General features: G+C 45.9%; 1 protein-coding gene across 1 annotated transcript; it reads left to right on the top strand.

The window, feature by feature from the left end:
* Positions 1-10,564: 10,564 nt before the first annotated feature.
* Positions 10,565-59,512, top strand: LOC123373622 (haloacid dehalogenase-like hydrolase domain-containing 5). Its single transcript, XM_045022650.1, has 8 exons — positions 10,565-10,699; positions 35,727-35,933; positions 37,850-37,962; positions 42,951-43,044; positions 49,669-49,702; positions 52,312-52,486; positions 53,073-53,261; positions 56,160-59,512. The coding sequence occupies exons 1-8, from the start codon at positions 10,565-10,567 to the stop codon at positions 56,575-56,577; spliced, it is 1,365 nt and encodes a 454-aa protein (XP_044878585.1). The 3' UTR covers positions 56,578-59,512.
* The last annotated feature ends 10,486 nt before the right edge of the window (positions 59,513-69,998 follow it).

The raw sequence follows: 69,998 nt of genomic DNA, 5'->3' as shown, positions 1-69,998 counted from the left end.
CTGTATCTTGCCTAGTATAGATGTTTTAAAAAAAATAAAAGCACTCAAGGCTACTACTGCTATTTCTGGACCTACACGAAGAGTAGAGAATCTGAGTAGAAGCAGAGAATCTGACAACACCTAAATTGGAAACCTGAGTAACAAATACATATCTCTCTCAATCAAAGGAGTTGATAACACTACCACAATTTCTTGAGTCTTTTCCCTAGCTAGTCTTCTTTGGGCAGAGTTTTTGCCATCTTGCCCTAATCTGAACTCAGATCTTGGTCAGCCACTGTGGCAAGGGCCATCAGCTGTTACCAAACAAATGTGAAGCTGGGTGTGACCTGCATATTGAAAGCCCCTCAGCCTGTACCACTTCACTAACTTTCCTTGCAGCATCTCGTGTTGAACAGGATGATTGTCAGAAACCTACTGTACCTGCTTAAGAGAACCCTTGGAACAGATGAGCAATTGCTCAATGCTGTCCTCTGGATCCTCTGAAAATGGAGCTCTTCAAACAGGGACTGCAGCTTTTCAACACCATCTTGTGCTCAATGACCATAAAGGAAACATGAACACTTGAGGCTTTTTAATTTTTTGTATCTACTTCCACAAAAACCTACCACCATGACCCAGTGCGATGTCTATGCTCTGGGGTAAAACTGCATCAAGTAGGGTCAGTGAAGCCTATAATGACTTCAGATATTTTCAGAGTAGTGTTTGTTACATCATAACATGGTTTATGTAACGGGCTTCCAGGTGTTTTAGCAGCAGGGAGGGATAGCTCAGTGGTTTGAGTATTTGCCTGCTAAACCCAGGGTTGTGAGTTCAGTCCTTGAGGGGGCCACTTAGGGATCTGGGGCAAAATCAGTACTTGGTCCTGCTAGTGAAGGCAGGGGGCTGGACTCAATGACCTTTCAGGGTCCCTTCCAGTTCTATGAGATAGGTATATCTCCATATATTATTAATATGACTCAACTACTTTATGAAAATTGCTGTATGCAATGATTTTTATCCCCATACACTTGGAACTACAGTTTGCTAAGGTAAAATGAGAGCCAATAAAAGGTAGCGGGAAAAGATGGTTTTTCAAAAGAAATTAGAAAATGGGCCATGAGAAGCACATACCAGTTGCCGAAAAGGGTTGTTTCCACTTCGCAACTGAAGAAAGCTCATTTAGTTTTAATGTGAAAAACAGATATTGTATGTAATTGTAGAATATCATTCTAGGTTGACTGTTGCATTAATATCTTGCCTAATTGGGCTAATTTGTCTGACTGTAGGCTCATGACCAAGATTTGGCTCAACCAGTTTGTTTGGCAAGCTTGTTTAATGTAATTCCCCCTCTTCTCTGCAAAGAACATTGATGGGAAAGTCATGTTAATTGTTTGTAGAAGAGGGTTAATGAATGGGAGACAGGAGCACCATAAGTACTTGTGTGATAACATTCAGTACTAAAGCCCTTTCACTTCATTTAAAGACGTTCACAGCGCTTTCAGGCCTTTGCCAGTTTTTTCTCTTAAGAGTTCAATTTCAGTAGGCTTATTCAAAAAATCTAGTATTAACATCCAGCAGAGCATAGCCATGAGATGGAGTGCTAAGACACACAATTTAGGAGTCTTTGAAAAGCTGCAGATCTTCTGGAGGAATGAACCTCCTAAGTAGGTTTGTGTGTGTGACATTACAGAATGCAACCATTGCACATTGTTTGATTGTTATGCCATATGAAGGATATAGCTACATGCAGCTCTTAAGCAGTGGCTATCAACCCCTTCCTTGCTGGGACTCATCTTCCATTTAGCAATATGGGAAGGGCAGGGTGGTTGTGACCCTTCCCCCAAACCTGTTTGACTCCTGGGGGGGGTCATACATACTTCAATTGCTATTCAATTAATTTCTGGCCTACATTAATGTTTAAATATGCTTGAGCAGATAACTAAGAAAGGTCTGATGCTGTCAGCTTTTGCTCATAACCTTTTTCTTTACGTTTTTGTTACTTTGCAGATAGGAGCTGCTGACTGCTTTGTGAGCAAGTCTCCTTTGCTACACAAGACAGATTCTGATACTGTTTCCCTAGAGCTCCTGCCCTGGAGCCTGCTTGGCTAGCAAGAGTCAATCTCTAGATACTGCTTAGAAATAGGCCCTTTAAGAGGGCATGCTGGGTAAAGAGATTCTTTAGCACCCATATTTATGAACCAGGAACATTGGCTCAACTAAGGTACCTGAACCTGAGCCAAGGAAACGCGAGAGGGGTACTAGAAGAGCCAGCTTCTTCTCCCCAGTGGTAAGGAACCATTAATGGGGCTTGGACTTTAGTAAAATAGCAGGCAGCTTATTATAGCCTCATCAGTCCCAGTCTCCAAATCCTAGTATCCTGGGAAGAGAGAAGAGTGATCAGAAGGATTTGCCAAAATAATTTGACTGTTAAAATTATTCCAGATTGTATCTGGGAGGATCCTGCAATCCTGTAGCCTCCATACTCCTACACTTAGGGTTCAAAACCTTCAGCAAATTCACCTACCTCCCCAGGTGTGTTTCTGATCATTCATAATAGTTCTGAGCCTATCACACAACCCTTATTCATGTGTAATGGAACTGTTGACACAAGTGTTCCAAAAGTGGGTTCTCTAATTGCACTTCCCCTAGTCTAGGGCAGTGGTTTTCAAACTTTTTTTCTGGTGACCCAGTTGAAGAAAATTGTTGATGCCGGTGACCCAAGGGAGCTGTGGATGAGGGGTTTGGAGTGTGGGAGGGGCTCACGCTGGGGGTGAGGGCTGTGGGGTGGGACTGGGAATGAGGGGCTCAGGGTGTGGGAGGGGGCTCTGGGCTGGGGCAGGAGGTTGGGGTGTGGGAAGGGGTCATGGCTCTGGGCTGGGGGTGCAGGCGCTGGGGTGGGGCCAGGGATGAGGGGGTTTGGGTGCAGGAAGGGGCTCTGGGTTTGGGGGTTGCTTAGGGCTGGGGAAGGGGATTGGGATGTGGGGTTGGGGTGTGAGCTTACCTTGGGTGGCTCCCAGTTAGCAGCACAGTGGGGGTTCAGAGCCAGGCTTCCCGCCTGTCCTGGCACTGCGGACCGCACTGTGCTCCAGAAGCGGCCAGCAGTAGGTTTGGCTCCTAAGTGGAGGCGCGCAAGCGGCTCCACGTGGCGCTCTCTCACAGGCACTGCTCTCCCTTCCCCCCAGCCAATGGGAGTGCGCAGCTGGTGCTCGGGGTGGGGGCAGCACACAGTGCCCCAGGACCCCCCACCTAGGAGCCAGACCTGCTGCTGGGCGCTTCCGGGGTACAGCGTGCTGTCAGAACAGGTAGGCACTAGCCTGCTTTAGCCGGGTAGCGCAGCCGCCGGGACTTTTAACGGCCTGGTCAGTGGTGCTGACCAGAGCTGCCACGACCCAGTGCCTTACATTCTGCGACCCTGTACTGGGTCATGACCCGCATTTTGAAAACCACTGGTCTAGGGCACTTTCTGGTTATGCCTTTGATCACGAAAGCCTGCAGATAGTCTGGTCCTAGCCTTGGGCTCTATAATTATTGTTCTGCACACATGGGGCATGACTTCCCTTAAGATATCTGCTGACTTCTTAATTAGATACAATTACATTAGTGTTGGTCAGTCATGCTACCACGTGGCTGTATCTCACATGATAAAGTATAAAATTAAAACTCAGGCCTGTCCCATTTTTTGTTGAACAAAAAATTACCGTAACATTTTCCTTTCTGAAATGCAGATACAGGAGACGAATGACATTCTGAGAGACCCTACTGTCTTGCACACTTACTATTTGTCCTCCGTAGCTACTCAGATTCTTTTGTGTGTATAATGCCTTAAACTCTATATCCCACCTTAACTCAGTTCCACTTTAAAGTCCTTGACAACTTAAAATTGTTCTCATATTTTTTTGCTTCCCTCTTTCTAGAGACTTTCCTTTGCAAATTTGTTTAGCATACTTCTGGGTCTCCACTAAGAAGCTTTATCTCTGACCTTCTCTTGCCTTCATTACTCTATCAAAGGACGAGAGAGCTAGAAGTCCATAATAGGATTACTCCACCATGGTTGGTTTGTTCCTGTTCTGCTTGCCAGCTGGGGTACTGGTGTGACATCCTTCATCTGCATTAACACTTTCCTCCCATCAGTTAGCAGTATGACCGTATTAATCTTATCCTGGCTACTCCATTTCTGTTTGATATCATTAGTCTTATGACCTGAGCTATTGTAAATTTTTCAGTCTAAAACCCACAAATACCCTTTTAGTGCCACTCACTCCAGCTTTCTCCTTTTGACTCTGCTATAACCTCTTCCTGGGAATGCTGTGGAGTGCTTTGCAATATGGCTGCAGGCCATAGTATAGAGTTTTTAGTAGTACTCGCTATTAACTGTTTCTTGACTGCTGACCAACAATCCTCATTTACCTCCTACCCCCTCTTCCAAATGGTTAATTTCCTTTCCTGTCTCCAGTCTCTTCAAATTCTGACTAGTTGTGCTCCTTAGTCTTTACTATTGCTATTACCACTTGGTGCCTTTGCTCTTCACGTTTCCACCTAACCCCTTATCATTCCCTCATCTATTAGTCTCTAACTTCACCATCCTTCCTTGATTCCCCTACTCCAAACCACCACTCCCCTTTCTCGTCTCACCATCCCCTTCTCTGCTTACCATTTTGTTCATCTCAATCATGCTTGAACAGTCTCATCCCAGTCGCTATCCCCCACTTATCAAGACTGCTTAATTCAATGTCCAAGCCTTTCAGGAAAGCTCTTACAGAGGAGATAGAGGTATTTTTAAGAGTATGAAGGATTTGGTGAAAATGAATCAGTCCTTCCTATTTATGCTTCTCTGTATTAAGAGAATGCATCACTAATTCAATGGCAAATACATTTTAAAAAGGAAAAAATTATTTGCACAGCATGTAGACAACCCATGGAATTCAGGTTGTAGAGTCAAAGATAATGACTGAATTCTAAAACTGAGACTGGATAATTTTATGCCCAATATTTTGTGGATATGCCAAGCTAAGATTGGGGTAATGAAACAGCATATGTAAGGTGTCAAGAGATTCTCCTACATATTTATACCATTGCACAATTAGATTGTGCACTATATAAGAGGTTTGCCTATTTTTGGAGACTCCAGAAAAGGCCACTACTGGAGCAGGGACCCCAGTTTTAATGGACCATTGCTATGATCTGGTATGGCAAATTTTAAGGATCATAGAATCATAGGGCTGGAAGAGACCTCAGGAGGTATCTAGTCCAACCCCCTGCCCAAAGCAGGACCTAATCCCCAACTAAATCATCCCAGCCAGGGCTTTGTCAAGCCTGACCTTAAAAACTTATAAGGAAGGAGATTCCACCACCTCCCTCGGTAACCCATTCCAGTGCTTCACCACCCTCCCAGTGAAAAAGTTTTTCCTAATATCCAACCTAAACCTCCCCCACTGCAACTTGAGACCATTACTCCTTGTTCTGTCATCTGCTACCACTGAGAACAGTCTAAATCCATCCTCTTTGGAACCCCCTTTCAGGTAGTTGAAAGCTGCTATTAAATCCTCCCTCATTCTTCTCTTCTGCAGACTAAATAATCCCAGTTCCCTCAACCTCTCCTCATGAGTCATGTGCTCCAATCCCCTAATAATTTTTGTTGCCCTCCGCTGGACTCTTTCCAATTTTTCCACATCCTTCTTGTAGTGTGGGGCCCAAAACTGGACACAGTACTCCAGATGAGGCCTCACCAATGCCGAATAGAGGGGAATGATCACATCCCTTGATCTGCTGGCAATGCTCGTACTTCTACAACCCAAAATGCCGTTAGCCTTCTTGGCAACAAGGGCGCACTGTTGACTCATATCCAGCTTCTCGTCCACTGTAACCCCTAGGTCCTTTTCTGCAGAACTGCTGTCTAGTCACTTGGTCCCTAGTCTGTAGCAGTGCATGGGATTCTTCTGTCCTAAGTGCAGGACTCTGTACTTGTCCTTGTTGAATCTCATCATATTTCTTTTGCCCCAATCCTCTAATTTGTCTAGGTCCTATCCCTACCCTCCAGCATATCTACCACTCCTCCCAGTTTAGTGTCATCTGCAGACTTGCTGAGGGTGCAATCCACGCCATCCTCCAGATCATTAATAAAGATATTGAACAAAACAAGCCCCAGGACCGACCCTTGGGGCACCCACTTGATACCAGCTGCCAACTAGACATGGAGCCATTGATCACTACCTGTTGAGCCCAATGATCTAGCCAGCTTTCTATCCACCTTATAGTCCAGTGGTTCTCAAACTTTTGTACTGGTGACCCCTTTCACATACCAAGCCTCTGATTGCGACCCCTTTATAAATTAAAAACCCTTGTTTATATATTTAACACCATTATAAATGCTGGAGGCGAAGCAGGGTTTGAGGTGGAGGCTGGCAGCTCACTACCCTCCATAACCTCACAGCCCGCTGAGGGGTCCTGACCCCCAGTTTGAGAACCCCTGTTGTAGTCCGTTCATCCAGCCTATACCTCTTTAACTTGCTGGAAAGAATACTGTGGGAGTCAGGAAGAACTGGCAGAAGGGTTTTACAGTGAATTGTGATTTAGAAAAGGAAATGACCAAGAATTGCTTACTTTAAAATGTTTTTTGTAAGTAAGCTGATTGGGAAGTGAATCCATTTTCTATGGAAACACTTAACTGTTCCAGAGATTGAAGAGTTTGAAGTGGACAGCTATAGCCAGCTGCAAGGGACTAAGTTCTACAGCATCGGTTGTTCGATCCTCCCACAATGCCTGTAGCTGTACCAGTGGTTTGTGGGATATTCTGGGTATGTACTGCTCCAGATGTTACTGAAGCTTTTGAGGGAACTCGTGAGGGTGTAGAGAGACAGTGTCTATTTTGTAGCTACAAGCATATTGCTGGAAGAACTACTGAAGCTGTTGAGGGAACTCAGAGGCTGCCTGCCTCTTTGCTCTTGAGTGTAATTCATGGAACTGCAGAAATTGAATTACTGAAGGTAAGAGTCTTAAACTGGTTAGCTTATAAATGACTTTGTTAATGCTTAACCTCCTGTGACAGAATATAAAATTCTGTCTAAATTCTATGTTTAGCCCTTAGCCCAGGGGCAGGCAAACTTTTTGGCCTGAGGGCCACATCGGGTTTCCGAAATTGTATGGAGGACTGGTTAGGGGAGGCTGTACCTCCCCAAACAGCTAGGCGTGGCCTGGGCCTCACTCCCTATCCGACCCCCCTGCTTCTCGGCCCCTGACGGGCCCCCCGGGACTCCTGCCCCATCCACCCCCCTGTTCCCTGTCCTCTGACAGCCCCCCGCTGCCCCATCCAACCCCTCCTTTCATTCCTGACTGCCCCCACAGGACCCCTGCTCCCATTCAACCCCCCTATTCTCTGCCCTCTGACTGCCCCAACCCCTATCCACACCCCTGCTCCTGACCACTACCCCGAACTCCCCCACCCTCTAGCCAACCCCCCCGCTTCCTGCCTCCTTACCACGCTACCTGGAGCACCAGTGGCTGGCAGCGCTACAGCCGCGCTGCCCAGAGCACCAGGACAGGCAGCCGTGCCACCAGGCTGGAGCCAGCCATGCCACCGTGCAGCACAGAGCACCAGGTCAGGCCACGGCTCTACAGCTGCACTGCCTGGCAAGAGCTCACAGCCCCGCCACCAAGAGTATTGCACCAGCGGTGCAATGAGCTGAGGCCATGGGGAAGGGCTGGGGGCTAGCCTCCCGGGCCAGGAGCTTGGCAGGAGGGTCCTATGGGCCAGATGTAGCCTGCGGGCCATAGTTTGCCCACCTCTGCCTTAGCCTCTCTTGTGGTTTAATGAATGCAGGTTACAATGATCAGGGTGCATACCCCTTCTGTGTAAGTAATGGCTGGCGTTCATTGTGCAAACAGAGGTAGATATGGTCCCTGTCCCTAAGAGCTTACAGTCTAATTTAAATCAAGATGCATCAAGTGAGCATGACAAAGAGGAGGAAGAATGACAAAGGTAACACAGAGAAGATAGTGATTCCATGGATTAACTGTGGCACAATGTGATGGTTCCTCATTTTACTGATGGGGAAACGAGGCATGCCCACAAATTAATAGCTGAGTTGGGAATAGAACTTAAGTCTCCCAATTCCCAGACAAGTGCCTTATCCACTGGACCACATTATTTCCTGTAATTTAAGTAAATAGTAAAAAGTAATGGTAGTGCATTTGGAAACCATGTTTCTCTGCTGAGTTGTTATCTAGATGAGTTTTTGTTAAACTCTGACATCAGCCAGTTTTGAGGAACTGCCAAACTCTTACCAGGTGGCACAAGGACATCAAGGGAAAGGAGACTGGATTGTTGACTTTTCCTGGATCACTTTCATGTGGATTGTTCCATTTTTGTGCAGTTCTGTTTGGTAATGAGTACTATGTTCTCCTTTGGCTGACTCCTACATTAGAAATAATCCAGAATGAAAAATGACATCGCCACCCAGACACACATTCTCCAAAGTCACCATTTTCTTTCAAAATTTGTTTGTAGAGGAATCCTCCCTTGCAGCTGTTTCCTTCTCCATATGTTTTGTTCAGCATGCTTGTAAATGCACCATTCTCCTTTCCCCAGAGAAGGCTCTCTCCAGTTCTTAGAAATGCTATAACTATTCTTCTTACTTACATAACTCCTATATGTTTTCAAAGTGTAAGCAAGCCATACAACACCCTTAACATGGGGATCATAACTAGCCTGCCTTTTTCGTATTGTGAAATGGGAAGGGAGTCCTGGGAAATGTTGAGAACCATTGCCCTATTACAGTGGGAGAGGCTCACTTTCTAGCACCATAGAAAGGGAATATTATAGTTCTAGCATGCCCTGGAGCAGAGTTTCCCAAGCTCTGTCATAAGAAGAGTCATCTCCCCCACCCAGAAAAAAAGGATATTGATAATGGAAGGAGAGTGTCTTCATTTGAGGGACAATGATGATACTGGGCAATAGCTATACTGTGGTCAGGGCATCCTGTTTCTTTCTTGCTGGGTTATTTTCAGCTTGGGGCAGGTGTACAGTATTACATCTTGATTTTAGTAAGGGTTTTGACATAGACCCACATGATATTTGCATAAGCAAACTAGGGAAATGTGGTCTAGATGAAATTGCTATAAGGTGGGTGCACAACTGGCTGAAAGGCCGTACTAAAAAAGTAAAAAGAACAGGAGTACTTGTGGCACCTTAGAGACTAACAAATTTATTTCAGCATGAGCTTTCATGAGCAACAGCTCACTTCTTTGGATGCATAGAATGGAACACACAGACATGAGATATTTATACATACAGAGAACATGAAATGGTGGAAGTATGCATACCAACAGGAAGAGTCTAATCAATTGAGATGAGCTATCATCAGGAGGAGGAAAAAAAACTTTTGGAGTGATAATTAAGATGACCCATAGAAGGTGTGAGAAAAACTTAACATAGGGAAATAGATTCAATTAGTGTAATGACCCAACCATTCCCAGTCTCTGTTTAGGCCTGAGTTAATTGTATCTAATTTGCATATTAATTCGAGTTCAGCCGTCTCTCTTTGGAGTCTGTTTTTTGAAGTTTTTTTGTTGCAAAACTGCCACCTTCAAGTCTGTCACTGTGTGGTTAGAGAGGTTAAAGTGTTCTCCCACTGGTTTTTGAATGTTATGATTCCTGACATCAGGAATCATAACATTCAATAAAGAATAAATGGACACAAATCTGACATCAGGAATCATAACATTGCATTTTTTCCTCACAAAGTTTTTTTTTTTTAAATTTCACTAGGAGTTTAAATTAATTACTCTGATAGACACTAAAAATCATGGACTGAAGGGAGAGACTGGATTTATGGCTTATTACAACCCTCTAACCAGCTAAGGCCAGGTTTACAATACAGACTTACATTGGTGTAACTACGTTGCACGGGGTGTGAAACATCCAACCTAATCCACAGTGTAGACAGTGCTCTGTTGGCAGGAGAGCTTCTCCCATTGCCATAGCCAACTCCTGGTGGTGGATTAACTATGCTGATAAAATGTTGCATAGCAGCATCTCCTAAATTTAGTCGAGGCCTAACCTCTTCTTTTTGTCCTATGACTGCAGGGGTGGAAGCAGGCTAGTCTTCCTTGATTGGTCCTTTACAATAGGTGCTTGCCTGTAGCTGTGATGCTGGGAGTCCCTTTCCCTGAAGGTGAGCTCCTCAGCTGCTCCACCCACTTTGTCTGGCTAATACCCTGGGACCCCCAGGGCTACACATCCCTGTGTGTCACAGGGGCAGGGGGGACCCACCCTGAGCTAGGTGCATGGAGGGACTGGGCCCCCTGGTAGCACAACTCCCACTACCCATCAGCTGTGGCGATGGGGCGCTCCCTGACAGGCTCCCCTCGTCCCCGTGGGTGGGGCTGGGGGCGTGACCTGGGCGGGGTTGCGAGCGGCGCCAAGGGGGGGAGCGGGCTAACGCGGGGGGGGGGCGATAGGCAGGCCCCGCCCCTTGGCGGTGGCGTGGCCGGGGGGCGGGGCTAGGGACCGAGCTCGCTGTGCCAGCCGCCGCCGCCGCGGCTCTTTGGCAGGGACCGGCGGGCTGCGGGCCCGCGCGCTCCCGGGGCCATGCGGAGGGGGCTGCCGCCGCTCCGCCGCTGGCTCGGGGGGCGGCCGGCCGGGCCCACGGGACTCCGCGGGCTCTGCAGCGCCGCCGCCGGCCGCGCCGCGCCGCCCCCCGGGGAGAGCGGAGACGGCACCAAGGTAACCGGCGAGCCGCGGGGAGCAGCCGCCTCCGCACCCCGGGGCAGAGGGCTCGTGGCGCGGGGACAGCCTGCAGCGTCCCCCGGGGGAGCGCATGGAGCCGGGCGATCCCCGCGCAGCTGAGGGGCTGCCCCATCCCCCCCGGGTGCGCTTTAATGTGGCTCGGAGGCGAACCGGCGTGAAACCGAAGCAGCTGGAATCCGAGCCGGGCGTGGCCGTGTGCCTGTCCCCGCTGAGGTTTAACACCGTCCCGAGAACAGGGATGCTCGTGGGGGTGCGCAAGCATCTGGAGGGTTTCTTCTCTTTTGGCACGCTGTCATGTGGATGCGCAGCTCAGTCCTGTGGCTCTCAGACCCCGTAATAATTCGTAGTGGTGTTGTCAGTCACTATGTATGTTCATAAAACTTTGGGGTAGTGCCTCACTGGTATATGTTACTGGACGGTGTAATTATGTGCATAGATAATCGACTGCAGTTAATACAAGTAGCTGATATGCAAAAATAACGGAAATCCTATTTGCTAGTGTCTTCTTGATAATTATGGATTTGCGAAGTTATTAAGTATCTATTGTCAAGTGCTGCTAAAATAAGAATGTAATTTTCAAGCAATAGGAATATTCTAATAATTTTTGTAAACTATGAAATTGATGGATAATAACAAAATGTTTATATAGTAAAAATTACACTAATGAAAACATTTTCTTGTACTTCTCTCATGTTTTGTTGTGGTCCATAAACATCCAGGGAGTAAGAATTGCAAAGCAAAATAGTTCTGGTACTCAGATTCATGGAAACACTTGTAAAACTGAGAGAGATACTCCTGTTCAAACATAGATATATCGAAGTGAAACATAAGTACTAGAGAGGGTCTTGTTTGCAAACTTTCACAGGCTGGTCTTCAAATATGATGCCAAACAATAATGTTGTACTAGAGGTGATAGTAATTGTATATAAAAATGCTTACATGGTGGAAATCATAATTGTTCTGACAGCACGACAGAGGTCTTGGCTCTTCTCCTTGCCCCACAATGCCCCAGTAACTATTAGCATGGTGGTAGGTAAGTGAATAGAGTCAGATTTTGTACAAATTCATTATGGCTTAAATGTAATAATAAATGGAAGTTAAGTCTGCAGAAACCTACTTGTTGTAGAATACGGAACTTGTTGTAGAATACGGAACAAAACATGTTCTTGTTCAAAATCTGAGGTAGAATACATGCTGTCTGGCTATAGTCTTTGATACATAATCACAGTTTCAGTGATGCGGACTTAGTTGTTACCAGTACAAATAGGCAATTAAAAAAAAAACAACAAAAAACCCAGACATGTTTCTTGAGCACTGGTCCAAAATTGTCCTGTTTCAAATTATTTGAAAGCTTGCTAATTAGTGCCATCTTGCAAAACTGTATACACCAAGGGTAAGAAATGGTGTGTATGGCTTTTTATTTTTGGCCAGAAGAATAAAGTATTAGGGGTTTATTTTTTATTGTAATGGGTAATAGGCAGGTGAGTAGACTTTTCTGCCTGTCATCATCTCTGGACTGTATTGTTAGTTTTTTCTTTGGCTCTCCTTTATGTTGATCTTGCATCTGAATGCATTAGGTGTGTGCATGTCAATGTACCACAATACAATATTTAGAGAATGTAAATAGTTAATTTTTTAAAAAAGCAGAGGTAAAGACAGAGACAAAACTGAAAAAAATGTTTTCACTCAAGATTTGAAAGTAGATGGAAAGGTGATAGGACAGAGCTACAGAAAGTTGAAGCAACTCAGGTATTTTGTAAAGTGTGGTTTTGTACTGACTGACAGGAAAGATTCAGGGTAGGCTGACTTTGTATTTCCACGTGTACCAAGGAAACAAGATAGGTGACAGTGGTCTGCCCAACTGAGACTCTTGGAGGTCATGAAAAAGAGACAGTCATCAAGGGAAGAGGAGATGATGTGGATGAGCACCTCAGTAGAATTTTTTTGTTTTAACATTTCCTTCAGCTTCTGGTACCTAAGCTAGAAATGTGTCCTTCCAGTGGATTTTTGTTTGTAATGATTACATTTTTAAATTGTGCGATAAAAGTATGTGTTCCTTGATAGACCTTTATAGGAATTGCTTTGTCACTTCTGGGGGAAACACTGGGGAATTAAGGGGATTGGGGGGCGGAGGGGGGCAGGGAAAGTTAGCTGTGTGCAGGAGACCCTGTGTACAGACAAAACTACACAGGATCGTTTTAGGGGTCAAGACAAAGATGCCACATTTATTATGATAACAATTTGATTTATGACCAATAACTAATATCTTAATCCTTATACACACACATTATACCCAATACCTATATACACACACCCACCCATCCATCAGATGTTCTGCAGCTGCTGCATAGTTACCAGTCCTGAAGATAGCTTAAGTTCATGGCTTGATTTTGCTGCTTGGGTTCGTAGCTTGTGGCGGCTAACTGGCCAGGAAAGCCGGGCACAAGGACGAGCTGGATCTCTGTTGGGCATGCACCAATGTCCTCCCATGTTGGCAGCAGAATGTTACCCTCCAAAGTCTTCCATCTCACCCATCCTTTTTGTAGGCTTTAGTTTGAATCCAGAGTCTATAGGTCTTGCTGTGTCACGCTGCCTCTGGGCTTGGTGATTGATCACCCGTCAATTCCAGGTATGACTTTCAGCCTTGGACCTGGCTTTGATCTTTCTTCTATTGTACCTTTTATTTTTAGGGTGGACACTTCTTACTTTGTTAGGGCTCTTGTCTGCATCTTCAGCCGGTAGTGTTTGAACTTTATTTCATCAGGACAGGCTGGGGCTGGAGGTTGATTCCATCATTCATACATGCCTCATTCACACATCTAAACTAAACTAATAAGATTACAGCAGGGTTTGCAAAAATGAAGGTTGGAGGAAGCTTTTACAAAATGGAGTGAGCGTTTTAAAATGAGGTTTGAATTACAATATGGCAAACAGTGAACAGAAGTTACAATGTAGGCAAGTGTAGTGAATGGTGAACAGAAGTTACATTAATAAAGTGAACAATTAAAAACAATTTCATTTATCAGTTCTACATTGTCCCCCTTTTGACCCTTCAATCCAGGGGTATTGAACAGGTCACACTTTATGTAATTGTTTTAAGGCAGAACCAACATAACAGTTAGGATTACTAATAGGACAATGAGGGGATGAAAAATTATATTTAGAACTGCTGACCAGGTGGGCTGCTTCTACAACATTTTGCCCCTTGATTTATGACCATTACAGTAGTTGTTGACATTGTAGGGCACAGGTGATCTGTTGCAAACAAACCAAACAATTATAACCAGGTGAATATAACTAAAATCATTACAATTGACTAAACACCAGATATAACCTACACACAAATGAAAACAATTATAGTTATAATAATTGGGAATACAATAAAACCATTACAATTATTGGGTACATTGACAAATAAAATGAGGACCAAGTTTGATGCTGCAATAGCCATCAAACAATAAAAGTTACTGAGGTCAGGACCTCCTTAAGCACACACTACAAATAAGATTTTGTAGGAGGACCGTAGTTGTCATGCAAGGTTAAGCTGATTTGGACTTAAACTAACATTTAGTTGCTAAAATGTTGCAGAATCCCCTATTTTTAACAGTTGTTCTCAAGAGGTTTCTGGGGACCTGAAAGATGGGGCCCTACAATTATGGGCCAAGGTCTTACAGGTTATGGGGGCCCAAGAACTAGCCTTTAGGGCTTGGGGAAGTAGAACCAGGGTGCATAGAGGAAAGTGTGGAATTAACAATACAAGCAAATGTAACTAACAATACAAATGCATTAATAACAAAAATGAACAACAAAATGACTATTAGAGAATCTAACAAAAAATAACCCTGATGCACTGGGGACCAAAGTTTTTTGGACACAAGTGGTGATTGATAAGCTGGATGGACATGGGGGAAGTAGAGAGAGGAAAAGACATTTGCCCTGTCTAGTGTAGTATTTCTCTTTTCTGGACCCAATGCTAGCACAGGACACCACTAGAGACAGACACAGAACACTGAACACAGACTTTGTCGTGACACTATAACCATGGTATTTTATAACTCTTCAGCTGGTACCAGCTCTCCTGATGTTCTGGTTCAGAGCCTGAAAGATAGAAGCTTAGAAACAAATTAGCACAGTGCTCCCACATGGCAGACCCTGCTCAGTCTTTGCCACAGTGTGTTCGGTACTTGGAGCTGCACAAATGCTAATTAAGTGGTGTATTTCTTTGAGTTTAAATTTTTTTATTTTAAAATCCCCAGCCACTTTGCCATGGCCTGGAGGTCTGAGGCAGAAGCAGGCACTGTTGTTACTGTTGCAATGGCATTCTGACCCTGGGAGGAGGAATCTACCCAAATATTCCCCTTTCCACTCTCCAGAGGGGTCCCAAAAATTTGCCCCTTCTGGGGTCTCAAATGTTCCTTCTTCTGATGTTACTGCTGCTGTAAGATGTGAGAGTGCTGTTTTAACATTCTGTACTCAACCTTAAGGGCATCTAACTAGGTTTGAGTACTACATACATTTTTATTTCTCTGCTTTTGCAGCAGAGGCTTGTAAATCTTGGTGCAGGTTTTTTTATTTTTACATTTAGCCAATTAAAGGAATACCTCATTACAGGTTTTCCATAGAAGCCAAACTGCAGCTGCTTCCTTTTTCATTGGAGTTGAGGGTTTATATACCTAGCCAATTTGTTGTTTTTAAGAATATCTTTAGACAGTTTTTTTTGAAAACATTTTCCCCAACAGTTGTGAGCAACGACCAACCACAACAAAACCAAATTAAGTATCAAGCACTATAACCCTTAATTCCTAAAAGAGCAGCTTACAACATATTGGAGCGGAGACAGAGCAGGTCAGTCAATATGAGAAGCGGGTAGTGAGTGGTCAGGACTGCTGACAGTAGGTGGATGGGGCAGAAAGTAGTCTATATAGTTTAGTAAAGCTAGTAGATAGTTTTGCTATCGCAGCTGTGTCTGCATGGGCATTTTTCATGAACTCTCCCAGTATTGCACTGTCAATGCAACAGTGGGAGGTGAGGGCACTAGTGTAGTTCAACCATTGGCATTTCTGCCACTGTCCACTGCTTCAGCTCAAAAAAGGTTTAGATAACAGCCACTTGGTGCTGTCTTTACATTAGCACTCCTGCTATTGCTGTCACTGGTGAAACTGTACTAATGTTAGTGCAGTGGTGGGTAGATGAGGCTAAGGCATCTAGAAAACCATTAGACACAGAGATGAAAATTGAATTGCCGACTACTTTGCATTCACTAACTGTCTTTAGAGCAATGTTTCTCGAATGCGGCCACATGTGGCCACAAGGGGCTTTTCGTGCAGCCACAGCCTCCTGGCTGTGATGGGGGGGTGATGGGGAAGCAGTGACCCCTCTTCCAGGGCCACAGTGGGGGTTGGGCCCTGCCTTGCTTCGGAGACAGAAACACTGGAGGTGTAGGCAGCTGGTGAATTCCCCACTTTCCCTGGGGCGGGTGGGCAGGCTTTGGCCATGTGGCTTCAGGCTCCATCCAGGTGATAGCAGGCTCTGGTCCCAGGCTCATCACCCATGCCATTGTCCCTGGGCCCCGTGGCCTCCCTGCCCAACTCCCCAAATTAATCCAGGGCTTAATTTGTCCCAGAGCTTGCTGGGACTGAGTGTGTCTGCTGTGAAAAGTGATATTACCAAACACACACACATCTCTTTTCACAGCAGCAGACTTACTATCTAGCAAGATTTAAAAAAAAAAAGGGGGGGGCATCAAAAAAGCAAAAGAAACAACAACAAAAAGACAAGAACATGCAAAGCCCCCTATTTGTGTTTCTATTCTGTTTAGGTCCAGTAAAGACTAGAGACCACTGTACATTATTTTTATTACTGAGTCTGAAAAAACCCTACATAAATAAATTACAATGATTTGGACATGTATGTATATGTGCATATTTATTTTTTCAAAAGTTAATTATTTTAGGAAAAATTGTCAGCGGGGCCACCAGCAAGAGTTGGTGGCCGCACTCTGAGGCCACCAAAAAAAATTGTTGCGAGAACCCCTGCTTTAGAGGCCCCTCAAACAAAGAAAAAGAAACTGATGCCTCTTTGAAATTACTATCTTTCAATGAGTTGTCATGACCATACTGTACATTTGTTGGAACTTATTAGTTGACAAGCTGAAGAAGGCATCAAGAGAAGCTATATTTGGGTGTGTAGCCAGAAGCAGCCTTCAGCCCAAAAACTATTCAGATGTCTAATCTTCAATGTTTTGGAGCAGGATTGGGATTGAGAAAGAAGTGTGTTACAGATTGAACCATCGGTGTTACCAACTCTAGCAGCTAATTTGAGTCTTCAGAGGAAACACTGGTTTTTAAATGCTGTATAAAATGGCTCAAATCAACTCCTCCGTTACCATAACATTAAATAGGTTGTGCTTAATCAACTGTGCTCCTGTTGTCATCAGCTTACTCAGAGAATATCAATGCTTCAGCTGCAATATAATTCACTTTTTAAGTATGTTCCTTAAATCAAAAATGTAATTTGCTTTTCCCTTGCCAATATCTGTCACATTTGGTCAGTCTTCCCAACTGAAGGAATAGCCTGAAGGGATAGCCTTTTTCATGCACTGATGAGCTGCTATAGTTCTACCTGTCATAAGCCAGTGATTATCTAAAGCTTTCTAAAAATCTGTCACGAGGTTTGGCAACCAATCTAATAAATAGATTAAGGATTTGCTAATAAAGCAGGCTTCTGTGTGCCAGTCTTCTGACAATGCAGTGTATTTTTGCATAGTTCACTTGATTTTTCAAACAAAAGGAAGAAATTAAGAATGGTACTTACATTTTCTCATGAGCTGTTTGAGTATCATGGTATGTATTTCCCCTCCTTGTTCTCATAGCACTGTTTGATGAAGTGGACGTTGTCAGGAGAGAGTTCTTGTGTTTTGTAACGAAAAATTAAACTCATACATTTTATAGTTTTACAGTCTTGAATATTTAGTACTTTTATATATGCTATATGTATTTAGCAGCGGGCAGCTTATACAGCAAAATCTAACTTTGAATAAACCAAAATTCTTTGCTTTAAAACTGATCTTCCCTATTCTTCGCTTTCCCTTTTTAATCTTGTTCTGTAGGCGCACTTCTCAATGATTTCACTTGTGAAATGTTTGACATGTTGATGTATTAAAGATTGCAACATTACTATCTTTATCTCACACCAACACTAGCAGGGTTTTTTTTGCCAATCAATCACCATACAAGTTAAAGCATGTTAAAGTGCTTTGAGGAAGTCTGCTTGTATGATCCTGGAGAATATGCAGTTTTGAAGAACACTTAGATTGTAAATTAGTACCATTTCTTGTAATTAAAGAAATAATTACTTAAGCAGGGTGCTTTTGCCAAACCAGTTTTTAGATCAAATGTTAGCATTTGCTCTGTGAAATGTTGCAGTTATCAGTATACTGAAATTAAAGTGGGCATTTTTTCCCTCTAAGGCTGTTAGTTTTTGACAGCAGGGAATCAATTTATGCAAACCCAGAGGACTGTACTTCATTTTCTTTAGACTCTGGTGATTACAGCAAAATCTGCACAGAGAACCTAAATCCACAAAATCTCCAGAATTCCATTGCTAGCTGTGTGCAGCCCTTGTGAAAGTTAATTCAGTTCTAGGTCTGAATTAACTTTCAATTTAATACAACAAAGTCGGTTTTGAAGTTATGGAGAGTCGATCTTTGGGTCATACAAAAAGAGGGGTTCATAGTTTCAGGAGCTATTTTTTTTTTTTTACATAAACTCTATGCTGGCACTTAGCTTAACAATGCTTGCCTGTGCTGTGACAAGGAATTCCTTCACTTACTTGCATTTCAATATGTAGGATAGTCTGGGAGTAGGCCGGCTGTATAATCATTCAGACTAGATGTGTGGGATGATGTTTATATGCAGTTTAGGACTGGCAGGATGAGGTGTGGGGCACGAAGTCTCCATTCACTGCAGAAGCAACTGCTTCAGCTTCCATTATTTCAAAATGATTTAGAACATAAATAAAGAATCCTCACACCTGGTATCATTTTGGGGAAATAGTATGTCTTGGGAGAAAATGCAAGAGGAAGAGAAGGCAACACTTCAGAGATGCCAATATATTACAACAGTCTAATCCTCCCCCACGCTCTTCTGCCTGCCTGTACAAATATAGGGTTGTTATTACAAGATGATACAGTGTATTGAGCCTTGTGGAGAGTGTAAGTGGCGTGACTTAGCTTTAGCCTGCCACTTTCTTTTTCCTGATTATTGAAAAAAATTTACTCTTGAGGCTCTGGAAATCTTGTAATTTCATCCAGCCAATCTGAATGGTTTTTTTTATCTTGGCTGATGAAAGAATAATCTACTTGACAAGCATCTTCCAGTATGTATGGATCTGTTCTCTTCTTGTGCAGGAGCTTTAAAGTGTATATCTGGCTTGCACATCAATGAAAGAATAAGCATATTCCCCATGCAAAACGGTGTGTTAAGGTTAAGAATTTAAATACAAACATGTCAAGAAATTCTCCTACACAAACCTTACTGCTTAGAGCAGTGAGGAATATCCCAATCTTCATTAAATTTCACAATGTTGACGATGTTTATCCTCAGCTTCTCATCCTTCCCCATCTCCTTTTGCCTGTATTGACATCCTTTGTCCTCTACTTTAGCTGCTTTCCTAAATCCTGATGTCCTCTTTCCTCTTGCCTGTTTCAAATTGATTGTGTGAGTTAGTAATTGGTAGCAAAGGGAGGGAAAGTAGCATTGAGATTGAGAGAGATTCCTGGTAGCTGTGAGGTAGAGCAGGGTAGGACTTCACTCTGTGCAAGAGTCCTGAATCCTGATCTACCTTGTATCTCAGCTACTTAAGGTTCTTCCTTGCTTTCTGGATTATTACCCCTAAATGACCTCCTAAGCAGCCTTTTTCCAATTATCCTATACCTGGGGACTGGTGGTTTAAGAGTTAATGTAGCGTACGTGATTAAACTGTTTCAGGCAATATAAAAACTGAAACACGCTTTTGGTTTCCCCTTAAATGAACCAGAAATCTTTTTGCCGTTCAAGGTCCATGTTCTTGAAGGCCCTAATCCTCATCTCTTAGCACAGTGGCTCTCAAACTTTTTTACTGGTGATCCCTTTCACATAGCATGCCTCTGAATGTGACCCCCTTATAAATTAAAACACTTTTAAAATATATTTAACACCATTATAAATGCTGAAGGCAAAGCGAGGTTTGAGGTGGAGGCTGACAGCTCACGACCCCCCGCCCATAATAACCTCGTGACTCCCTGAGGGGTCCTAACCCCCAGTTTGAGAACCCCTGCCTTAGCTCTTGGGGTTGGGATATAAGGCTGCCACTAACGCTCCTTTTTAAGGCTTTTTTTTAAATCAATGGTGACCTATTGTGCATAACATTCATGGAGAGACCCTGGTCCTGCATGTTTCCAAGCCCTCCCAGATATATGGTAACCCAACTGTGAAATATCCTCCTCAAGGCCCCATGGGACGTGTAGGTGGAACACTGAGAAGTGCTGCTACTACAGGCATGAAAGAAGGCTCTCACAAAATGCCCTATTACATAATTGAACATACAGCGGAATGTACTGTACAATCTAATGAAAACCAAACCACTGATTATAATACTTGGTACTGTGTAAGTGTAGTGCTAAGTGCTTAACTGGATTCAAAAAAGGATTAGATACTTACATGGCTAATGAGAACATGCATGGTTAATTTAGATATGATAAAAAAAATGAGATGAACACAGGGAGGGATAGCTCAGTGGTTTGAGCATTGGTCTGCTAAATCCAGGGTTGTGAGTTCAATCCTTTAGGGGGCCATTTAGGGATCTGGGGCAAAAATCTGCCTGGGAATTGGTCCTGCTTTGAGCCACGGGTTGGACTAGATGACCTCCTGAGGTCCCTTCCAACCCTGATATTCTATGATAGCACTCCTGCTTAACTCAACCAATGACATGGGTTAGGAAGGCATTTCATAACTGTATATTATGGAGTTTCTTGTGCCTTCCTCTCAAGCCTATGTTACAATCAACTGTAGGAGATAATATGATGGACTGCTGCCCTCATCTTGACCAGAGGCCAATTCCAGATGCTCAGAGGAAGGTGAAGGAAATCCATAATTTCTAAGAGGAAAGGCAACAGTTTATATAGACCAGGAGGGTCCACAGGTAGGCTAGTTTTCTCTCCATCTGTGGGAGTTGATCTCACCCATCCACCTTTGCGTGTCTCTCAGGTTTTGACTCCTGATCCAGGATCAGCCCACCACCAGTTAGGGAGTGGGTGCTGTTATGCTTCAACTCTAAAGTCACTGGCTTCCAGCTTTCTTCAGAAAGCAACCCAGTTCTTCCTTCCCCTGTTTGAGAATGTATAGGTTTTTAGGACTTAATGGAAACTGCTGTACCATACCTTGAAGTACTTACTAGACTTCTTTTAGTCAAAGATAACTGATCTAGCGTGGGACTCCTGACTGCATGGGTAGGTCTGTGAACATTTCTCTCCACACTGTTTGCAGAGGATCAGACAACGTTCAAGGTGCTCTGTACAACTGAAGTGGGCAGAATGGAAGTTGGTTGCTCTCTTGCTTACAATGTCTCTCAGCGATTCATCTAATGTAATGTCCCTCTGGGAAACCCCCATAACCTTTTGTTGCTCTGCCACACTTGGCCAGTCAAGCTCTCCAATCGCCTATAGCTCTTTAGGAAATGGATGACCACTTCATCTTTTGTGGACCCCTTCCTACGCTTCTGCTGCAGAAAGAAAAGGGCTTTCTCCTCAGAGGGATGCCATAGACTTTAAGCAGAAAAAGGATCCTGAGCCAGAGGCATATTATCTGTCCCTCTCATAAGATCTGGAGTCTCTTATCTCCTATGACTTTATCACTTTGGAGTTGAAACACCCCTAGAGGTTTGCTAAAAAGAAATGCTTTGGCAGAGGAAGTTCTCTCATTTCTGTCATTCTGAATGTCCTCAGCCAGGAATGGGAGTATTAATTGTGGTGGAATTTGGAAGCAGTTATCCTGTTCCATCATCAGAGGATAAACAATAGTATCTTCATTAGTAATGCGTAGGAGTCCTAGTCATGGGTGATGCTCCCATTGTGCTAGGCACATTACAAAAACATATCAGTACTCCTGAGGGAATTCTGTGCCAAAAAAATAAAAAATTCTGCGCACAATATTTTAAAATTCTCAATATTTTATTTGTCAAAATTAGCACAATATAGTCACACCAGTTTCAATTATTTTGGTAATTTATTTCAAAATACCTATCAGCAGTATGTCTAACAGTACAGACAAAAAAAATTCAGGATATGATTTTTTGACAAATAGATTCTTTGCTAGGCTTATTAATACAGAACTTTGAGTAATTCATTTAAACTACAATACAGAAACATATTTCCCTCACCCCTCAGAAGCAGTGCAGAGGCTTGGGGGAGTCAGGGGAGCTGAGGGAGAGGGAAGGAGCCTGGAAGCGAACCTGGAGAGTTGTTGGGTATAGGTGGCAGAAGTATGGAATAAGGTTTTTTTTGAGGGATGGGAGAGGGAGTGTTAGGGAGTTGGGAAGCCTCCTCCATGCAGACCCTGGCTGACCCTGAGCCTCTCCCATTCAGTCAGGCACCTCTGCCCCTGTTCACATGCGGTCCTTCAACACTCTTCCTGTTCAGCCCCTGGCTCAGTGGTGTCCCCCCATTAGCTCCTGAGCCTGTGCTCCAGTTTGTCCCCCTACTACTCTTCTGAACTCCAGTTCATAACCCCCAGCAGCCCCATGTGCCCCACTCTGTCTTGACCTGGCTTGGCGGCAGGGTGCTGTGATGAATGCATTTGGCTGCTGGCTGTTCTGGTGCCACAGCAGCCTCTTGTCGGTGAAAGGCAGAACTGCAGCACTTCTCAGGCAAAATGTATTTTCGGGGGGGGGAGAGAAATCTGCACCGGACATGAATTCTGCATGTGTGCAGTGGTGCAGAATTCCCCCAGGAGTAATAATAGAGAGACAGTCCTTGGCCCAGAAACCTTATCTGTTCCCAGCCTGCATCTTTGTCCTTTCACACACCATTTTTTTTCCTGTTCTTGCCAGAGATACCATCAGCTTTTCTCCCTTTCAGTTCTCAGAGAGTGGAACCTGAACCAAAAAGTCTTCTGGATGCACTGTCCCCTGGATCCCATGGCGCTTGGTTTACAATTCTCACTTCTGCTTCTGGGTGTTCACCTCTAAGAGTAATGGGTATGGGTGCATTCACTTGAGATGGGGTGAAAGAGCTGTGATATATTCTCTTTGTTTCTCCTTCATTTACTAGATTCTGAAAACCAATATTGCATCGCTGCAGTCCTTTCAGCTGGCAGACATGCGATATTGGTGGTGATGAAGTGGTCGAGGCAGACGAATTTTTTTAAATTGCTTGTTCGTGGTTCTTTGCCAGGTGCTATTAAACATGCTTGAAACTTCTTGGTGTCTGCATTCTTTGTCTAATAGAATGAAATGGATTCTTTACACCACAGCTAATCATGTAACTTAAATCTTCTAGAATCCAAGTCAGAGTCTTATTCAATGAATCTCTCAACAGTGATGTTAAAGGATGATGTGTAGATGATTTTGGGACTTCCTTGTACCTGTGCTTAGCCAGTAATCCAGTAAGGGAAGATCTGCTGGTTGACCTAAATTCTTGTTTTTGTAAATTACTTAACAGCTGTCTCCCCTCCAAAAGAGTAAAATTGGCTTGAGAGAGCTAGAGTGCATATTAAGATGAAGCAAAGGTTTCATAATTAATCTTACATAACTGAAAAAAATGTAGCTCATAACTGAAAGGATTCTATCGCGTTAGCCTTCAGTATTTAGATTGCCAGACATCAGCAATACATTCACTGGAAAAGATAAAGAACAGTCTATTAAGAAATACATCATTATTTATCAAACTACAGTATATTAGTTATTTAGTAAGGCTTGATGACTTCTTAAAAATGCGTGCAACTGTGTTCACTCAAGCTGCTCCTAGCCTTTCGCCCTAACACCTGAAACTATTTTCTTTTTAGATCAAGGAATTATGTACTGAAATGTGTATCAAATACAACAAATGCAGAATTCATGTCAAGAACAGCACTGCAATGTCCTATGACAATATTAGTTCAAGAATTTAATATTCCCATTTAAAAAGATGACAGTATGAGAATCAGAAAGTTTTGTAATAGGATCTCCTCAACAGATGTGGTTATCTAGGGCAGCATTTCCCAAATTGTGGGTCAGAAGCCCAAGGGAAGAGGGCATGGTATTGTAGAGAATGTCTCTGGGTGGAGAAATATGAATTCTTAACGCCAAGAAAATCTTTTGACTTTTTTTTTAAAACAATAAACAGCTCATGCTTAGTTAAATACAATTCACAAAAGAAAAAAACCCAAACCAAAACCCACCCTATATTGAAAGAACTTTATTTTTTTTTTTAAAGTCAGACCCTCAAAAGCTAGGAAATGCCTTCTTGTGTATGCGTTTTGATTGTCTTGTAATGACATTGTAAACTCCTGCTTCGTTCCGTGCAGAGGATGGACAGTGCTCACTTAAAGAGCAGGTATTCAGTATTTTGAACAATCTTAATTGTTCAGTGTGTGGCCCTATACCTTATTTTCTGTACGATATTCACACTTTGGTTTATCTTCTCATGGGCTTTTCTGTACTGCTTATCACTACAGTACCTGAGTGCTTCACAAATGTGAATGAATTATTTTCACAACACCCATGTGAGAGGAAGGGGGCATGTGGTATTATCCCCATTTTACAAATGGAGAACTGAAGCACAGAAATGAATGTAAAAAGTTTCCATTAATTTTGTTTCCTCAATTTTCAGATGCCTAGGACCTGATTTTTCAGTACTTGGCATTATATAGTACTTCATATATTCAGAACACCGCTCCTGTTAACTTCAGCTGTGAGTGTTCATCACTTCTGCAGATCAGACCCCAGGTGTCAAGTCTGAGCATCCAAAAAAATGAGGAATACCATTAGTGACCCTCTGTGGAAAAATTTGGTTTATGTGACTTGTCTTGGAGAACTGGATTCTAGACCTGCTTCTGCTATAGAACATTCAGCTGCCTTAACCATGAGACCATCCTTTCTCTTCCTTCAATCCCCTGCCTCATTCACATATCTTCCAATTTCTACAACAGATAAGGAAAGGATCCTACAGATAACAGCCTCCTTTGCTACACAGCTGTGGTTCATTCCCCATCCAATAGTATGATAGTCTTTAATTATATGATCATAATGCATATGCACTAGAAGGAGATGAGATACACACTCAGTCATGGATTACACACACATTTACTGACAGCAGAGGAATCTAGAGACTCAGGAATATTTGTTTCAGTCCTAATCTACTCTTTCCCCTTTGCATTTGAATCAGATGCTTTTGGGTGCTAGCAGGGAGAAGGTGGTGTCAGTGAGAGCACAGGATGAGACTGTCTCCGTGCTCTCAGTTCCAGTGCCCAGCTCCAAGTAGCCATTTCAGAGGAAGTCTGGCTTTATCCCTATAGCCCTGGGCTGGAGAGAGTATGCACCATCACTCTGTGGGGATGATGGATGTGTAATCTGCTCATACACAGGAGCTTTGAGGGGATGGAGCATGCTCAGGGAGGATACTTTTTCAGATTTTAGCTGCTAAAATCTGAGCATGTGTGAACTGCAGTTTTTGAAAAGCTTGTAACTTGGCCAAATTTGGACACCTTTTTAAAGGGACAGCAAAAGGCTCATCCCTGATACAACGACCACCCCCTGCCAAATTTCAGGTCCTTACGCGAAAGCAGGGAGGTGCTAGACTTGTTCAAAGAGAGAGTCTTCAGAATTTTTTTAATATGGACAAAACATTTTTCTCCAGCCTTCTTCTTGGAATGGGTGAAATTTTCCAAAAAGCTTCTGTCTGAAGCAGACACCCAGCATGGGAAACTTCAGCCCAAATGGTTAAAGGCTGGCACAGTTATTAGCAATGGAAAACAGGGTCTTGTAATGGGAAGTATTGGGTAACCTTAATAGGCTGCACTATTAGTTCCACCTACAATACAGTATTTCTTGCATTCAGGAAGGTGAGTACTTGCTGGAGTGCGGTGTGAGAAAGAGGAGCCCTATTTGTTAAGCTATAGTTCAGTTGTTCTCAAACTGGGTCAGGACCCCAAAGTGGGTTTCGACTATGTTTTAATGGGGTTGCAAGGATTGGCTTAGACTTGCTGAGGCCCGGTCCAAAGCTGGAGCCGGTGGCTTCAGCCCTGGGTGATGGGGCTTAGGCTACAAGTCCCCTTGCCTGAGGCTGAAGCCCTTGGGCTTCAGTTTTAGTCCTCTCACCCAGGGCAGTGAGGCTGAGGCTTTGGTCACCCTCTCCTGGGGCCATGTAGTAATTTTTGTTGTCAGAGGAGGTCGTGGTGCAATGAAGTTTGAGAACTGCTGCTACAGTTGAATGTGCCTGGAAACAGGGTGATGTGAACATCACAAGGGAAAACTTAATATCTAGGTGTTGTGTAAAACAAACACTCTGCTGCAGTTGCAGTCACAGCCCACCCACCACGATAACCACATTTGCTTTGTATTATGTTTGTAAACGGGTCGGACTCACCCCTGCGGCACCTCCTGCTGGTTGCTCTGCGAATTTAGCTCAGTCCAGCCATGGAGCACCCTCTGCAGGCTGGTGATCCACCTGTTCGTAGGCCCCCCGTGTCCCTCCCTGGACCCGGTGCCCTTCTACATGGGGTGCTGCCCCCTGGCAGTAACCCCTTTCTGCGCTGGGCTTCCTCTTCCTCTCTCAGGGAACCCCCACCCTCTATCCCTACCTTGCCTCAGTATTTGGCTACTGCCAGTCATTGTCTAGCCCCACACTCTGGGGCAGACTGCAGTCTCAGCCAACTCATCACAGGCAAAGTTGGGTTTGGACCTGCTGCCTTGGCCTACCCCTAGGTTGCCCCCTGCAACCCCCAGTACCTGTTGGCCCACTGCTAGGCCGCAGCCTGGGGCTCTCTAGGCTGGAGCTCCCCAACCTTCCCCAGCCCTGCTTCACTCAAGTACCTGGTCTCTATTTCCTAGCAGCTAGACCCATCTCTCTCTATAGCCAGAGAGAGACTGTCTGGGCTCCTGGCTCATAGCCTTTTATAAGGCCCTGTTCCTCAGTTTGGGGTGTGGCCCCCAGCTGCAGCCATTTCCCTGATCAGCTCAGCCTTGAGAGCCACTGCTCTCAAGCCCTGTCAGGCCACTTTTTAAACCCCTTCGGGCAGGAGCAGGGTCCACCCTGCTACAGGGAGCGCTCTGCCTGCTTGGGCTGCCCTGCTGGCTGGAGGGCTCCCCCTTCTCTGGCTGCCTTGCTAGCTGGAGCTCCTTCTCCCTTCCTGGGCTGCTGCTGCTGGCTGGAGTGCTTCTTCCCAGGACTGCTGCTGCTGCAACTGCTGCTGAGTGGGTGAGTAAGGGGTGGGGGGGGCCTTGCTGGCCAGCCCCCACTCCCCCACCTCTGGAGGGAGAAGCCAGGACCCCACCACCACCACCACTACAGCTGCCACCTGTGGGGGGTCCTTCCTGCCTAGCCACTGGGGCTGCCAGAGAAGGAGCTGCTGCTGCTACTGCTGCTGGAGCTGTGTTTGTCCTGGGGAGCTGCTGGAGCCTGGAGGAGGAGGGAGAAGAGGACTGAAAAGACCACCGGCTGCTGGGGAGCGCACAGAACACCGAAGACCACTGTGGAGGAGGCTCCCAAAGACTGAGTAACCCTTTAACTGTGCTCTAGTGGTGGGGGTTTAGACTGTGTTTGTGGGGACACAGGGGGTGTGGTGTGGAGCCTGCCCCCTGGTCCATCTGTGTCCCCCCCCTACCCCCACCACCACCGCTGCCCCCTCCACCACCCCCGCAGGCTGCTTACCATCTGCCTCTGCTCCTGCCTCTGGGACCCAGCTGCTCGCCTGGCTTGCCACGCCCTATTGCCACCATTTGGGCTTCCAGCAGCAGCCAGCCAGCCATTGACTTTGCACAAGTGCTTGTGGGTGCACGCACCCCCCCCTTCCCCAGACTGACCCCTTCCCCTCAGCAACAGGCCCCCTAGCTTTGCCCCTTGTTGCCTGCCCCATTTGCCCCTCGTAGCCTCCCTGCCCCACCCCCCTGCTTCAGTTTGTTTGCCTGCCCCGCCCACCTCCCTTTGCAGCTTTGTTTGTCCTGCCCCAGCCCTAAAGCCAGCCACTTGGTCCCTCTGCCCCACTCCCAGCCTGGTTGCTACCTTCCCTCCGCGGCCCCTCACCCTGATTAGCCCCTCCCCTCGTGCGCCCATAGCTCTATCAGTGCGCTTGTGCCTCTCCCCTGTTTAAGTTGCCCCTCTTGCACTGCACCCCCCCATTGCTCTTGTTTCCCCCTCCCCTCCCCTAGTGCAGCTAGAGGAGCCGGAATTCGATCCTGTGTTGGTACCTGACACCCTCCCCCCCCCCCCCCGAGTCCTTGGTAGTCCCCCTATCTGCCCCACCCGTTTTGGCACCCTCCTCCCCTGCCCACAGCCTAGCAGGGAGGAGTGGTTGACCTGTCCTTCCCCCCCCCGCCCCTTTCTCCGGTGTTCTCCCTCCCTCCCTACTCAGCATGGCGGGAGACGCGGTGGGTGGGACCCCTGGGACAACGCCTGTCCCCCCTCCCCCGCCTGCTCCCCCCGAAAACCCCCCAGTCTCGACCTCAACCGCCGCTGCCGGACCTCCTGCCACCGCTACCGCTGAGGCGCCGGCAGCGGCGACCGATGGGGTGCCCTCTGCTGCTGCCACGTCCCTCGCCCCTTCTGCCTCTGGGGGAGCCCCCCCAGCCGGCGGAAAGGGCCAGGGCAAAAAGAAGGGAAAGGGCCCCGCTAGGAAGACAAAGCCCTCCATGGCGGAGCCTGCCACCGCGGCCCTGCCGCCGGCCGCGGCGTCCCTCCCCGCTGTCCCCTCCCCCAGCTCTGCGGGTGCCCCTCCCTTGGCCCCCAGAGCGTACGCCCAGGTGGCGGCGGCCCCCCCGCCTGCCGCTACGTCATCTGCCCCGACCGCCGCCTCCGGTACCATCTACAGTGGCCGGGGCCCCTTCCCCACCTTGACCCGGAAGCACGGCGTCCGTTGCCTCCTGGTGCCCGCCTCGCCCCACGTGGAGACCTACGTGCGGGCGTTGGCGAGGGTGGTGGGGCCCACGGCCATCGTGGCGGCCTCCAAAATGTACGGCAAGGCGGTCTTCTTCCTTGCCTCGGAGGCCGCCGCCCAGGAGGCGGTGGAGAAGGGCCTGGCGGTGGGGGGCGTGTTTGTCCCCCTGGAGCCGCTGGAGGACCTGGGGGTCCGTGTGGTCCTGACCTCCGTCCCTCCCTTCCTGCCTAATGTCGCCCTGTTGCCCGCCCTCTCTACTCTGGGGAAGCCCATCTCCGTGGTGAGCCCTCTCCCCTTGGGCTGCAAAGACCCCGCCCTCCGTCACGTCCTCTCGTTCCGCCGGCAGGTGCAGCTTCAACTGCCGCCGGCGGCGCGTGGCGGAGAGGCGCTCGAGGGGTCTTTCCTGGTCCCCTATCAGGGGGCCCAGTACCGGGTGCACTACTCCACGGGGGAGGCCCGGTGCTACCTCTGCCGGGCGACGGGGCACGTCCGGAGGGACTGCCCCATGGCCCGGCTCGGAGGAGCTCTCGGGACCCCCGAGCCCCGGCAGGGCGCCGGCCCCGCCATCGCCGGTGCCCCTGACCGCCCGGTACCCGGAGCCGCCCCTCCTCCCCCTCGGTCCATCGCTGCTCCCGCTCGGGCCTCAGGGGTACGTTCTCCTGGGCGCCCAGATGGGCGGGAGAGCCCCGCCTCCGCTGCCTGCACTCTGGCGGGGCCTGTGGAGGAGGGTGCGGCAGGGGTACTGCCGGGCGTGGGAGAGGGCTCTCCCCAGGGGGATTCATCCCTCCCTCCTGTTGTTCCACCAGTGCCTCTCCCAGCCCCCGACCTGTCCTCTCTGCCCCCTGACCCAATCCTTATTGACCAGCCCGCAGGCGATGCCATGGAGGGCTGGACCCGGGTGGAGGGTAAGCGGGGTAAGCGGAAGGCTCGGGCTCCGCCCGTGCCACCTGAGGCGGAAGCCCCCCGTAAGACCAGACGGGGGGCCGCAGGCACCGGGCCTTCCGCCATGCCCAAGGGGACAACCCATCTGCCGATGACGGCTAGGGAAGACGTGGCAGCGCCGGAGGGTACCACCATCCCTCCTCCGCAGTCCCTCCCTGCGGAGGCCCCCGATGCAGCCCCTCCTGTTCCCTTGCCACCTGCGCCCCCCGCAATACCCGAGGTGAGCGTCGCCTCGGGCGCGAGTGGGGAGGACCCCGGGGTGGTGGAAGGTGAGCTCCCCTCCATCTTCGCGGAGATCGAGGCCCTGGGTCTGACCCTGGTCACCCCGGGGGAAGACGACCCTCTGCCAACGGGCCTCGACCTGGCCGACCTCACCCCAGCTCCCCCCTCCCCTTGCTCCACCATCCCTCCTGCTACGTCCGCTCCCGCCTCTGCGGGTCCCCTGGCCTCCTCGACCTGCCCGGCTGCGGATGGCACCCTGCTGCTGGCCGCCGAGCCTGTTGAGGCGACGGCCGGTGCCTCGTGGCAGGGAGATGGGCTACCGGAGGTGTCCCTCGGTGGTGCGGAGCAATCGAGTCCTTTCCCGGGTGGGGGCCCCCCTGAGGGTTCCACATCTCCCCGTGCCGAGGCTGCTCTGCCTGCCATTGAGCCTGAGCCCGGTGTCACTGGGGACCCCCTCCCTACCCCTCAAACCCCCGTGCCTGGCCGCGAGGAGCCACTTACCGATGGTCCTGCTCCTGCGGCCCAGGGTCCCATCTCTGTCCCTCCCCCCAACACTGCTCCTGACCCCAGCCCTGCCCCCTCCACCTCCTGTATTGTTATTGCCGCCCCTGGGGCTGTCTCCTTCCCTTTCCCGGAGGATGACTCCCAGGGAGCGGCCTTTGGTTTCCACAGTCCCGACCCACTAGGGGCTGCGCTCTTCCCTCCGCCCCCCCCCATTGAGCCAAGGTCCGGGGCGGACCAGGTGGCGCCGGTCCATCGGGCGCCACGTTGCGGGTCCGCCCCTTGTTTACCCATCCCAGCGGGCCACGGGGCTGCGCCAGAGGCCCCACCGGTGGACCCCCGGAGGCCAGTGACCCCGCCCCCCCATACGCTGCGAGAGGAATTGCGGGAGTTCTTGGAGGATGTCCGGGGCTCCCGCAACAAGGTCGTGCTTGCTCTCCAGCGCTGGGGGGACTTCCACCAGATCCTCCTGGCCACGCGAGCCCTCATAGGGGAGGGCAAGGGGACCGGGAAGCAGAATGTCGCGGCTTACCACCGGGCGCGCGGCTTCCGTGACTCCCTGCTCGCCTTCGGGGTGGGCCACAGTCTGCTGCGTGGCCCAATGGGGGCCGTGAGCGCCCCTGCTGACGTGGATCCCCCCCAGCCCTCCTCATGGCAGTCATCACCTTTGCCACACTAAACACCCGGAGCTGTAGAGTGGGTTTCCGCAGGAGCCAGGTGCTCTCCTTCCTTCGGGAGGGGGGGTACTCCGTGGTTTTCCTGCAGGAGACCCACACGGATCCGGCCGCCGAAGCTAACTGGCGGCTGGAGTGGGGGGACGGGGTCTACTTCAGCCATCTCACCACCCATCAGGCTGGAGTGGCTACCCTGTTCTCCCCCGACCTACGGCCAGAGGTGCTGGGGGTCGCCGAGGCTGTGCCGGGCCGCCTGCTGCACCTCCGGGTCCGCATGGCGGGGCTTGTGGTCAACCTCATCAACATCTATGCCCCGGCATTTGCCCCGGAACGGCTGCTGTTCTATCAGCAGGCGTCCGCCTTCCTCGGCTCCCTGGATCCTCGCGAGTGCCTGGTCCTGGGCGGGGACTTTAACACCGTCCTCGAGGAGCGGGACCGCTCGGGAACCGAGCAGAGCCCGGCCGCCGCGGACGTCCTCAGGGAGATCGTCGCCCATCACTCCCTGGTGGACGTCTGGCGCGACCACCACCCGGACGACGCCTCCACGTACACCTATGTCCGGGTGGAAGCCCATCGGTCGTGCCACTCCCGGTTGGACCGCATCTATCTGTCCCGGTTCCATCTCTCACGGGCCCAGTCCTCCAGCATCCGGCCGGCCCCTTTTTCGGACCACCACCTCGTCACCGTGACGGCCTCTCTCTGCGCGGAGAGGCCGGGGCCGGCCTATTGGCACTTCAACAACAGCTTGCTGGAGGATGGGGGCTTCGTGGCGTCCTTCCGGGAGTTCTGGCTGGCCTGGCGAGGGCAGCGGCGCGCCTTTCCCTCGGCGCGGCGGTGGTGGGATGTGGGGAAGGTGCGCGCCCGGCTCTTCTGCCGTGACTACACCCGGGGCGCCAGCCGACGGAGGGATGCGGCGATAGGGCAGTTGGAGCGGGAGGTCTTAGAGCTGGAGAGGCGTCTGGCCGCCAGCCCCGAGGATCCATCCCTTTGCGGAGCGTGCCGGGAGAAGCGGGAGGAGCTCCGGGTCCTCGAAGACCATCGGGCCCGGGGCGCCTTTGTTCGATCCCGCATCCGCCTCCTTCGGGAGATGGATCGCGGCTCCCGCTTCTTCTACGCCCTGGAGAAACGGAGGGGGGCCAAGAAGCACGTCACCTGCCTCCTGGCGGAGGACGGCTCCCCCCTCACGGATCCGGCGGAGATGTGCGAGAGGGCCCGGACCTTCTACGCGCGCCTTTTCTCCCCGGATCCGACCGATCCTGCCGCTTGCAAAGTGCTCTGGGACGGACTCCCGACGGTCAGCGCGGGCGACCGGGACCGGCTAGAGCTGCCTCTCACTCTGGCCGAGTTCTCGGAAGCCCTCCGTCGCATGCCCACCAATAAATCCCCGGGCATGGACGGGCTGACCGTGGAGTTCTACCGCGTGTTCTGGGACGTCCTCGGCCCAGACCTAGTCACCGTCTGGGCCGAGTCCTTGCGGAGCGGGGTCCTCCCTCTCTCGTGCAGGCGAGCCGTGCTCGCTTTATTGCCGAAGAGGGGGGACCTCCGCGATTTACGGAATTGGCGTCCCATCTCGCTCCTCAGCACGGACTATAAAATTGTCGCGAAGGCCATTTCGATTCGGCTGGGGTCCGTGCTGGAGGACGTGATCCACCCAGACCAGACCTACACCGTCCCGGGCCGTACCATCTTCGATAACCTGTATCTGGTCCGGGATCTCTTGGAGCTTGGGCGCAGGGATGGTCTGTCGTTCGCCCTCCTGTCCCTGGATCAGGAGAAGGCGTTCGACAGGGTGGACCACGGGTATCTCCTGGGCACTCTGCAGGCGTTAGGCTTCGGGTCCCAGTTTGTGGGTTTTCTCCAGGTGCTGTACGCCTCCGCAGAGTGTCTGGTCAGGCTCAACTGGACCCTGACCGAGCCGGTCAGCTTCGGGCGGGGAGTGCGGCAGGGGTGCCCCCTCTCGGGCCAGCTGTACGCCCTGGCGATCGAGCCCTTCCTCTGTCTCCTCCGCAGGAGGTTGACGGGGTTGGTGCTTCGGGAGCCGGAGCTGCGGCTGGTCCTGTCGGCGTACGCCGACGATGTGCTCCTCGTGGTCCAGGACCCGGGCGACTTGGCGCGGGTGGAGGCCTGCCAGGCCGTGTACTCGGCGGCCTCCTCCGCCCGGGTCAACTGGGTCAAGAGCTCTGGCTTGGTGGTAGGGGACGGGTGGCAGGCGAGCTCCCTCCCACCCGCGCTTCAGGCCATCCGGTGGAGCGCGGGTCCGCTGCTCTATCTCGGCGTTTACCTTTCTGCCACGCATCCCTCTCCGCCGGAGAACTGGCACGGTTTGCAGGGCAGGGTGGCGGAGCGGCTCCGGAAATGGACGGGACTCCTCCGGTGCCTTTCCCTCCGAGGGAGGGCACTGGTGCTCAATCAACTGGTCCTGTCCATGCTCTGGTACCGGCTCAACACCCTGGTCCCGGCCCCGGTGTTCCTGACCGACCTCCGGCGGGTGGTGCTGGAGTTCTTTTGGCCAGGACTGCACTGGGTCCCTGCAGGGGTACTCCACCTGCCCCTGGAGGAGGGAGGGCAGGGCCTGAAGTGCCTCCGCACTCAGGTCCACGTCTTCCGCCTCCAGGCACTGCAGAGGCTCCTTTCTGGTGCGGGTAGTCCGGCATGGAGAGCCCTGGCGCACGCCTTCCTGCGCCGCTTCCGAGGGCTCCGATACGACCGGCAGCTCCTTTATCTCGACCCGAGGGGCCTTCCGCGAGACCTCTCCGGGCTGCCGGTCTTCTACCAGGACCTCCTCTGGACCTGGAAGCTGTTCTCTGCGACCAGGTCTGTGGCGGCCACCGAGGGGGCAGACCTCCTCGCGGAGCCCCTGCTACACAACCCACAGCTTCGTGTGCAGGTGGCGGAGTCCCCCGCGGTGCGCCAGAGGTTGGTCCTGGCAGAAGCCACCAGGGTCGGAGACCTCCTGGACTACGACCGGGGAGACTGGCTGGATCCCCTGACGCTCGCTCTCGGCGGATGGGGCTCTCCAGACCTTGTACTCCCCGGCGCGTACTACAGGAGGTGAAGGCCGCTTTGCCGCCCGCTGCTCGGGTTTACCTCGACCGGGTCCTGCGCGAGGGCACGCCCCGCCCACCCCCCACCCCGAGCCCTCCGGACCTCTTCATCGGGCCCCTGCCCCGTGGACCCGACCGGCCCCCCCGCCCCTTCTCCGCCAGCCGGCTGCACGATCTGCAGCCGGTCCGTTTCCAAACCGCGCCAAGGAAACAACTCTACGCGCTCGTGCTCCATACCGTTCACTTCCTCACCCTCGTGTCCCGCCCCGACACCAAGTGGCGGGACCTCTTGCCACCTGTGGAGGGTGAGGAGCCCCGGTGGGCCAGCCTCTACTCCACCCTGGTCCCGAGGCCCGCCGGGGATATCAGCTGGCGGCTCCTTCACGGGGCCGTGAGCACGGGCGTGTACTTGGCGCGGTTCACCCCTGTCCCGGACACCTGCCCCTTCTGCGGCGTGAGGGAGACCCTGGCGCATGTTTACCTAGAGTGCGCCAGGTTGCAGCCCCTATACCGGCTCCTCACCGACATTCTGTTACGTTTCTGGCTGCACTTTTCCCCTCACCTCCTTATCCTTGCACTCCCTATCCGTGGCCCCACAAAGTCGCGGGACCTCCTGGTCAACCTCCTCCTCGCCCTGGCTAAAAAGGCCATCCACGCGACCAGGGAGAGGAGGTTGGCCGACGGAGACTCCTGCGACTGTGGGGCTTGTTTCCGGTCCCTCGTCCGCTCACGTCTCCGGGCGGAGTTCCTCTGGGCGGCGTCCGCTGGCTCCCTTGACGCCTTCGAGGAGCAGTGGGCGCTGTCCGGGGCTCTCTGCTCGGTGTCCCCATCAGGCTCCCTCCTTATGACCCTTTGACCTCACTCCTGTCCCTGTTCTTTTATTAGTTGTCCCCCGCATTTAGTGGGTTTCCGTGGCCCTGTGGATCCTCCCCTTAGGCTGGGGGGGAGATCCGTTAGCATGGGGCGGGCTTCCGCCCGCCCCCTCTCCCGGATAACCCAATAGTACAATGTTTATTTTGTTGGTAATGGAAAGCACCAGTCTTCTCATTAGACGCATACACAAAATACTGATAAATATTCAGAGCAGGGAAAAAACACAACTTACACCACTCTACAGAGACCATATCTCTCTCTGGCACAAAAAAACTGACTGACTCTGGAGTGTGTTCTTTACATCATCTTGTGCCAGTTTTGCTGAATTTGGGCCAATGTTCTGAAATCTTTTGAAACTTATTCTCATTTGTAAGAATCTCTAGGGAGGTCACAATTATTTGGGTACTAAAATAGGGCTTGAGATAGGGAAAAAATTTTGCACTGGTAAGTTTGGCAGTTGTGCTCCCATAACCATAAGAAATGTTTCAGTGTCTGGTTTTATCTGTGTGGCACCTGGTGCATGGGATGAGGTGACCCATTCACAGAACTCCAGGTGGTCACACAGCTTTTCTTGGTTTGTATTTAAGCTTTATTGAATGTGTGCAGTAATGGAAATAATTACATATTTTTTTTCTCGTTACAGCCCAACATGCCTACTTTTGGCTTCCTCTTAGACATTGACGGGGTACTGGTACGAGGAAAGACTCCAATTCCTGCTGCAAAAAAAGCCTTTCAAAAGCTAGTTAATTCTCAGGGACAATTCTTGGTGCCGGTAGTATTTGTCACCAATGCAGGAAACTGCCTTCGCCAGAAGAAAGCTGATCAGTTGTCTCATATTTTGGGAGTGCCGGTGAGTAACGTAAACTTATTTTAAAGGTTTCAGAATTTTGTTAGAGGGAATGTAATGAGGGGAGGATCTTGCATTAAATGCATTTCAGCTGTTCAGTTAACAATCTTCTGGTTTTCTTTTTGAATAAGAGAAAATCAAGTATTTGTAAAGCCCTTTGAAATCTTTGGTTGGAAGGAACTCTAGAAGTGCAAAGTATTATTATTACTAACTACTACTAATGGTATTTCTCAGTATCAAAGGGTACATTACTATTTTGGTAGTAATTATCTGCCTAAGAGTTCCACACTAGTAGCTCTATTTCCTGCTGGCATGAAATTCTGCTCATGCAAACTGATCTCCTGCAATGACATCATCATCCAAGATGATAACTTGCTCCTAGCTCCTGCCTCCCTCTTATACATGAAACACTTCTATCCTGGTATATGAAACAGGGAGGACTGGGCACTGCTGCCCATGGGGTTAAAGTGCTTGTCATGAGTCAAGGGCTGGGTGTTTGAATCCTGCTAAGATAAATGTTTAAAGTTTAGAACAAGATTTTTTTCACTCTGTAGTGATCCTCATTTCAATAGGTGTCATGGGCAATATATATCTACGTATAAAATAATATCCGAAAATATTAAGATGTTAAAATGACCTGAAGTATCATCATAATCCTTAGAATTCACAGTCTTCAAAACCCTGTTACAAACATTGATTTATTGTAACAACCTTCTGCAGAGTAATGGATTATTATCCCAATTTTTCAGATCATATAGTCGTTAGGGAAAAATTCACTTACTCAAGAACTGGATATTGATACTAAGACAGAAAAAGGTGTAGTGATCTAGCATGGCCCACACAGCAATCTGGTGACAGATCCAGGGTTAGAAATAAGGCATTTCTGAGTCCGGAGATTCCATGTTCAGTCTATTAATGGTATCTCAATTTGATGATTTGTGCCAATGCTGAATACAGGAATTCTGTAAGCTAAAATGCAGGCTTGCTGTGTTAATTTGTAAGCTAAGACTCAGAATGCTTTTTCTGCCATGTATCATGTACAGTATTCTGCAGCAGTTCTGCAGAAAAGGACCTAGGGGTTATGGTGGACGAAAAGCTGAATATGAGTCAACAGTGTGCCCTTGTTGCCAAGAAGGCTAATGGCATTTTGGGTTGTATAAGTAGGGGCATTTCCAGCAGATCGAGGGATGTGATCATTCCCCTCTACTCAGCACTGGTGAGGCCTCATTTGGAGTACTGTGTCCAGTTTTGGGCCCCACACTACAAGAAGGATGTGGATAAATTGGAGAGAGTCCAGCGGAGGGCAACAAAAATGATTAGGGGGCTGGAGCACATGACTTATGAGGAGAGGCTGAGGGAACTGGGATTGTTTAGTCTGCAGAAGAGAAGAATGAGGGGGGATTTGATAGCTGCTTTCAACTACCTGAAAGGGGGTTCCAAAGAGGATGGATCTAGACTGTTCTCAGTGGTAGAAGAGGACAGAACAAGGAGTAATGGTCTCAAGTTGCAGAGGGGGAGGTTTAGGCTGGATATTAGGAAAAACTTTTTCACTAGTAGGGTGGTGAAGAACTGGAATGGGTTACCTAGGGAGGTAGTGGAATCTCCTTCCTTAGAGGTTTTTAAGGTCAGGCTTGACAAAGCCCTGGCTGGGATGATTTAGTTGGGTTTGGTCCTGCTTTGAGCAGGGGGTTGGACTAGATGACCTCCTGAGGTCCCTTCCAACCCTGAGATTCTATGATTCTGGCTAGGAAATTTGGGAAGCAATTGAATGATGAGTGTGGCAGAGGTGGGGGGGGCATATTTTCTGTAGTGACTTTTGGTTAACAAACTGAAATACAGTTTGCATCATTATTGATTAAATCTAGCAAAGACAAAGATGATTTGAAAGCAATACCTAATTCCTATTTTATCCCTAACAGATTTCACAAGACCAAGTTGTGATGTCTCATAGTCCTTTACGGATGTTCAAACGTTACCATGACAAATGCGTTCTGGTGTCTGGGCAAGGACCACTTCTTGACATTGCCAAATAGTATCCTTTTGAAAAGGAAGCTTTCTACTTTTAAGTACTTTCATTCAGCCAGTTCAGATTATCATGTAGAACAGGTAAAGGCCATCCGTCACTTGAGCAAAAGTACATGGTGTATTTTAGAGTGTGAGGGAATCCTAACACAATGTTCACCTTCTACACTGAAAAGTATAATACCCTCCAATTTTTTTCACTTACTATTATCAGGGGCTTCTCTAGGCACCAGCAAAACAAGCAGGTGCTTGGGGCGGCAAATTGCCAGGGGTGGCATAATGCTGGGGCCCCAGCTCCGACCTGAGGCAGTGTCCTGGGTTGGATCCTGACCGCCCTGTTGTTCTCTGACCGGGTGCTGCTGGGGCTGGGCGGCGGGTCAGGGGGAACCGGCTCAGTGGGGAGCGTGTCCCTGCTGCTTTCCCACGGGTAGTGGCAAGCCCCCCTCAGGCAGGAGCCAGTAGTGTGGCCCTGCCCTGGTCGCGGAGTGCAGGGGGTGGCGGCTGAACATGGCGGCTGGGTGGGCCACTCCTCCAGCACTGGCTGCGGGCTCCTCCTTGGCTTGCCACCGCCGCCGCCTCCTCCTGCCCGGTGAGAGGAGTGGCAGCCCAGGCTGAGCTGAACTCGTGCTGCTGCACAGGCTGAGCCCACGGCCGGCTCGCGGGGGTCCCGGGGAGTGGGAGGCCCGAGCATGCTGCCCTGCAATCACCAGCTGCTCTGCCCTGGGCCCTGGCAGCCGAACCCTGCAGCCACCCCAGCTCACTCAGTGTGAGAGCTACAGGCGGTGCCCCCCACCCGGCTGGCTCTGTCCTTGGCCACACCGTGGGGTGAATGCCCGGGACTCTGGGGTGTTGCTGAGGCTGCCCCAAGCCGGGCTCCCCGGGGTCCGCTGCCCCTCCAGCCACGGGGGCCCTAGGCCAGTGTGGGAGCTGGGCCTCAGCCCTGATCTCAGAGCCTCCTCCCCTCACCGTGGGCAGGGCTGCTACAGCCATTTCAGACTGGGATTGGCACCGGGGGAGTGGAAGTGATTGTGCCCTGGCTGGAGAGACCGGGCAGCCCCCTCCCTCACCCCCACAACGCCCGCTGCTTGCTCCTGCCGGCATGGAGCTGCGATGCTCAGCTCTGGAGGGCAGCGCCAAGCCCCCGGGCATGCTCGCGAGGAAGGAGAGACAGGAGGCAGAGCTGTTCGGTGTCTCCCACGCAGCTCCAGGCCCCTCTGGCTACTCAGCAGCGACAGCCAGGCTGGGTAGCCTGCTAGCAGCGTGACTTGGTCCGACCCACACAGACCACATGAGCCCTGGGGTTGGCACTGACACCTGCCTATGCCAAGGTCTCCGGCGCAGGGGCAGCCCTAGCTCTGCCCAGGCAGACAGAGCCCAGCTCGCTCCATGGTCGGCCCAGTAGTAAATGAGCACACTAGGAGGCAATTGTTTTATTTCACTAACTACAAATTCTCTGTTTTCATTTTTTAAAAATTTTAAACAGTCAAAAACAAAACAAAACAAAAAAAATAGCAAAATGCAAACATGTAAAAGCCAAAAAAAAAGGGGGGGGGGATTTTTTTTTTTTTTGAGGCGGCAAAAAACCTAGAGCCGGCCCTGCCTATTGTATATGTTTTAGGCCAGGATGACGACGTATTCCTTAAACTTAAATGATAGTGACAAATCACAGCTTAAGGGTTTTGACTGCTTCAGGGATGAGTCTTGAGATGCCATAATGCTATTTAACAGATGATGTAATATGTCTAAAACCAGTTTATAAAGCCTCTATGTACAGAGCCTAACAAAGAATCCTTCGTCGGATGCAAGTGGGTATTCACCCACGAAAGCTCATGCTCCAAAACGTCTGTTAGTCTATAAAGTGCCACAGGATTCTTTGCTGCTTTTACAGATCCAGACTAACACGGCTACCCCTCTGATACTTGAGAGCCTAACAAATTTGCTGGGCCATTTGTCTCAGGTTATACCAGTTCATGAATTAAATTGTTTTTGTTAACTTGAATATTTGTATTAAAAAAGCAGAAATACAGGGCTTTTTGGTGTGAAGTCTGCATTTTCAAATTTGAAACTGCCTCTATGTTTTTTCTTTTCCTGGGAACCCATAGTTAATATTTAATGTAAATTCACATGATAATGAACACTAACACTGTCTTCTAGGTCAACTAATGTCCTGCTATAGGGTCTCATTAAAAATTAGTAATGTATTAGCGTGCATTTTACCTATGTCATGTCATGAAGAGGTATAGTAAAACATGACTAATGCTTAACACTGTAAAGGTCAAATGTTGCTACAGACTCTGAGATGTGAAAGTTACTAATATTCAATTACTAAAGGAGGGACACTGAGCATGGATGTTTGTATTCTTTTTAGTACTTAATACAAATGTTGGGAAATATGACATGTACATGAGGGATTAATTTATTTGTCTGGATCTGGTAGAGAGAGTAGATATTAAGAAACCATGCGTGTTGGATATTGTACAAGACTGAATTTGAAAATCTAAGTAATCTACAGTATAAACCCCAGGTATGATTAGATAGTATCTTTACACCAGATAGTCTTACTTTAAAGTATAACTTTAACATGTGACTGAGATGATAGTTCTTAAAGAAACAAATTCTGATCATTTAATTTTCAATTGTTAAATATTTTTATCACTTCTGTGCTGTCACATGAATTATTATGAAAGGAAGTCCATTTAGTATTGAGTGTAGGAACTATGTGCTGCTTTTACACAAATTAAACAGGGTGTTTATTATTTGATCCACTGTGTTAACTCGGGTTGAAATTAATAGGATTTGTCTCTATTTAAGTGCATTGCTACACAAATTAAGATTTCTTTTTCAACATAGGAGACATTGCTCTTTCCGCTTTCTTCCTCCTTTCCATTCCTTCCTAAGAAGCAGTGAATTGCTTATTTTAAATACTTGCAGAAGGTAATTTAACTACAGAAGTAACCAAACTGTTTTTGCAAATGATTAACAATTTTAGAATGCTTATTTGGCTGGTGTTGCCTTGATTTCTGATTAACTCATTTAAGTTTCTCTTTAAACAAAGATAAAAAAGATATAGCAAGTGTGGTGATTTCTTTCCTTACCTGTGCTATCACTGAACAACACAGGTTAACTGTTTTTACTAGGTCTGTCAATTAATCACAGTTAACTCATGTGATTAACTCAAAAATATTAATTGCGATCAAAAATTTAATCGTGATTAATCACACTGTTAAACAATAGAACACCAACTGAAATTTATTAAATATTTTTGAATGCTCTTCTACATTTTCAAATATATTGATTTCTATTACAACACGGAATACAAAGTGTACAGTGTTCACTTTATATTATTTTTTCTTGCAAATATTTGCACTGTAAAAATGATAAACAAAAGAAATAGTATTTTTCAGTTTACCTCATACAAGTACTATAGTGCAATCTCTTTGTCGTGAAAATACACCTTACAAATGTAGATTTTTTGTTGTTACATAACTCCACTCAAAAGAAAAGCAATGTAAAACTTTAGAGCATACGAGGTCACTCATTCCCACTTCTTGTTCAGCCAATCGCTAAGGCAAACAAGTTTGTTTACATTTACGGGAGATATTGCTGCCTGCTTATTTACAATATCACCTGAAAGTGAGAGCAGGCGTTCGCATGGCACTTTTATAGCCGACGTTGCAAGGTATTTACGTGCCAGATATGCTAAACATTTATATGCCCCTTCATGTTTCAGCCACCATTCGAGAGGACATGCTTCTATGCTGCTGATGCTCATTTAAAAAAAAAAGTGTTAATTAAATTAGTGACTGAACTTCTTGCAGGAGAATTGTATGTCCCCTGTTCTGTTCTACCCGCATTCTGCCATATATTTCACGTTATAGTAGTTTCGGATGATGACCCAGCACATGTTGTTCATTTTTAATAACACTTTCACAGAAGATTTGACAAAACGCAAAGAAGGTACCAAATGTGAGATTTCTAAAAATAGCTATAGCACTCAACCCAAGGTTTAAGAACCTGAAGTGCCGTTCAAAATTCTAGAGGGACAAGGTGTGGAGCATGCTTTCAGAAGTCTTAAAAGAGCAACACTCCAATGCAGAAACTACAGAACCCAAACCACCAAAAATGAAAATCAACCTTCTCCTGGTGGCATCTGACTCAGATGATGAAATTGAACATGCGTCGGTCCTCTCTACTTTGGATTGTTCTCGATCCAAACCCGTCGTCAGCATGGACACGTCCTCTGGAATGGTGGTTGAAGCATGAAGGGACATATGAATCTTTAGTGTATCTGGCATGTAAATATCTTGCGTCGCCAGCTACAACAGTGCTATGTGAGCGCCTGTTCTTACTTTCAGATGACATTTTAAGCAAGAAGCGGGCAGCATTATCTCCTGCAAATTGTGACCAAACTTGTTTGTCTGAGCGATTGGTTGAAGTAGGACTGAGTGGACTTGTAGGCTCTCAAGTTTTACATTGTTTTATTTTTGATGCAGTTATTCTTTTTAACATAATTCTACATTTGAAAGTTAATCTTTCATGATAAAAAGATTGCACTACAGTACTTGTATTAGCTGAATTGAAAAATACTGTTTCTTTTGTTTTTTACAGTGCAAATATTTGTAATAAAAAAATAAAGTGAAATGCAGAAAACATCCAAAAATATTTAAGTAAATGCTATTCTGTTGTTGTTGAACAGCACAATTAATCGTGATTAATATTTTTAGCTGTGTGATTAATGGGATTAATTTTTTTAATCGCTTGACAGCTCTAGTTTTTACCATTACTTTCAGTCTGAGAACTCTCACAATATATCTGTAGGACAAAATATATGAAATGTTTTATCTATTTCATACAAGAACAGTCAGGCTCATTGATATGTGACTTGCTTTGCCAGCATTGTAAACTTTATATGATAGAATTTATTGACTTCACACACTTTTAAAATCTGTTAAGCTGTACAAATAAGTATTTTTGGATCCTTAACTGGTGCTTTCCCAGTCTGGGTTTTTGTCAACCTATTACCATTGATATACTGCGTGAGACATACCCTTTACTGGATATGGTTGACCATGACAGACGGCCTAAAGTTTTGGTAAGTGCATGATTTATGTTGAAACCTTTCTGTGTCTGTTCATTGGCTGACATTCTGCTTTTTGGAGATTTCTTCTTAGTCTAAAATCACAAAATTGGCTTTTTAGTTTATTTAATTTTTAATATGCTTTTGACTTCATGAGTTCTACCGATGTACTTGTTTCTCTGCAACACTTAGGGCTTGGCTACACTTGAGAGTTGCAGCGCTGGTGGAGGCTTTCCAGCGCTGCAACTTAGTAACTGTCCACACCTGCAAGGCACATCCAGCGCTGCAACTCCCTGGCTGCAGCGCTGGCTGTACACCTGGTCTGCTTGAGGTATAACGAGTGCAGCGCTGGTGATGCAGCGCTGCTCGTCAGGTGTGGCCACACACCAGCGCTGTTATTGGCCTCCAGGATATTAGGAGATATCCCAGAATGCTTTTAACTAAATTACTCTTTGTTTTGTTATGCAGCCTTTCTTTGTTTTGTTGTGAACTCAGGGCTCCGGGAGCTGCTTATCTAAAAAACAAACACAGCTCCTGTTTGCTGTGATCAATCTGTAACTGACTGTGAACAATCAAATGAGATAACCCCTGTGAATGAGGCAGGCAGGGGGATGAGTGTTTGCTTGACGAGAGAAACAGCGGGGGCAAGGAGGAGAAAGGGAGTCCGTTGGAGCAGCTGCTTATCTGGTCTGCATGCTGTTTACAGTTAAGAGTAAGGGGTCGGGAAAATTTTCTGATTTTGCAAGGCAGGGAGCTGATACACAGTGTCAGCTCCACAAATCCACTCTCTCTCTCTCCCCCATCCCTGTCACACTACACCCCACCCCCTTCTTTTGAAAAGCACGTTGCTGCCACTTGAATGCTGGGATAGCTGCCCATAATGCATCACTCCCAACAGCGCTGCAAATGCTGCAAATGTGGCCACACTGCAGTGCTGGTAGCTGTGAGTGTGGCCACACACCAGCGCTTTCCCTACACAGCTGTACGACCAGCGCTGTAACTCCCAGCGCTGCAACTCTCAAGTGTAGCCAAGCCCTTAAAAAAGCTATTCAATATACCTTCTAACAAGTCAGCTTGGCAAGTACTTTTATTGAAGTTCACATTGGCTCTCCACTATAAAGTCTAGGGCATTTTTCAATTGGTTGACTTGAAAAAAAATGTTGCATTACATTCTTCAATCTATCTTATATTGAGGAAAACAGGCAAAACTTTGGATTTAATGCAGTTGCCTGACAAATCTGCTACTTTGGAAAGTTTACTAGTTATCTAAGAGAGATGGAGAGGTAACTCTCTTCTCTCCCTTCCTCCCCCCTCAAAAAAACAAACAAACAAAAAAAAAAAAAAAACAAGGAGCCCGGTGGCACCTTAAAGACTAACAGGTTTATTTGTGCATAAGCTTTCGTGGGTAAAAAACCTACTTCTTCAGATGCATGGAGTGAAAATTACAGATGCAGGCATTATTATACTGACACATGAAGAGAAGGGAGTTACCTCACAAGTAGAGAGCCAGTGATGACGGGGCTAATTCAGTCAGGGTGGATGTAGTCCGCTCCCAATAATTGATGAGGAGGTATCAGTTCCAGGAGAGGCAAAGTTGCTTATGTAGTGAGCCAACCATTCCCAGTCCCTATTCAAGCCCAGATTAATGATGTTAAATTTGCAGATGAATTTTAGTTCTGCAGTTTGTTTTTTTTTGTTCGAGTATGGCTATTTTTAAATCTGTTACACACCACACCACACCACCACTAACCCAGGAACCAATCTCTGTAACAAACCTCGTTGCCTACTCTGTCCCCATATCTACTCTAGCAACACCATCAGAGGACCAAACCACATCATTCACGCCATCAGGGACTCATTCACCTGCACATCTCCTAATGTGATATATGCCATCAATTGCCAGCAATGCCCCTCTGCCATGTACATTAGCCAAACGGGACAGTCTCTATGTAAAAGAATAAATGGACACAAATCAGACATCAGGAATGGTAACATACAAAAGCCAGTAGGAGAACACTTCAATCTCCCTGGACATTCTATAACAGATTTAAAAGTGGCCATACTTGAACAAAAAAACTTCAGAAACAAACTTCAAAGAGAAACTGCAGAACTAAAATTCATTTGCAAATTTAACACCATTAATTTGGGCTTGAGTAGGGACTGGGAGTGGCTGGCTCACTACAAAAGCAACTTTCCCACTCCTGGAATTGACACCTCCTCATCAATTATTGGGAGTGGACTATATCCAGCCTGACTGAATTGGCCCTGTCAACACTGGTTCTCCACTTGTGAGGTAACTCCCTTCTCTTCATGTGTCAGTATAATAATGCCTGCATCTGTAATTTTCACTCCATGCATCTGAAGAAGTGGGTTTTTTACCCATGAAAGCTTACGCACAAATAAATCTGTTAGTCATTAAGGTGCCACTGGACTCCTTGTTGTTTTTGTGGATACAGACTAACATGGCTACCCCCTGATACTCCCCACCACCCCCAGCTCCCATAAGAGTATGAGGGTAGTGGCAAGTTACTACTACCAAGTTGTGATTTTGCTTTGATTGTACATTAATGTTTTGCAAATTGTTGCATTCTCTCTGAAGGAACTGCTTGCTTACCTGTCCTATTAACTAAAATATATCAAAGCAGATACATAGGCATACATAAGTGTGTTGTATTTCTGCTGAATTTCCCTTTCACACTGAACTTCAGGCATTAGGATCCCAGGCTTGCTATATGAATTGTTTCTTCTTGTGGATTGCCAGATCCCTAGCTGTGACTGCATGCATAGCTGCCTCAGCACAGGGATCTAGCTTTAAGCCAGTACCATTGCCCAAGAATTCTGAATTTGCTGCAATGGATTTTCTTCGTAAATTTACTTCAATATTATTGCCGTAGTACAACCTGTGAGATGGAGGCATGTTGGTAAGGAAACTTGTATGTAAATGGAGCATTGCTTCAGTTTGCAGTACTCTCAATTCACTACCTTTCATAAGCACTCAGAAGAAATCGCTCCCCTTTTTTTAAACAATATTCTTTGTGGTTTCTCAGACTAAAGAACTTTTCAGGCTAGTTCCTTAATATTTGGGGTACACTGTCTGAAATTCTTCTGTCAAAAATAAATTCCTTCTCTCCTTTCTTGAAGTTTCTTGGGAGTTTCCTTGTGTAACGTTTTCCCTGTGCATTTCATTGTCTGAAGTGTTTCTCCTTTACAAAAAAATTTTTTTTTAAAACTCAACAATCTTACTTTAATTTTGATAGGCTGTGAATATCTAAATATTTACTTTTTTAGCAAAAATTGGAGCATACAGGTCTGTTGCATCTTAGGCTGGGGTTTACGTTCCACAGTCAGTGCGTAAAGCAAAAATTGCGTATAGTCAAAATTACATTGAGTGTAATGGCGGGAGGAATCGCCCGCACTACAGGTACAGTATTAAAATTGTTGTTTTTCTCTTTTTTTGTTTGTTGTTTTTGCCGACCCCATAAAGCTGAAATCGTGCATGTTAAATGCGCGTAAGATGTGACAGACCTGAACTAACTTCTCCAAAATGTCCTTTTCAGGTGATTCTCCCTCAGTCTCCTCCTATTCGTTCTGCTTGATCTGTTTCCTTTAAATCTAGGTTATGACTAGTAGAATGGGTCAGGGATTCCAATGAAATGTATTTTGTTGGAAAATGTGAATTTGTCTAAACCAAAACTAATAGGGGCAAAAAGCATTGAAGCTGTCAAAATATCCCATTTTAATATTTTCTAAATGAAAGGTTTGTTTTGCATCAAAACTTTTGTTTTGAAATTTTAATTTATACTTGTTAGTATAAATTAAAGGTCTTAATTAAAAGATTGAAACCAAAACATTTTGAAACTATCAAAATGAAATGCTTTGATTTATCTGATCTGAAATTTTGTTTGGATTATCAGTTCATGAATGTTTTTGAGATTTTTGCCTTTTTGTCACAGTTTGGGTCAGGAATATTTTTTGAAATATCAAATTCTTTTGGGATGGAAAAAGTTTCCCATCCAACTCTAACAACCAGTTGCCTAACAAAATATAGTACAACTTATGCTCCTTTTGAGGCAGGAGTAATACAGGCCAAATGGTTATGCCCTGAAGTCAAAATCTTTACTAACTGAGTAAGCCACTCAGCCCTTGTTTCACTGATGCCTGGTCTGGAAATGCTTATCCCAAATCTATAGTTTCCATTGAACTACAGTGTGGCTGCTCAGTAGCTTCAGTCATTTTGTAAATTTCTGACATTGATTTACTATTCCAATGCAAGCTGGTAATGTCTGAAAATTAATAGCTAAAACTGACATACACACACTCTAAGCCAGTTTTCTACAGCAGGTGATGTTAATGTGATATCTGATAAAACAAGCCAACACCCAGGATAGCCTTTGTCTGCCCTTGGAATGGTGCCTTCGCTGTATTGTTGACTTGATGTACATGTGATACTAACTTACGTACAAATCTGTTTGATATATCTGCAAATATGTATTAATGAAAGTTAATTGAAGCCTTTTGTTTAACTTCTGTCTGTAAAGATGCAGGTGCTTCTCAGTCACTCAGTATTTTACTGATTACAGAATAAGTTTGAACAGTTGAGAGCAGCCAACTACACGAACATCAGGAAAGGACTGCAAGATAGAATTGCCTAAGTGTAAAAATGCACATACCGTACTTTTAGCTGCCTGTAAAGATAGAGAGAAAAATAGTGTGACTAAGCAACTCAGAGTTTGTACGAGCTAAATCTTACCTGTCTCTAGGAAGCTACTTTGAGATATGCAATAGATAACTAAATAATAGTAATTCTGACCCTTTAGTGACTTTATATACTTTAGATGGGAAAACAGCAACTGAATACTACATAATCTTTGACATTACTCATAGGTATGATGTACATAATTCAAAATTGTTAGCCTGAAGTATAATAATGCCATAATATGCAGATCTTCTAATGACATGGTTGGAAGCCCAAGTAGATCTGTTCCAAAGAAGTGTGCAACAAGAGTACGATGGGAACTAAAACACACTTTTCTTAGTGATATTCTAGCAAATCCAGTTGTGTCAGCATTTTGAACATAAATCTGCTTTATTGCTACAGTACAGAACTGTCATCAGAACTATCATGCCAGGTCTCTCAAAAAAACCCACTACCACCACCAGTGCTACTAATTGGTACTCTTATTGGCAGTCTCTATAGAGGCTGATTAGCTCCACATGATTAACTGTGTGGGAAAACAAACACTCACCATAGAGTTGATTCCTTTGGGTTTGTTTTGTGGGTCATTGATGGAGTTAGGGAACTTGCACGGTGATTACCAGCTATGTGCAGAGAACTTCTAATATCAGTTATTTCATGATCATTACAATTTGCTTTAAAAATATGCAGGAAAAATGTTTCCCCCTTTTTGTACTTGGTGAGATTAAAAATAAGAGCTATAAACATAAAAACATTTTTAAAATGGCCTAGGGATTGCTGATCATAAGCAGGCCAAATATCTGCTCATACTGTGTAGAGAAATCTTGGGGGCAAAATAAACTATGAAATGGCTTCATTTAGAAATGCAGATTATTGCCCAGAGGCACCCGCTTCCCCCTCCACGTTGTCTTCCAAACAGATATTTCATAAGCACATTGTGTGTGTTTAGCAACAGTTCCAGAGGAGTCACTAACTATCTGTTTTATGAGGAAGGAATTACACGAACTTCAGCTGCTCTTTTGGAACTCTTACAATTCTCTATTTATTTATTTTTTTATGAAGAAAATTCATTTTAATTACATGACAAAATATGGATTTGGGCCAAAATACAACTAATGAGTTAATGTGCATATGAAAATAGAGCTAGAAGCTGGTAGGAGATGCTTTGGAAAGTAATTCAATATATTTTGCTTCTTTAGTTTAAGTATTTACATGAACCTAATTAAAGATGTACTGGAGAGATTGGAGCAGTCCTCTGTATGTTATCACCATCAGTGGAACTATGCTTTGATTAAACTGAAGATTTTACACAGACCAACATAAGCCAGAATTTCCAAGTTGAGGTTCACCGTGTGTGACTCAGTAATGTCACCTCTCAGCTTGCCATGCAACCATGGAAAGATAAGAGTCCATGATAGTGCTAACTTGTGTGTCATCTCTCGGAAGGGTGGAGAAGGAAGTGCAAATCATTAGCGTCCAGCTGAACCTAGGGTAACAGTAGTTGTAAAACTTCTGTTGATTCCCTTAGAAATATGAAGTATTCTCAAATGTATTGTCTACTGAGATTTTCAAAGCATTATACAAATATTAACCTTGCAACAACCCTGGAGGAAAGGTAAATATACCTATTTTACAGATGAGAAAACTGAGGAACAGAAATTCTGTGACTTGCCCAAAGTCTTGCAAATAGAGCAGAGCTGTGAATGTAGAATACAAAAATCATCAGTCCAACTTGTCCTTGCTGCTGGACCACACTTCAGTGCTTGGAAATATTAATTTTTAAGCAAAGTGACATCAAGAACTAGCTACATCCGAATGTAAAGTGCACCTTCTATCAGTTTTCCAAGGAACGGTTGTGGGAGTAATGCTTTGTATTTCTTTTTGTTAGTAACACCAGAGGATGTTTAACTTAGTGGAGATAACTTTACTTTTTCTTGTTGCAGCATTTGCCAGCTGTGGAACTTCCCAGAATTGAGGGTATGTCTTCCGTTTTCCTATCTTGCAACTGTCCTAGCATAGATTAAATGTCATCTCTTCTTCACTGTAAATTTTATTTACAGTTACAAATTCTTGAACCGCACATTGGTGATTTGGACGGTCGGCAGAGGGAACCCTAGAATTTCTATATAAAATGTATGCAAAACGTTTGCGCACTTCAGAAACATAGTTATTTGTGTGTGTGATGGGATTCCCGGGGTGCAGCCTGGGACCGTGTGCCCCCAGAACTCTCTCCGGCCTGGGCTGTCTCTCACAATGCCTTGCTAGTGACCTGCAGGAAACCCCTCCAGGTGCTGTTATAACTCAGCACAACTGCATGTGAAGCCCCACACCCAATTATATTGTATGAATGCTTCCAGAGCCATTCATGAATCACACAAAGGCACCAATGCCAAATCCCGCCAGCTCCCAGCACGGTACCTCAAGAATATACCGTCTTGCACTGCTCAAGGCAGGCATTGCAGCTTTATGAACTGATTCACCACATCATCAGTGTAAAGTCGCTATACACCAGCTTTTGCAAACCTGAGCACATTTGCCACACAATTCAGGCAAACTCACTGGTAAAGATCAACAGTAAAAGAAGTTTATTGATTACAAGTGATATTAAGCGATATACCAAAAGTCAGTTAGTTACCAAAAGAAAATGAAATATAAGCACGCAGTCTAAACTCTCAGCCCTATTAGACTGGGCAACATCTAGATTAAGCAGTTTTTCTCACCCTACTGGATATTGCAGTCCATAGTATACAGATTTCACCCTTGAAATCTGGGCCAGTCCCCTCAATTGGAGTCTTCAGAGTGTTCTTATTGCTTGCAGCATTAGTGGGTGAAGGAGACAGGCCCAGCATGTGGCCACTGTGTGTTTTATATCCTCAGTCCTATGTGCTTCGGGATCAGGATAGGCGCCGACTTCCCCTCTGCCTGATTGGGTGCTCAACCCCCCGCCCCTGCACTGCCCTTGCCCAGCCCCCATTCCACCCCTTCCCCAAAGTCCCCGCCCCTTCTCCGCCTCCTCCCCCTCCCTCCAGGAAAGTCCTAAGCGCTGCCAAACAGCTGTTAGGCGGGGGGGGGGGAGTACTGGGAGGGATGGGGAGGAGCGGGGATGCAGCACGCTTGGGAGGCGGGGAGGAGGTGAAGCTGGGGTGGGGGAGCTTGGCTGCCGTTGGGTGCCGAGCACCCGCTAATTTTTCCCCATGGGTTCTTCAGCCCCGGAGCACCCACAGAGTCGGCGCCTATGGGGTCAGGAGTCCAGGCATGTCTGGAGGTATTGCTGACTCTCCAGGCAAGATTGAGCAATTCCCCTGGTGTGGCCTCATGCAGGCGAGTCACTGAATTGTAGCTCCCTAGTTGGACAGTGGTTGTTGATGGGTTGTTTGACACCCTGTCTGGGTGTTGGTTACTTTCCTTGCTGTTGTCTCTGGGGAGCTAATATCTGGCTGATTCCCCATCTTACTGCTTTAGTGACCACCATCCAACACGATTCTCATAACTTCACATGCATTAATGATATACATATATGGATAGAGAAATTACTTTCAGCAGATCATAATCTTTCCCCTGATACCTTGAAAGGCATGGTTTATATTTAATATCACCATTATTTACAGATGAGGAGTATGGGGGGTTACAGGGTGCTCCCCCAAGGCACCGTATGTCACAGTGTGAATATTCAGTTTCCACCCATGGGCCTCTGAGGGGTGATAGAAGGATGATAAGGGGCTTGCTTTCCTTTTCGCTTTCCTCTAGCAGATTGCGCTTCCTTATTTTTGGAAAGGAGGGCTGAACTGGAATCCCATCAGAGTCAGTCAATCCTGCTCCTACACTGGTCAGCAGAGTCATTTGCAAAGTTGTGGCAAGAGGCATTCCTTCCTCTTCTCACCTCCATCTGTTTGAAATGTGGGGAGTAAGAAATTTGGGCTTGAGAATGAAAGAAAAAAACTGAACTGGATCTATCCCATGACTTATTCCTAGCGATTCGATAAATCAGCTAGGAATATAAACATCCACACTGTATTTTTTTCTAGAGACAAACAGATGGTAGTCCTGGTAGATCTGATTATTATGTACAGTGCTGTATGTTAATTCATGGCAGTCACAATATTATAAATGTGATTAGACATGTCAGTGTTGTTCAGTGGTATGGGGCAATTTAGTTAACATTGAAGATCAAGTAATTATTCTTGTAAAACCTGTGGATTACAGTATGAGGTTTTAACAACTTCTGAAATCCTTCTGTAACAAGAGAGATTTGAAATTTTAGGTAGATTGAACCAAAATCATCATCTTATTATTTATTATTTGTATTATCATGATGCCTCGGAGGTCTATTCATAGGCCAGGACCCCATTGTGCTAGGGGCTGTGCAAACACAGAACAAAAAGATGGTCCCTACCTCATGTTGCACTTTGATCATTTTACTGAATTTTTAAATATAGAAGTTTGTTCAAACTGATTTAGGATATTTCCTTTTCTTTTATATCAAATTTTAACGTGGGTGTGGTGCTGTTTGTTAAATGTTAGAAAGTTATTGCATTTTATCTACCTTTCATTTTTAATTTTTCACAAAACTTTTCTTGTTCTTGCAGCTGTTGTTTTGTTTGGAGAACCAGTCAGATGGGAGACTAATCTTCAACTGATAATAGATGTTCTGCTGACTGGCGGCTGTCCTGGAAAGCCACATCATCAAGCCAGTTACCCACATATACCCGTGCTTGCTTGTAATATGGATCTGATGTGGATGGCTGAAGCACAGTCTCCAAGGTAGGTGCAGTTATAGCACATACAGTATGTAATGTAGACAGTTTCACCATTTTGGGCTTCTCCACATTGCAAATAAAAGGGAGTAGTCAAAATTCAAGAAGAGACAGTGTTTCATACTAATTTTTCATTGAGGTAGTCGTCACCATTGGCATCAAGACCCCGAGCAGAGTTGTGCAAAAGTAACATGCCTTTGGCAAAACAGGCAAAGTGCCACATTCTGTTCTTGCAGGGTTTGCAAAAATGCACTTTTTTTTTCTTGCACCAAATTTTTCAGTTGTAAAAATTAGCTTTCTTAAGTGAAAACTCCTTTTTCAGCCCCGAGCCATTTCTCCTCTTCCCCCAAAACACCACATGAGGTTGTTGCTGTCCCCATCCTACCCCAAATGCTTCCCAGTGAGTTAATGCAGTGTTCCATAGCATCCAACTGGCTTTAAAGCAGTGCTGAAATCTGCAAGTGGTACCAGTGTCCAGGAATTAACGGTATAGGTTTATTGTTTTAGTATCACCAAAAGTCCATGAAATTGAAACTCTATTTTTTTTCTTTGTGTACTTAATGCAATTTGATTTGTAATAATCTCTTTTCTAGATTTGGGCATGGAACATTCATGGTTTGTTTGGAAAATATTTACAAGAAGATCACTGGCAAAGAACTGAAATATGAGGCCTTGATGGGCAAACCCAGTGAACTGACCTATCACTATGCAGAGTACCTGGTTAGGACGCAGGCAGCACAAAGACACTGGAAGAAGCCTATTCAAACTCTTTATGCCATTGGGTAAGATTATCAAATATGCACGTTAGGAAATTGTTTACAACACAAATAACAGCCAGGAAAATTCTATGGCTCCCACTATTTTATTCCTAGTTTGTCCTAATCTTATGTTTAAAATTTTTTAACTTTTTTTTATTTGAAAATCTTTTGTTTGTGTGAAAGTTATTGTTGTATTAGTCTCAAACGGGGACCTCATAATGAACCTTCCTTTCCCTCAGCATATTCCTTCTTTTCCTTTTCAAAGCATTTGGAATATAAAAAATATAACGTTACATTTTTCCGTTAAACGAAGTGGCTTGCACACTATGAACAAACCTTTTTCTGTGGATCAGGGTCTTTCAGGGCACTTTCAATATTTTAGGGTAAACAGCGACATCTTTCTGAATTTTATAATTCCTCCTCTTTCCTTGTGGTTTAACTGGTGTTGCATTTCTCAGTACAGTACAGGTAGCAACCCCTGTGTTAAGGTTGCCTAACACCATTAAATATTCTTCAGATTTTTTTTTCTTTTAAAGGTTTTGCACCTCCATGGTTTACAGCAGGACTTTGAAATTTTTGAGCGAGATAGTCATGGACAGAGGGAGGTGCCTTGTGCTGTCCACCTGTAAATCCATTCAGATTTGGTCAAATTATAAAATGTCAGAAATCACCATTTTCCCTCTGTTTTTTCCCCTCAGTGCAACTTGCCAAACCCCCTCTATTCCAATACATGGTGCATAAACCATCCTGGTGTTACTTCAGCATGCCATGTAGCACTTCCTGAAAGAGATTCAGACAAATTGGTGGCAGCAACTGCTTTCTCCTATCAAAATACCCTTGATCTATGGGAAAGTGCAATGTGCTGGGAATGAGGAGACCATGAATCCCACACCAGCGCTAATAATTCTGTGCGCCTCTAAACCCTTATTTATTGGGGTTTTTATCATATCCCACTGAAAGTCTACGCAAGCTGGGAAGAGAACCCAGAACTCAGTTATGGCAGGCCTACGTCCCAACCACTTAGCCACAGTGTGTCATTTCCAGTTCCTTGTGCTTAGCTATGCTGTCTGTAAAATGGGGCAACACCTGAATAATGGAACCCCCTGTTTGTGTGTTACATGTCATCTTGCAATGTCTGGTCCATGGAAGATAACAGCCTTCTGCCACCAGATGTAGTTAGTTTTTTAGTTCAGTTGGTAGACGTCTGTGCCAGTGGTTTTCAACCTTTTTTCATTTGTGGGCTACTAAAATATTTCAATTGGAGGTGTGGACCCCTTTAGAAATCTTAGACATAGTCTTCTGACCCCTAGAGGTCCGCGGACCCCAGATTGAAACCACTAGTGTATGCTGAAAGTTTAGGGTTCACCCTCCCGCACTGATCAGTCATCACGGGAGGGTTTTTAATTACACATAATAACATGTATTTTTTCTTAATCTAGGAGAATACACTTACAAATTGTTAAAAGAATCTAGCTAAGGTTGCAAGTCAAGAACTCAAGTTAGGACATTACAGAATGAAAATGGCCCTTGCAGCCTTAGTTCTGAACCCTTACGTGTATGTCTCATAGTCTTTAATTGCATGACCGCATAGTGTATTTTTGCCACTTGAATCCCTATCTCTTAAGTGCCACAGGATGGATGCCACTGATGGAATGAACCAGGGCTGTGAAGTGAATGTGGACTCCTGTCTCTTTCACTTCCAGATGCTGGAAGATGTATGGGATGTGTGGGCAAACTTAATTCTGGCATTTCCCAATTTTAAACTGCTTGACTTTGAAAACCAATAACATTTCCTTAACTTTTTTGTATGTAATAGTTTATGTAGAAGAATTTGGAGTAATTTATACACAACTCCTTTTTCTCCAATTAAAAGTTTCATTTTCTGAAGTAGGCTGTGCAAGTATTTAAGGAAAAGGTGTCTGATTTTTAGGTTGTTGGAATATACTATTGGCAAGGAGTGCTAATAAATGCATGGGTTTTTTTTCTGGCCAGCTGTCTGCATTAGCAAGAATTATTCATATCTATAATGTCTTGTGAATAAGGCTGCATGTCTGTCACAGAAGTCATGGATTCCATGACTTTCTGTGACCTCTGAGACTTCTGCAGTGGCTAGTACTGGCTGAGGGGCTGTCTGAGCCGGACAGCCCCTGGGCCAGCAGCTGTTTGGGTGTGTGGGAGGGGGCTCAGGGGTGGGGCAGGACGTTGGAGTATGGGGCAGTGCTTACCTGGAGGAGGGGCTCCCCGGATCCAACCGGCATGTCCCTGCAGCTTCTAGACAGAGAGGCCAGGGGGCTCCGCACATTGCCCACAGGTGCCGCCCCCCGCAGCTCCCATTGGCTGCAGTTCCCATCTAATGGGAGTTGCAGAGCCGGCATTTGTGGCGGGAGCAGCGCACAGAGCCCCCTTGGTCGCCCTTCCTCTAAGAGCTGTAGGGACACGCCAGTCAGAGCCGGGTAGGGAGCCTGTCAGCCCCACCAACACCCACCCCAGTAACAGCAGGGGTCCTGGGCTGTGTGCTGCTGCCCACCCCCTCCCCCAACCAGCACCCACAAAACCCACCCCAAGTTTTAGTTATAGGTATTTAGTTTAGGTATATAGTAAAAGTCATGGACAGGTCACGGACCATGAATTTTTTTACTGCCAGTGACCTGTCCATGACTTTTACTAAAAATACCCATGACTAAAAGGTAGCTTTGTTCATGAATGATGAAAATGATATAATAAAAATAGCTATCGTTGGGCTGACCTTTTTCCCTATATGTATACTGATGTGAGATTGTGATCAAATGCTTCACATAGTTTCATGTATTTGTGTGGGGAAATGGAATTCTATTTACCAAAACTTTGCAAAAATATTTGATACATCTGAAATCTGCTAATTTGACTGTGGTTTGCTGATGAAACCATATTTTGGCTTTCCAGGGACAACCTAATGACTGATGTCTATGGTGCTAACCTTTATAATCGTTACCTTGAAGAGAAGAATTCCAGAAAAGGTTCCAAAGGGCGTATCCAGGCCAAAGTTGCTGCTGGGACCAGGTCTGCCACTATTTCTCAGGATGATGAAATAGACCACACTTGGCAAAATGAACTAGCACCTGCTACTGCCACCAATTGTAGGTCTGTTCTTGTTTGTACTGGGGTTTACAATCCTCACACAGAGGTGCCCTCTGACCCCAGAGAGAGTATAACTGAGACTGTGTTCCATGGTCACAGAGATTTTAGATTTGATCCTGCTTTGGTAGAGCCAGACCATATTGTACCAGATGTTGATGCTGCTGTAGATCTGATCTACCAATTGGAGAATTTTGCACCTGATCAAGATACTAGAACTTTTTAAGGATTCTTCATCCAAAAGCACATCAGGATTTACAGCACAGTACAAAATGTTGCTTTCTAACACGTCTAACCCTTTAACCTCAATATTTTAAAACACTTTCCTTAACTGGCCTCTCCTACATAGCACACCAGAACTGGCCTTGTTTGTCATAATTACCTCCTGACCGTAATGTTATGAGGAAAGTAGAATTTCCATGTATTTTAAAATTTATTAATCATGTGTCTGACATTTCTTCTGTCAATTGTACACCGCTACCTCGATATAACGCCACCCGATATAACACAAATTTGGATATAACGCGGTAAAGCAGTTCTCCGGGGGGGGAGGGCTGCGCACTCCGGTGGATCAAAGCAAGTTCAGTATAACACAGTTTCACCTATAACGCAGTAAGATTTTTTGGCTCCCAAGGACAGCGTTATATCGAGGTAGAGGTGTATTTAACTGCAAACAGTGCAATGCAGAGAGGTGCAACAGTGCAAACAATGCATAGTTTTTTACTTGAAACTTCAAACCAATGTTGTTTCTAACCTGCCTTAGGTCTAATATGCAGCTGAGTTTGTCATGTGTCTAAGTATCATATGTTTGTTTTAACAGGTCACTATTCCCATGGCTATTTGTTTTAAACAGAGATTTAATTTATTTCATCTGTTACCATTTTTATAAAACACTTCAACTGTTTTAACACAAAGAGATTGTCTTCTGAAATATTATTTATAGCTTGCTCTGGTTATAACACTGTAGGTCTACTTGCAAAGCATGCTTTGCACATGTCCTATGTTGCATGAGCAAAAATAGGCCAAACTAACTAGCAATTGTTGGACCAATGACATAGCAACATCAGTTAATTGCAGGATATACACGTTCTCTTGTAACTTCATACATGGAATCTTCTTTGGTCTGGAAACTCCTTTTTTATAGATGAAAATCCCAGGATCTGCAACTAACTGTTTTTGTTTTGTTTTGTTTTTTTTATATGGGTGAGACATTAGATCTGCTCTCTTTAAATAGGAACCTGACAATGTTCAGTGAAAAGACCTTCTGGCCAGCTTTTCTTTTCACATCTTCATTTAAATTAGCAGCATGAAATCGAGAAAGCTGTAAAGTCATTGAGTGGTGGGGAGAGAAGATTGATGTCAAATCTTTTCAAGCAGTGTTTTTATTACTCTTTACAGACTTTTTGAGTCCGTTCTCTACCATCATCACTGCTGATTCAGTGACTCCTAATGTTGCCATAAACAGACTCTAACGAATATTAACAGAATCTAATCTTCTAGATTTAATTACTTTGATATGGCCTGCTAAACCCAGGGTTGCAAGTTCAATCCTTGAAGGGGCCATTTAGGGAACTGGGGTAAGAATCTGTCTGGGGATTGGTCCTGCTCTGAGCAGGGGGTTGGACTAGATGACCTTCTGAGGTCCCTTTCAACCCTAATCTTCTATGATCTTCTATAATATGAGTTGAGTGGGTTTCCTGCTCCTTCACTGAAAAAACTACAGCAGCAATACTGTGTGCTTGTGGCTTGTCTTTACTGGTTCTTTCTGTTGTGACCAACCACATGTGCCTCTTTCTTTAGCAGCACGCTGTGCCATCTAAGTGTACGGAACACTTGTATGTAAAGACTATGGTTAGGGAATTTTGAAATGCCAGGATTATACTAAAGCTCTGCCACATTTTAGTACTGAAGAGTGTTGCAGAATTCTTTAACTCCTAATGCAGGAAAGTGGCCTCAACATACATCATGGAGAAAAGTGTGGAGGTTGACGAAGAACAGAAGACAGTCTAGTGAATGTTTGTTTTCGTGTGTGTGTGTGTGTGTGTGTGTGTGTGTGTCTTTCATATATTTAAAAAGAGCTCGCACCTACGGAAGTGCTTCCAGCACCTAGTCTGATGTACAGCTTATGCAAGAATAATGTATGCAGCTTGTCCAAACCAACTAAAATATTAACTCACACTTCAGCTGTTTGGAAAACATTTAGTCATATTAGAGATGTAGCAAAATACTTAGCATAATACAGTCGCTAACAAAACTTTCTTTTACCTTTTGCAATCAATTAAGCTTTAACTGAAAGTAAGGAATTGAAGCTCCTTAGCAGTTTACATGTCTGAGAGAGGTCTTGTTTATTCTTTTGGTTATTAGGCTCTGTTTTTAATTTAATGCACATGAAGGTGATACTCTAAGAAAAAATATTATCCTTTGACTTCTGTGGCTTCTGTTCATCTTGGGGAGGGTGCAGAATCCAGACTAGTGTGAAAGAAGTGTTGTACAAGCAATAAATGCCACCCTTTGCCAATTAACTACAAAATTGGGCAGTGTCTCAAGTACTGTAAATTAAACTAAAATATAGTGATCCCATGTTTGGGAACCGGATAACTAAAATCAAGATATGGAAATCCCCAAAGGATAATCTTCAAATGGTCTTCATAGTGGAGAGAGGGCCTTAATTTACAGGTCTGCATGGTAACTACATGCATTATTCCCCTGAGGAGTCAAATTAATATCATATCAGACATAGGAAAAGACCAGTAATATGAGTTTAACCATTTCTAGACACTTCCAAGGCAAGCACTGAAGCTGACATTCTATAACTGCTGGGGCTAACCTTTGAGAGGTGTTTTTTCCCTGTTCTGCCCCATTAGCTGTCTTTTCAGTATCTCTTTCTTCCACCCATCTCAGGTTCCTACACTCATCACACTGGAATTGGCAGTGTTTCCCACACATTGCTCCTATGGCATCTAAACCCTATATTAAGCGGGCCACTGTGCAGGTATAGTAGCATCTGCAGATTTAAAATTTAGTACTAAAACAGCTAGAAGGTTCGTGTTTGAATTCCCAGAAAGTAGCATTTGCTCCTCATTTCTCTGAATATGTTTTATTCTTCATCATTGTACTTTTTGAAAAATAGTGTATCCTGTACTCATTTTTACTGAAATAAAACTGACAGTATTTTTAATCCCAAATTATGTGTGCTCTTCACTTTTATAGAATCTGTGCTTTCTTTGAATTTGGAAAATAGCTCAAAAAGAGGAATGCATCAGGATTTAAATATTTAAAACAAATATATATGAATAGTTTTTGAATGTCTCCCTGTGTACCACCAGCGAAGGATTGGTTCATAAACTGAAAAATAAAAATTCTCAATTTGAAATCCTTGGCTAGATAAAATGATACAAAATAGATAATTCCTTTCATTGTACTGCCTACATTTGTTAAGCTAGAGTTGTGCTCGTTGTGCGAATAGCTGATACTCCTTGTCTGTTCATTAAGTGAAGAATTTCTTCAGTTGTGGATAATTTGTAGTAAATTTTAATTTTTTTTAGTTAATTTTTAGATCAAGAGAACTTGACTCTAAGATCTACTTAGGTGAGCAAACCAGAGGTTTTTGGGGTTGTGTTTTTTTGTTTTTTAATATATTTTATTTTCCCAGAGTCCAGGTTAGAATGAGAGATGTCCTCCAAACAAAAGCCAAGTCTTAAGTGCTGCCCATGCTGTGAGATATAGTAATCTAGTCTGTTTAAGAAAATGAATTAGTTTCACAGTGCAATCTTTTAAATTTGTCCATATTTTTGATGTATGCTTTTATGGTGAGATGAAAGTATACACAACACAATCTCTCCAGTGTTAGCATCAATGGAAACTTTTGGGAAAGAGACTGATAACTGTTGTCAGGAATCATGCCCCTTTTTTGTGAAGCATTCTGAGGGGAGTACCCCTACATGCTCTGTCAGTATTACTGAAATCTAACACTTGTAAGCCTACATAATCTTTGCCGTAAAGTGGAGGTATGAAACCGATCATGTAACTTATTCTGCAAATTTTAAGAGGCTGAGTAGACAGTTTTTCTAGACTTACTCACTGCCAGACTTAGGAGCCGTCACTACAAAGAACAGAAAGTGGGGATGCAGAAAGGAATGAAAAGTACAGAGCATGAAGGAGCTGATCTGACTCTATCTTAAAACCATGAGTTAGGGCTCTGCTGCTTAGGAAACAGGTGAGGGCTCAACTTGATAAACGGGGGGTGAACACAGAGAAGTGGGTTGTAGTATTGGTGTTTAGAAAGCAGTTAATGCCCAACTGGGTGAGATTGGCAAACTGGCTAATTGCCAGAGGTGCTACTGGAACCAGTGTGAGCATGGGGAAGGGGATATAACAGGGCTGTTTCTTTAGAGTTCTGCCTTGCTTTGCACACACTTTCCAGCCCCTCCCCCCCATTATTTGTCCAGGAAGCAGATTGGTGGTGAAAATAAGTCAAGGACTGAGAACAGCTGGGGGCATGAAAGAACCATGATGAAGTCCTAAATGACTCTGAATAGGTAGGTAAGGGTTAGGGTAGCAGGAAGTCCATGGAGGTGTGGGATGCCTGTGTGTAGAGAAGGAGGAGGAAGTTCAACCTCCTGACTCAGTGGGGAAGAAGGGCTAATACATTGCTGATTCTTGATGCCATCTTCTATCAAATTCACTCCCTTTCATTGGAAAACACTGAGGCTGAATATCCTCTGCTGTAATAGCCTAGGCTGAAGCTTGCTGCTGAACAGTGTACCTGTGCCAAAGCTGTCACTTTTCTGTTGAAAACTGCTGCAGAGATCTCATGCAAGGCAAGAGTGTCGAAGTAATTACAGGAGTCCATAGGCCTGCTTTTCTTAATGCAGTTAGCATGGGCTGGTCCCAGTGAGGCTGTTGCACTTACGACTTTACCTCCTTGAACTGAATGGGAAGTTGCTGGTTATGTAGTGCCTGGAAGCTTGGGCTTATGTGCAAATTTGAATGCTGTGGAAAGCTAAGGCCATGGGAGGCTCTCTGGGTGGGTTTGTCCTGGCCCTGCAAACATGGAATTTGCTCTTTAGCTCAATGATGCCATAGAGACATTAGCAAAGACCATCAGCCAAGCTGCCTGACACATTTTCTTAGGGCTGCAAGAACACTTGACAAATGTTTTCTTCAGGGGTTACAAGATGCTGTCTGCAGCTCACGCCCCACTGCATGGATTCTCGTGAGACAAGGGTATTACTGCCTCGAGCTGAGTCAAATTCTCTACTAGCACCTCCCTGCACTGATGATTACAGTGAGCAGCTGACAGCTGCTGAAAAGGGGGAAGGGAAGACTGATTAAAACAAAGCAAACTCCATAGTCATGTCAGCTGCTTTGCTGCTGCTAGTGGAGGGGCACTTCATGTTTTCCACCAAGAGTACAAAGAGCCAGGGGATGGTGGTGAGGTTCTTTGAGTATGCAGTAGACTGGGGGCTCCTCCTAGTGCTGCTGCCTCTGCATTATGCAGCTGATGGAAGGAAGGAGACCAAAGCCCCGAGGTAAGTGGGGAAGTGAGATACCGGGAGGAAGCACAAGCAGGAGACTGCAAGAGGGGAGGACTCCTGTCTCAGACCGAGAAAGCGGGACAATCAGCGAGTTATCTTAAGGGCCTATACACAAATGCAAGAAGCCTGGGGAACAAGCAGAGAGAACTAGAAGTCCTGGCACAGTCAGGGAATTATGATGTAATTGGAATAACAGAACCTTGGTGGGATAACTCACATGATTGGAGTACTGTCATGGATGGATATAAACTGTTCAGGAAGGACAGGCAGGGCAGAAAAGGTGCGTTGTACGTAAGAGAGCAGTATGACTGCTCAGAGCTCCAGTATGAAACTGCAGAAAAACCTGAGTGTCTCTGGATTAAATTTAGAAGTATGAACAACAAGGGTAATGTCGTGGTGGGAGTCTGCTACAGACCACCGGACCAGGGGGATGAGGTGGACGAGGCTTTCTTCCAGCAACTAACAGAAGTTGCTAGATCACAGGCCCTGGTTCTCATGGGTGACTTTAATCACTCCAATATCTGCTGGGAGAGCAACACAGCAGTGCACAGACAATCTAGGAAGTTTCTGGAAAGTGTAGGGGACAATTTCCTGGTGCAAGTGCTGGAGGAACCAACTAGGGGAAAAGCTCTTCTTGACCTGCTGCTCACAAACAGGGAAGAAATAGTAGAGGAAGCAATAGTGGATGGGAACCTGGGAGGCAGTGACCATGAGATGGTCGAGTTCAGGATCCTGACACAAGGAAAAAGGGAAAGCAGTAGAACAGAGACCCTGGACTTCAGAAAAGCAGACTTCGACTCCCTCAGGGAACTGATGGGCAAGGTCCCCTGGGAGAATAACATGACGGGGAAAGGAGTCGAGGAAAGCTGGCTGTATTTCAAAGAAACCTTATTGAGGTTGCAGGAACAAACCATCCCGATGTGTAGGAAGAAAAGTAAATATGGCAGGCGACCAGCTTGGCTTAACAGTGAAATCCTTGCTCGTCTTAAACACAAAAGAACAGCTTACAAGAAGTGGAAGATTGGACAAATAACCAGGGAGGAGTATAAAAGTATTGTTCAGGCATGCAGGTGTGAAATCAGGAAGGCCAAATCACACTTGGAGTTGCAGCTAGCCGGAGATGTTAGGAGTAACAAGAAGGGTTTCTTTAGGTATGTTAGCAACAGGAAGAAAGTCAAGGAAAGCGTGGGCCCCTTGCTGAATGAGGGAGGGAACCTAGTGACAGAGGATGTGGAGAAAGCTAGTGTACTCAATGCTTTTTTTGCCTCTGTCTTCACAGACAAGGTCAGCTCCCAGACAGCTGCACTCTGCAGCACGGTATGGGGAGGAGGTGACCAGCTCTCTGTGGAGAAAGAAGTAGTTCGGGGCTATTTAGGAAAGCTGGACAAGCACAAGTCCATGGGGCCGGATGCGCTGCATCCGAGGGTGCTAAAGGAGTTGGCTGATGAGATTGCAGAGCCATTGGCCATTATCTTTGAAAAATCATGGCGATCGGGGGAGGTCCCGGATGACTGGAAAAAAGCTAATGTAGTGCCCATCTTTAAAAAAGGGAAGAAGGAAGATCCAGGGAACTACAGGCCAGTCAGTCTCACCTCAGTCCCTGGAAAAATCATGGAACAGGTCCTCAAGGAATCAATCCTGAACCACTTAAAGGAGGGGAAAGTGATCAGGAACAGTCAGCATGGATTCACCAAGGGCAAGTCATGCCTGACTAACCTAATTGCCTTCTATGATGAGATAACCGGCTCTGTGGATGAGGGGAAAGCAGTGGATGTACTATTTCTGGACTTTAGCAAAGCTTTTGATACAGTCTCCCACAGTATTCTTGCCAGCAAGTTAAAGAAGTCTGGGCTGGATGAATGGACGGTAAGGTGGATAGAAAACTGGCTAGATGGTCGGGCTCAACGGGTAGTGATCAATGGTTCCATGTCTAGTTGGCAGCCGGTATCAAGTGGAGTGCCCCAAGGGTCGGTGCTGGGGCCGGTTTTATTCAATATCTTCATTAACGATCTGGAGGATGGTGAGGACTGCACCCTTAGCAAGTTTGCAGATGACACTAAACTGGGAGGAGTGGTTGATACGCTGGAGGGTAGGGCTAGGATACAGAGGGACCTAGACAAATTAGAGGATTGGGCCAAAAGAAATATGATGAGGTTCAACAAGGACAAGTGCAGAGTCCTGCACTTAGGATGGAAGAATCCCATGCACTGCTACAGACTAGGGACCGAATGGCTGGGCAGCAGTTCTGCAGAAAAGGACCTAGGGGTTACGGTGGACGAAAAGCTGAATATGAGTCAACAGTGTGCCCTTGTTGCCAAGAAGGCTAATGGCATTTTGGGTTGTATAAGTAGGGGCATTTCCAGCAGATCGAGGGATGTGATCATTCCCCTCTACTCAGCACTGGTGAGGCCTCATTTGGAGTACTGTGTCCAGTTTTGGGCCCCACACTACAAGAAGGATGTGGATAAATTGGAGAGAGTCCAGCGGAGGGCAACAAAAATGATTAGGGGGCTGGAGCACATGACTTATGAGGAGAGGCTGAGGGAACTGGGATTGTTTAGTCTGCAGAAGAGAAGAATGAGGGGGGATTTGATAGCTGCTTTCAACTACCTGAAAGAGGGTTCCAAAGAGGATGGATCTAGACTGTTCTCAGTGGTAGAAGAGGACAGAACAAGGAGTAATGGTCTCAAGTTGCAGAGGGGGAGGTTTAGGCTGGATATTAGGAAAAACTTTTTCACTAGTAGGGTGGTGAAGAACTGGAATGGGTTACCTAGGGAGGTAGTGGAATCTCCTTCCTTAGAGGTTTTTAAGGTCAGGCTTGACAAAGCCCTGGCTGGGATGATTTAGTTGGGTTTGGTCCTGCTTTGAGCAGGGGGTTGGACTAGATGACCTCCTGAGGTCCCTTCCAACCCGGAGATTCTATGATTCTATGCTGCCCAGGGCAGGGGACAGGTCTGGGGCTTCCTGGGCAGCTCTTAGTACTGCCCAGCCCCCACCCTCTGGCCAGGCAAGAAGCTGGACCTTGGTGGGGAGAGGAAGGGAGGGTGGGGCCTCATGGGGGGGTGGATTAAGGCCCACCTGAGCCCCTCCTCCCCCCACTGGGAAGAGGCTGGCGCTGCCTTTCAGTCTTGGGCAGGCGTGGAGCAGCGCCACAGGAAATCTGTGACAAATGCTTCCCAGAGTCATTCAGTTTGAGACCAGGATTTGAACTCTGCATTTTGGGACTTCCCCCTCATTTTGGGACAGGTGGCCACCTTATCTCTTCTACACAGACACTTGGAAACAGACCATGAACAACACAAGGGCAAACCACCAGATTTTTAAAGCGGTGTGCTCGAACAAGCCACTTCAGCCATCACATTAATGGTGAGTAGTACTAGTAAGCCATTTTTAAGTTGCTCAAAAGTAAGCGTACCTTAAAACTAAAACCATAAATTATATGTATTGTTATAGTCTTATATGTTGTGTGTTTGTGTATTATAATTTGTAAGTTTTGTCTAATGCTTGGGCATTAAAGGGGTTCAAATATAAAATATATTCTGCTAGAGGTATGCGGGCAGCTGGTAGATCTGGAAGCGGGTATGCAATATGAAAAGTTTGGGAACCTAGAGGATTACTTCTGTGTTCACACCAGTTGCCCTCTTTCCCAGAGATCTAGCAGAAGGAAGTGAAATGGGTGGAACGAATGGTCTGACTTTTTTGTGACCTCAGCTCTGACTGTTTAATACTGTGAGAAGATACTTGTGTGGCTGCAAAGGGCACTCCTTTCTAGAACATTCCATAAACTTAGCAACACTGGTCTCACCTCCATGAGTGTGACATAGATTACTAGGGAGTTACCTTTCTTTTTCAAAGCACAAAACTGATCATCAGAATTGCAGAGATTAAGCAAACCTTTGTCAATAACTTGATGAGTTTAGAAACATATGACAAGTGTTGCTAAAGCTGAATACATCACATATTGTTGCCTAGGAAAGCTACCTCTCACTGGGTCAGATGCTTTATTAAGGCCTTGGCTACACTTACAAATTTACAGCGCTGCAGCAGGGTGTGAAAACACACCCTCTGCAGCGCTGCAAATTGCGGCGCTACAAAGCGCCAGTGTAGTCAAAGCCCCAGCGCTGGGAGCCGCGCTCCCAGCGCTGTCCGTTATTCCCCACAGGGAGGTGGAGTACGGACAGCGCTGGGAGAGCTTTCTCCCAGCGCTGGCGCTTTGACTACACTTAGCGCTTCAAAGCGCTGCCGCGGCAGCGCTTTGAAGTGTAAGTGTAGCCAAGCCCTAAGTGTCTGTTTTGTATGGCACCAGATTCATTATCCACTAGAGGGCAATAGAGGAAAGCTATTGTCAATCATCCAGTGTATTATTCTGGTGCTTTTTCTGGCCTACCTTGACTTGCAGAGGCATGGTTGGTTTGGCTTTTACAGTAGGATAATGTGCAGTACTAGATTTTTTTTTTGTTCCAGTAATAGAGTATGGAAGGAGAATATGAGCATCATGCTGGCTTGTGGGATGGCGAATAGAGAGCCATAAACAAGTATGATGAGCAGATTTTGAGTGCAACAGACTGTGAGAGTTTGTTTTTGTAATTTAAAAAAGGGGCAGCGGACAAGGGAGAGTGAATAAAAGCAGCAAAAAGGGGGAAATAAGACAGACTTAAAGGAGCTACAGGAAAGGAAAATGGTCTGTCTTATCCTTAGAAAATGATTGTTTTTTTGAAGAAGGCTCTAGACTTTAATTCATTATGGAGTCACTCTAGAAGCTCTGTAGTGAAGATTGCATTTTTCATTTAAAATAGGGTCCTCTTAATTAAACATGAAAATGCCCCATTATTGTCAAACACTGACTATTTCAATATGAAAGGGTGATTGTTGTACAGATGAGGAGCTTCTGGCCGTAGCTGGGTATTAGAGTAGGCAGGTGCAAGGCATGTGGGATTGATGTGGATGTTAATTTTGCTTTAACTGGTAATTTTCTTGAATTTATAGCATTTCGTTAATAGGAAATACCTTTAGAAATAAGGTTGCTCAAGTGCAACAAACTTTTTTGTTTGGGTAGATGAAAGATCATTCTCTATTAAATTCTGCAGCTTTTTAGAATCATTTCTATAGTACCCTTTTGGTTTAATCTCTATGAAATTCATTAAGCTCTTTCAGAAAAGCAACCTTGGTTTTATTACCTTCTCCAGAACTAACCCAGAATGACTGCACTTAGAGCTAGACCTGCTTCTGATGCAATCTTAAATTTGACGATCTGCCCCCTAATTAACATAATCCCACTCATGGAAAGGACCATTTTTAGAAAAGGTCTGTCCTCCATTTTGTATTTGCTTCTGACAAACTTAGTGCTTGAGAGAGAGAGTGTCTGGTAGGAGGTAGATGTTAAACAAAATGAGAGAGTGAACAGGGAAAAAAGTGAAAATGCTGTGATACAGAAGGCACATGTTTGCTCACTCTCTGATTGGATGGCACAAGTATTAATGTGCAAAATTTATACTCCATGCAGTTCTTTGTGGTAGACAGCACTTCACACTTCTCTGCCTCAATGGGTTAAACTTCCAACCCTGGTCAATAATGTTAAGGATTAAAAAAAACCAGAAAAATCAAAATATTGTTTAAAAAGGGTAATGGGGATTCAGCTACTATTTTTAGTCTCCTCTGTACATGTCCTATCTTTTCTTGTTTGGAATCGAAATAATGTTAAGTACCTGGTAGCACCTGGGAGTTTGTGGTTTGAATTTCTCTGTATTCTGTCTGATAGATTTTTGTTTTTTAAGGAATGAGAAAACTTGCCTTCAGGTACATGAGAGCTGAGCCAAAGTGTTATGGCTGTTTGAAGCCATTGCAGAATGTTAGGTAAATACACAGACTTTTAGATGTGTTTACTTCCCACTTTTGAACTGGTTTGCTGTAGTTTGGGATGGATACATCTAGATGAGGCCAGCTTAGTGCGCGATAGCTATTTAAAATAAAAAAAGGCCAAGAGTTGTTCAGGCTTGTTGTGTCCTGAAAAATGAGCAGCTAGGGAATGGAAATAATACTGGGAATGCTGCTGCTGTGCAGCATGGAAGGGACATGCTCTTGAAAAACCCTTATGCCTTTTTTCACCAGCCAAAAGATCTGCAAAGAGCCTAAAATTGAGCTATACAATTATTTCTTCTATAATGGATTTTTGGAGGTTTTATAAGTGATGTTGTTTCTAATGTGTCAGGTAGCAACTTCTGAAAACTTGTGTTTCAAAGTGACACATGGTCTCTGGAAAATGAAAAACAATCATTCAGAAAGGTGCTTTATTTAAATGAGACTTTAGTCTCATCATGTAGATCCAAATCTTGTTCCACACAGACTAGCTGTACAGATGAGTTATTTAAAAAAGGAACCCAAAGACTGTAGTGTATCCAACTCCAGTAGTAGTTTGTTTATATACAATGACTTCATGACCTCACAGACCAAACTTGTAGTAGCTAGCTTCTCTCTTGTGCATGCAAAAGTGCATGCGTTTTTATTTCTGTTGCATGTGCAAATGATGTTTACATTATAGACAGCAAATGTAGGCACACACTTGTGGACAGAGATTTGGCTCATGTGTAAGCTTGAGCATCCATTCACCCTGTTAGTGGAAAGGGTTAACTAAGTTAGTGCTGACTCTCTGCTGTGGCTGGCTCCTTAACCCACCTGGCTTAAAGGAAGAGGAAGGCTTTGGGCAGACAAAGTTGGGCCAATGTGTGGAGTCGGAGGTGGGGTTAATATAGAACTGTTTGGTCTGGAGGGCCCCAGAGCAGGACTAGCCTGGGGTGGGGTGTGAGGCCTGTCTGGAGTGTTTCCTGTGAAGATGTGTGCTGAGAGTAGCCAAGCACCCAGAGGAGGTGTGACTTTGTTTGTGGGAAGTCACTTGGTGATCAGATCAGAACTGGTGGCTGCGTTTGAGACTCTGGAATTTTGTGTGAATAAATGGGGCCCAGCCAGAATGACTTTGGTTAAGACATGAAGAACCTGAAGGTGAGCTTGGAGTGAGTGGGAATGTGATGGGGTGTCCACCCCACACAGGCAGAGCAGATTAAATCCGGTCAATTAACCTGATAGGCTGCATCTGGGGGACAGCCAAGGACAGAAAGGCTAGTGGATGGTGAAACCCAGCTGGGTAGGAGCAGGCTAAGCTTGTATAAAGCCAGTGAGCTGAGAACAGGAGAGGGCTACAGGGGAAGTAATCTGCAGTTTCCCCCTATGAGAAAAGCCTTTGGGCTGGTAAACCTGGGGCAGAGCAGAAGATAGAACAGAGAGGTAGGAAGGAGTCTAGAGAAATAACAGGGTCTGGGCACATGCAGGCCATAGCTGCTAGACATAGGGTGCCTGGACTGGAACCCGGAGTAGTGGGTGGGCCTGGGTTCCCCTACCCTCAAGAGGTCACGTGTGGGTATTTGCCTCTTCAGGGGAATAACTCTGTCTTAGTTCTCATGGGTGCGTTTATGAGGTACGTTGTGAGGTTTAACGAGCTCATGTGTGGGAGGCACTTTGAAGCTGAACAGTGGCCTGAGGTTCTGCATGCCCCCGGCCGCAGGTTCTGCATGCCCCCCATTCCCGTTCCTCTCATGCCAGATTTATAACTGAAGAATGGTTACTCTGCAAAATGATGGCTAATGACCTCCTGTTGCAGTATTTGTGCTCCTTCTTTGTGCTTTACTACGACTACTAGCACCTCAAGAAGAGGACAGCCAAGGGAATAAAGTGCTTTGCTGAGGGTCCAACTTCTCCCAGCGTACTGCAGAGCTGCACAGCTGTAGTGCAGTGGAAACAATACAGGATGAGAACAGCTTCCAAAGCTCATGCCTTCTTACAGGTTCTCACCAGCACGTTGAGAAGGAGTAGAATGAAGAAGGCAGATTCTCCAGCAGTAGAAAGAAACAGATACCAGAGAAAGAGTTGTTTTATTAAATGATGGGCTAAGTGTAGAGAAAAAGAAAATGAATGTGTAATATTCTAGACCTTTCTGTTTGGTGGAACTTTTTGCAAGTAGGCACTTTTTAATATTTCTTTGAAACTGATATACAAGGGGCAGTGTGACAAAAACATAGAAACTACCTTCGGTATTTGACCATTTGCAAGGCTTAGCCAA

This window comes from Mauremys mutica, chromosome 7 (genome assembly GCF_020497125.1).
Source record: "Mauremys mutica isolate MM-2020 ecotype Southern chromosome 7, ASM2049712v1, whole genome shotgun sequence".
Classification (NCBI taxonomy): Eukaryota; Metazoa; Chordata; order Testudines; family Geoemydidae; genus Mauremys; species Mauremys mutica.
This window is presented reverse-complemented; position numbering and strand designations above follow the sequence as displayed.

Bases quoted from the DNA above. Each gene is read 5' to 3' on its own strand.
- LOC123373622 (XM_045022650.1), top strand. From the start codon at position 10,565: ATGCGGAGGGGGCTGCCGCCGCTCCGCCGCTGGCTCGGGGGGCGGCCG. The intron at 10,700-35,726 runs GTAACCGGCGAG...TTCTCGTTACAG, and splicing joins AGAGCGGAGACGGCACCAAG to CCCAACATGCCTACTTTTGG. The intron at 37,963-42,950 runs GTATCCTTTTGA...GTGCTTTCCCAG, and splicing joins CTTCTTGACATTGCCAAATA to TCTGGGTTTTTGTCAACCTA.